The sequence below is a fragment of the Haliotis asinina genome, chromosome 16 (assembly GCF_037392515.1).
Source record: "Haliotis asinina isolate JCU_RB_2024 chromosome 16, JCU_Hal_asi_v2, whole genome shotgun sequence".
NCBI classification, from domain to species: Eukaryota; Metazoa; Mollusca; class Gastropoda; order Lepetellida; family Haliotidae; genus Haliotis; species Haliotis asinina.
The window spans coordinates 45,895,125-45,955,933 of NC_090295.1; the positions used below are offsets into that span (position 1 = coordinate 45,895,125).

The window sequence follows — 60,809 nt, forward strand, 5'->3', positions numbered from 1 at the left end:
ACAGACAGACAGACAGACAGACAGACAGACACACACACACACACACACACACACACACACACACACACACACACGTGGTCCCAGGCGCCGATTATATAGAGTTGTGCCACTTTCTAGTCGATGTCAGAGTGAATATGTTACTTCAGTAACTTTGGAAAAGATAATTAATGACTTAAACGAAATTTATCAACAGCGTAATTTTGTTCCATTTTTACACGCCCATACACGACGTATGAACAGTATAACCACGTCTACAGGCGATCCTCACATGGTCCAGTCCAGTACCGAACACAGCAACTCTCGTTGGGTTGGTTACAGTCTGTGACGTCATTCACGGTGTAACCCTGGCAACCATACTGGTTACTCTGGCATTTCCCACAGGCAGAGGCACACGTCTTCGGTTCTGTCGACAGAAGATTAGAAAATTAAAACCATTTGCAAGTTAGTCTTATAAAATCTATGAAATATTTGTTAGGGCATTGTCGCGTTGTCGCCCTTTAACAATGCATACAAGACGTGAGATCGTGACGCATACACTTGAAAAATACCCCAACAAATCCACAGAGTTTCAGTCGAAGGAAATTGAAAGTGTTTATTAAATATGCATATCTAATGTGATTCATACAAGGATGACAACTAGCATTGTTCCGTGTTCTGGAGACAGCAGAAAGAGTCGTTGTCCAAGACATGAATGTCCAATAAGGTGACTTTACTGTCGGTGCTTTCTGTGACCAATGTGTGCTGTTGTCATTGCTCCACACATTGGTACAGGCTGAATTATCCTACGTATTTTCCCTTCTGTGGAATTTTCCCTCCTGTGGAATTTTCCCTCCGTGATTGTGACTTTAACTGGTTATGGTGTGTTTATACCTCAGATGGGGTTGGTATGTGATTGGTTGGGTTTGGTGAGACGGGGATGGGTGAGATAGAGTTGGGTGAGGAGGAACTTGGTGAGATGGGGTTTGGTGAGGCGGGGATAAGTGAGATTGGGTTGTGTTAAGCTTGAGTTGTGAGACTGGGTTGGGTGAGGCCGATCTCGGGTTGAAATGAGGCAGATACTCCGATCGAAATAAACCTTGCGAGGTGTTCTGCTGAACGTTAAACATGCAGTTTGGGACATTCCTGATGCAGGTCGTCCTGTGACGATGTTGCGACTGGCAATATTCAGTGGTTGCACTTTCCTACTTTCAGTCACTCGACAAATTGACTGACATTTTGACCTTTTACAGTCCTTCTAACTGCACGTGATTGTCACAACTTGCACGTATCGTCTGTTCTTGACATCCTGTCCATTTGTTAAAAAATGCTCACGAAAGCTACGAATATTCAAAACGTTTACACCTGTTAACCGGTTTGTGACCAATGTCATTCAATCACAAACGCTGCTGTTTCTTGATTGTTTCTTGAGTAAACAAAATCAAGAGTGTTATCACCTCCCCTGCGTTTCTTGTTTTGATGAGTGTATGACATGGGATAATTTAACAAATACAAACTAAAAAATAGAGACTGCACCAGACAATCCAGTGATCGACAGCATGAGCATCACTCAATGCAGTTTGGCTACGATAACAAGTGCCAACCAAGTCACCGAGACTGATCATTCGACCCTGGCAAACATGGGTTGCTGACGATTAAGTCCAACCCGTGTTCGCCCCGATGAGTTCGGTTACAGTCAACTGATATCACAGATGGATCAGGACGCCGATCCACAAAGCATTTCGACCTGTCGTAATTCTATAGTTCATTTTAATGTTACAAAAGCTACGAACGTTTTGTGGATCCTGCCACTTTATCTATACTGTTATTATACTGTTTACATTATACAGTTTCGGTAAAATGATTTTCAACGATAACATATATGTGCATTCTCTTCAGTAAGATCGTCTTAATATGGATCACCAATAAATGATTCCAATATGCAAACGTACGTTTCGGGGTTGTTTTGGGTTCAGGTGTGGTCTTTGGGTCTGGCTCGCAACACCATTCGTTGGCCGCACATCCGGGAGTGGCATACTTCAGCAGACCGTCACAGCGGATGCCGGACGGGACGGGAACCTTGCAAGTACCGCCCATGTCTTGACATGTCGCTACAAGCACACCATACCTTATATGATATTTGTCAACAATAATAGTGAGATTCGCAAGCTGTTTGACTTAGTGGTAGTCGCAAACGGTCTTTTCGACTGGAAACCTCATAAACAAACTTCTTTGAATTTGTAAAATAAATATTTCATTGCCCTTCTACGGCAGGTAGCCGACACTACGGTAACAAACAGAATATTATGTTTAGTGTAGTACACATAGTATGATATGGGCACGAATATAATATTCTGTTTATTTATAAACATTAATTCATTCATTCATTTAATTTATTACCTTTAGAGGGAGAAAATATCGGGGTTCATAATTTGTAAAATTTAGGATTTTACATGCGGCGACGGCAGGTAGCCAGCCTGTGTTTGAAAGTAGACTTTGGGTTTATTTTCCTCAATGTGACAACCTAATAAACAGCAGAATATTATATCTTAGTATGACATGGACACTCATATAATATCCTCTACATTTTTCGTCATCCTCGTGACCTGATATAGAACTGAATCTTTCTAGGCTTGCATTTTTCTTTGGGGTCGTTTCGTGTTTTCTTACACAGTTGCTGTTTTGCACGTTTTCGTTTGTCAGAGGAAAATACAATGACTTGACGACACGAAGTACATGCAACAACATACTTTTTATGGTTACCAAAGCAGTTTCCTTCAACCCACTTAAACATTGGCCTCAAGCAACACTTCAAGTTATATGCGGACGACATTTAAAACAATGGAAAATTTTTCCGAAAGGCAAAGAAAAACCATCAAAAGCAAGATGACTGCATTCTCTTCCCACAGAGGTTACTTGTCATATCTTCCTACGAACCTCTGTTCTAATACGGCCATATTTCGCGGTTCTCATAAAATCCCCTTGCGGCAAAAAATGGCAACAGATTTATCTCCCTTTTTTCTGTCCAATCAGAACACGTGTTACATCGACTTAGATTCAACTTGACAAATGCAAACAATATGGAGAAACAAAAATGACATGTCTAGAAGAAACATTTGAGTATCGCGCGTTGGAAGTTCTGGTTTTCACGATGCATCCGGAAATTACCGAGATCTTTCGAACGATCACTTTTGAAACAAGGTCGCTGATTGCACTACTAAATCTGATTGCCTCCAAGCACGAGTCTTGAACACTCGCACCTTGAAAGGGTCGTATTAGAACAGAGGTTACGTAGGAAGATGTGAGAAGTAACCACTGGGGGAGGAGAATGGATGACTGAAGCAGCTTCATTTATTGACTTGTGGCATCTGTTCCCAGTTTTGTCACGAGTTCAGACTTGGCCTTGCAAGTTAATGTGGGGGTTTGAGACGCCGCCCCCTTTGCGAACATGACAGTCCCTTATCATAGTGACGCACAAACATGCTCATGACACAATCAGAATTTGGTAATCGACTCTTGAATATGGAAATGGTTTTGTCGCTTTGATCTAGATCAATATCTCCGCTAAGGCCATGCAAGCTTGTAACACCTCAATGTGGAGGTCACATAAGCATTATCGTCATATGGATACTATTTTGTGTGCACATTGTCTTTCAGTATTGACAAAAGAGAATGAAAAAAAGACACCCGCCTAGTTAAAACCAACAAAATAACAACAACAAAACACCACCCTCCAAAAAGAAATAAACAAACCAAAACAAATAACAAACGAAGAAATCAACAAACCGCCTCCTCAAAACAACTTACTAACGCCATCACGAAGAATAAAATAAGAATGAATATAAACCCACAAACACAAAAAACCCCAAACAATCCCACAACAATAACAACAAAAACAGACGCATTTTTATTTACACCAAGATTTTATTTACTTGCACAGTGGCGGCTCGACTGGTCACGGTCTGCTTCATGGTGAGGGAGGACCTATTGTGAGAAAGAAACATGGATGAACAGCATGACACAACAACACAGGACAACGTGACACCAACATGTATTAATAAAACTATCCTTGACTAGAAAGGACCTCCACAGTGTTTCATTAATTTTGTCATTACGCACATTACATTACATGAAACCCTCGAGAGCCGTGCTAAAAATTTACTACGAAAACCAAGCGTTATTATGAGGATGATTTTTGGATTCGACTTTAGGACCAGTGGTTCAACCTGACGAAATTTCATTAATTTGTGAAATTAGGCTTAGCAAGACATCTGGGCCTTGACGTTCGAAGGTCTTTTATCGCTATGATAGCTGCAACTTAATGTTAATGTATGGCACTTACAACTGTCTTAACGCTTCGAAAGAGAACTTGGATAATCTACACGCTGGACATTTGTAATCTAATTGCAATTTGTAATGACAGTAAAGCTACATGGATCATAATTCTTACAAGGACCAATCCAAGCTTGAACACAACAGAACTCGGTAGGTCCGTTGCAGTCACTGGCGGGAACCTTGATCCCCGCACAGAAGGGCGTGGTCCTTGTAGTCCTACAACTGCCGCAGGAGGCAGCACAAGTTTTCACTGTCGCTGACAATACAACTGTATATGTAATACCTATAACGCTTAGTATGTTTCGTGTACAAAATCAGAGAAATATACAAGAATACAAATATCATTCGGATCAATCTTTGACAACATAATCTTAAAGTAGTGATTGAAAATACGTGTTCTTTCTTTATAACTAACAAATGATGAATGGGACAAGGCAATGATCGAAACAACTGGAACAAAGTGTCGATCCTCTGATCCCGTTGAATATAACTAAGCAAAGCGTATTCGGGGACTATCCATGGCTGACGTATGCTTGCATGCTGCTGTCAAGAATGGAACACAGATGACAACTGATATTATTACGTGACAATATATGGCAGTTGCTTGGTAACGATTGTCGTGATGGTGACGAAAACATGACACTAATGCACAAATAGCAGTTGCATAGAAATTGTTGTCATGACAAAACACTACACTACTGCACTATTACCAGTTGCTTGGTAACTGTTGTCATGACAAAACAGACTCTAACACATAAATAGGAGTTGCTTGGTCAGCAATATTTCAACTTTTTGGCCACAGACTGTAAATAATAGAGGCTGCACAAGGCAATCCAGTGATCGACAACATGAGCATCGATCTACGCAGTTTGGCTACGATAACATGTGTCAACCAAGTCATCGAGCCTGATAATTTAACCCTGTTAGTCGCTTCTAGACAAACATGGGTTTCTGGTGATATTTGTCAGCAATAATATAATGAATTCGCAAGCTGTTTCAGTTAGTGGTAGTCGCAAACGATTTCTTCGATTGGAAACCTCATAAAAAAACTTCTTTGAATTTGGAAAAAATATTTCCTGTTACCTGTTGTCATGATGGGGACAAAACATTGCACTAATGCACAAACAGGAATTGCTTGGTAACGGTTGTCATAACAAAACATGGCACTAATGTACAAATAGGAATTGCTTGGTAACGGTTGTCATAACAAAACATGGCACTAATGCACAAACAGGAATTGCTTGGTAACGGTTGTCATAACAAAACATGGCACTAATGCACAAATAGGAATTGCTTGGTAACGGTTGTCATAACAAAACATGGCACTAATGCACAAACAGGAATTGCTTGGTAACGGTTGTCATAACAAAACATGGCACAAATGCACAAACAGAAATTGATTGGTAACTGTTGTCATTATGGGGCCAAAATATAGCAGTAGCACACAAACTGCAAGTAGATGCACCATGTTTATTATCATGCATATCATATAAATGTATCATACAAATCATTTGCTGACATGGTTTCAATCAAATAGTGTCCCTGGGGTATATCACACAAAGAAAAGCAAATCGTTTGTCACACTATTTCAATCATATACGTAACGTGTTTGTATCCCACTCCAGTGCAACCTTTTCTTCAGCTGTGTCAGATCTGGAAGGTACTGTGATGGAATTGGAGGCAAATCGCTATCCTCCTGAACGTCCCACGACGTCATTTTGACGCAACGACAATCGTACGTCGTTCTTGGTGATGACCATGACTTCATCTTCTTTTAATTAGCCGAGTGGGTGTTTTAGAAGTCTCATCAAACTAATCCGAACATGTCTTCCGCATGTCTTAAGTAAAATATTGGACTCATTTGTACATGTATTCTTAAGTTGAGAAAATGTTTAACCAATGGCATTATTTGCTTCGTCAAGCGACCGAGTTATAGGGTTTTACATCTCTTTTATCCAATAATATTATAGTGAATATTATTTAGTGACAATGCCACAAGTCTATCACACCAGCCGGTAAGCAAGGTGCCCCAGTAATGTCATGTAACAGTTGAACAGATTGTGTGCGAGTGGGCACCCACATGTTGAATTCATGGTTGTCTCAAACTAACCTTATATGTATTATCATTTATAATCGTATATGGAAAACAAGATTATCGAATTGATTTTGGATCAAGATTCAGCGTAAAATTCTTCTGATCTCGGGCAGTCCAAAATATGAAACAACCGTCACATATCCCATCTACTTACAATATTAAAGCATGATTTTATGACGAAATATTGATATAAGGTATCTTTAAAAAATACTATCAGTTATCTAACATGCCAGCAGCAATTATTTGTTTGCCAGGCGTTCAGAAAGGACGGTTACCTTGTTTCGGCGGTAGACAGCACACAACGGACGCACCACATCCAGCCATAGGAAACCTATACTGTCCATCACACTTGACGTTGGACCAGACTGGACCTTTGCACGTGCCTCCAAGACTTTGACATGTCTCCTCGGCAGATGCTGTAACGACAGTGATGACAGTTGCATCTGTAACAAGCCTCAGCATGGCCTCTGTGTTTTCTTTTGTTTGAACGCGGATTGAAAATAAAGTGAGGGAAAACGACAGAAAGAAAGGGAACAACGAGGGGAGAACTGAGTGACTTTGTTCATTTTCGTGCAAGAGTGCGCGTGTGCCTGTGTCTGAGCGAGCGAGTTGTGTGTAAGTGTTGATTGTATTTTGATTTCATTACCAACTACATCCCTTAATCTTTACGTTAACTAAAGCACTGAATGAGTGAGTGTGGTTTAAAGCAGCTTTTTGCAATATTCCCGCAATATCACTGCGGGGGACACCGGAAATGAGGTTTTCTAACAGTGTTCCCATGTAGGGATTCGAACCCGGGTCTTCATCGGGACGAGCGGACTAACCACTAGGTTACCCCACCGCCCCAAAAGACTGACCACATCCATTGTCTACAACACATTTGTTGAACCAACATTGATGTAAACTCATTTCACTAAATTTGACATGTACATGTAAACATTAGCTTTTCTACATTCAGTAACAATAACCTTGTGGACACCCTAACACTAACACAGTCACAGAGTGTAACGATAATCATGACACATCCGTTAACATGACAAACACAACGGCACGGAACTGTATTCACACACGCACGCACGCACGCACGCACGCATGCACGCACGCACAAAATAAAAAATAAAATAAAATAAAAAGAATAAAATAAAAAAGTTAAAAAATATATATATAAAAATATAAAAGTAAAAATAGGCAAACCTTTTAAATAGTCATGCCGTACTTACATGACTGCACTATCACCAACGCCATTGCGATGAAAAGGACAGCAGAGAAGCGCGCCATGTTGCTACTGGAGATAGGACGAAGTGACGTCTAAGATCTGGGGTGTCGTTAACCTGGACAAAGTGAGGTTTTCTGCAGTTGGCCTGTCCTTAAGTAGTGTTGGACAACATTCCCAGTGTAAACAGTGATGGTGTGACACTCTGGTATGTGTGTCACCATAGGAGAGATAGACTTACATCCACGCAGACAGACTCCTGGCAGCTTAAGTAGGGAGCTGGGGTGTCTTGCACACGGACCAAGGTAGCAAAGAAAGAGCAGACAGCTTTTATAACGAACTGGGTCTGGGTTTTCGAAGCTCTCTTAGAGCTAAGATAACTTAATGTTAATGTATGGCAGTTACGACTATCTAGGCGCTAAGAGATTTTTCAAATATATATTGCTATAATTTAAATTATATTCTAGTATAAATTCGTATACAAAATATGGTTGAATAGCTGTCTCTTATTTAATTGGAATACTGAACAGGGCATTGCTTCTGTTCCCCAAAGAAAAACAGATAACATTGCGCATGAAACTGAGCAGTGTTTACAAAGGTTTCCTACATTTACAGCAAGATTGTTGGCCAAGATCACGGGCAAAATACTTTCCTTCACTTTCATTTTGGGAAATGTTTTCAGGATTATGACTCGACATTTGTATAAACAGATTGTAGAATGTAGGTTATGGGACAGGTATTATTTCAGACCAGCGGAAGAGTGCGTGTGTGTCGGAATTGGTATTTTGGAAAAATCATCTGCAATGTCATTCATTTAATGTGAAATTCTTTGAAATGTATCTTTCGCCGAGTTTGTCTATTTTGGCGGATGCGAGCGCTAACGGGTGTGGAGCTTGTATCCCACACTCAGACAATAAGTTCTATATAACATGGAATGAGGATGAATCCCAAAAGAGTTCGACTTTGCGGGAACTGAGGGCTATAGAATTGGCTCTGTGGAGTTTTGTTGATACAATAAAAGGAAAGTCAGTCAGGCTCTTTTCAGATAATCAACCTGCCTGTCAAATGGCTCAGCGCGGTGGTACAGTATGAGAATTTCAAAAGGTGGCAGTTGATTACTGAAGTAAAACCATTGATTATGTTTTGTATAATGGTTAAATATTATATTGAACTAAGCAAATCAGGTATTTCAGGTGTATGGGAAGAATCACTTTTGCCAAAGGTGCAGCGAAAACTATATTTGATAAAAATTTCTCAGGATCAGCTTTAGCTATTAGATTTTTCTGATTTCTTTCAGATGTCTTTTCAATAGGTGTTTGGAAGGAGAAGGAGGGGCTTAAACATCCAACTTTGATCAGTTTAGCGGAACAGTTACCAGATGTGTTAGCGTCAAGAGCTAAAACTACTGTGAAACAGTACTGAAAGTCGATTTTTGAAGTTTAAGGCTTGGTGTAATCAGTTTGGTATCAGTTGTATACCGGCCTCTGAATTTCATATAGCATTGTTCTCATTATCCCTGAAGCAGAGTGGAAAGAATATCACATCTATTCGGCAGTCTATTTATGCGACTGACTGAGCACATAATTTAGCAGGCCTACAATACCAATGTCAATCACATTTTGTCTGGGTTAGGGTTAGGTTCTGTGTTCTAACCCCTAACCCGACAGACTGGGCACATAATTTAGCAGGCCTACCACACATATGTCAATCACATTTTGTCAAGTCTGTGCTTGAATCTTCCCCGAGAACTCTCGGTTTACAAATCAGGTGAAAAGAGCCTATCACAACAGATATTTTACAAAAGTTAAAAGATAAGTTTAGCAAGTTAAGTAATTTAACATTCTGTATAGTTTCTTTTGCAGGCTTCCTAGGGTTTTCGGAAGCAGCTAATTTAAGATATTCTGACATCAGCTTCCGGGAAGGTTACATGGTTGTCTTTACTGAAAAAAAAGCAAAACTGATAAATATCGAGATGGCCATCACTTGTAGAAAGTCAAACACATATACGTTAAGAGGTAGCAAGCCAGTCTCTTATGCACGCATGCGAGAAATTATTCTGAGTATGTTAGAGGCGGTTGGTCTTAGGAGACGAGATTTTGGGGTGCATAGCCTCAGGTCGGGAGGGGCGACTGAGGCGGCCAATGCTGGAGTGCCTGGCAGGCTATTTAAACGCCATGGTCGGTGGCAGTTAGAGACTGCAAAAGACTCTTATGTGAAAGACAGCTTATTAGCAAGACTCAGTGTGTCGAAAAGCTTGGGAATCTGAATGTTATCTCCTATTTCAGTAATCAATGATTAAAAAGATTTGTATTATTCTTGTATTTTCCCGGTCTCTTAGTTCTTAAAGGCGACGTGAACGTACCCAAATACACAGTTCTGTGAACATTTATAAATGTTTCATGATCGGTTGAGTTTACGAATTAGAACATAAATATATTTACGAATGCGTGGTAGTGTATTTGGGTACGAGGGTATTCAGTGCAAACGTACTTGGGTCCGTGCATTAAGTCACGTGATGAGTGTGGTTTAAAAGGGTGCTCAGGCACTTGAGATTCACGACTGACGGGCAGGACTGCCCACCCGCCAAGGTAGTTATAGGTCAAGTGAAGCTTAGATCAGCGAAACTAATCAGACGGAAGCTGGGCAACAGGACCAACGAGTCGTCACTGGACTATTCATGTGTTTGGTCAAAGAACCAGTCTTAAAATCAACGTGCACAAACAACTGAAGTTGATTTGAGAGGGACAGTGTACAACAGTATAGTAGTGTATGAATGTCAGATATGCTGCAATGTATTAAAATATTAAAATAGTTTTCTAATTTTTTTTCAGGTTTCCGGTAATTCAGATCGAGAATCGCTACCGGAACAGACTGGCAGATCAGGACGTCCGATAGTATAGCACTGAAGAGCCATGAAGATGGTGTTTGGACGTGAGCCCCGCCAGGCGACGTGAACGTACCCAAATACAGAGTTCTGTGATCATTTGTAAATGTTTTATGTTCGGTTGAGTTGCAGGTACTATTTTAAAATATATATATCACATACACTTGAAAAATACCCCAACAAATCCACAGAGGCTCAATCGAAGGAAATTGAAAGTGTTTATTAATTATGCATAGTTTATCTAATGTGATTCATACAAGGATGACAACTAGCAATGTCACGTGTTCTGGAGACAGCAGAAAGAGTCGTTGTCCAAGACATGAATGTCCGATAAGGTGAATTTACTGTCACTGCTCCTTGGTACAGGCTGAATTACTCTACGTATTCTGTCCTGTGGAATTTTCCCTCCGTGACCGTGACTTATACTGGTTATGGTGGGTTTATACCTCAGATGGGGTTGGCATGTGATTGATTGGGTTGGGTGAGACGGGGAAGGGTGAGACTGAGTTGGGTGAGGAGGAACTTGGTGAGATGGGGTTTGGTGAGGCGGGGATAGGTGAGATTGGGTTGTTTGTGGTCTGAATTGGTGAGATGGGGTTGGGTGAGGCGGGGATTGGTGAGACTGGGTTGTGTGAAGCTTGAGTTGTGAGACTGGGTTGGGTGAGACCGATCTTGGGTTGAAAATGAGGCAGATACTCCGATCCAAATAAACCTTTCGAGGTGTTCTGCTGAACGTTAAAACTGCATTTTGGGACATTCCTGATGCAGGTCGTCCTGTGACGATGTTGCGACTGGCATGTTGCTTGTTCGCCACGATAGTTTGGTTGCTACGTCACAGTCAACTGATATCACAGATGGATCAGGACGTCGATCCACAAAGCATTTCGACCTGTCGTGATTCTGTAGTTCATCTTAATCTTACCAAAGCTACGAATGTTTTGTGGGTCCTGCCACTTTATCTATACTGTTATTACTGTTGACATTATAAAGTTTCGGTAAATTGGTTTTCAACGATAACATATATGTGCATTCTCTTCAGTAAGATCTTAATATGGATCACCAATAAATGATTCCAATATGCAAACGTACATTTCGGGGTCGTTTTGGGTTCTGGTGTGGTCTTTGGGTCTGGCTCGCAACACCATTCGTTGGCCGCACATCCGGGAGTGGCATACTTCAGCAGACCGTCACAGCGGATGCCGGACGGGACGGGAACCTTGCAAGTACCACCCATGTCTTGACATGTCGCTACAAGCACCCCACACCGTATATGATATTTGTCAACAATAATAGTGAGATTCGCAAACTGTTTTTGTTAGTGGTTAGTTGTACTATTAAAACAAAAAATAAAAATAAATAAAATAAAGCATAAAAATATTTTTAAAAAAAACAACAAAGATGTTCTTTGGGAGTTTACTTACTGAGGGCGTATCAAACGGGATATCATTGCCAAATTACAGTAAATTCATCGCTTTACAAATATGCAAAACATGATTATCGAGCAATTGTTAGGTAAAACCACTGAGGGTTTTAAAAGCCACTTGGTCAGAGTAACGGATCAGTATCTGGTATGACCACCATGAACATCGATACCATGCCGAATGCTGCCTTGAGGAGCGGTTTGATGCCTTTTCTGAAGTGCTGTGTGAGGTTCTTGTACTGTCTGAGGTGTCGGGTTGCGCTGGTGCAAGGGTCGATCAAAAACATCCCGAGATGGGAACACCTGAACATTGCTCTGCTGTAGGAAGTCACGTCAAACACGTACAGCATGAGGTCAAGCACTGTCGTGCTCCAAAGATCAACCATTGACGTTGATAAGGGAAACGACGTTGAACTGGTTTCTGCCAAAAAGTCTCACTTCCGTTTGCCAATTGCAAACTGTCTCAGGCGCACTCTCAGGATTGTTGTGGATGATGCGACCGTGGTGTTGAACGAAGATATCTCAACCGGGTGTAGCGATCCTGGGAGGTGGTGGTAATTCTAAGTCGACGTGACCTGGGTCTGTAATTAACACTCTCAGTATTGTTGTCTCGGGGCCATGGGTTTGAGATAGTCTTTTAGGAAACGCTTTAGTGTCTTGCCACCTCATGTTGCGATGTGAACGTCCTTACACTGACGATATTGTGTCTCTGAGTTTCTGTCTGTTCATTCTCTTGTCGTCTTAGTGGCTTACAGAAATGTATGTAGAGAACCATTGATGTGGCTTATAAAAGCCTCCAGTCATAGACTTTAGCTCAAGATGATACACAATTTGATGATGCACGTGCATTTCATGGAGGGTGTGTTTTAGAGTCAGTTCAGAGTATAACGGTACATTTGTATTCAACCGATCTGTCGTCGGCATCCAGTCCCCTACATATTAGGATTTAGCAAGGATCGGTCATTTAGTTTCTTAAAATTCAGTTTTTTCTCATGTCAGGTTTCTCTTTTTGAGGAGTATATTTCATTCACCTTTTAGAAAAAATACACTCGGGGGTTTGTTATCGCGGCGTGACTCGCCTGGCTTCAGGAAAGTACGTACGTGTTCTCTGTATTATATGGTAAACCTTCCAATAATCCTACAAAATGAAGTTTCCCAAATGCAGGCAAAAACACTGCATCAAACAATGTGAAAAGATCATTGGCTGCCATAAATGGACACGAGTGATTTATTTGCCTTGGACAAGAGACCTGGCCTTTGTCCAAACTAACTTGAGCATGAAAACAATTGTCCAAACTAACTCGAGCATGAGAACAATTGCATATATATATATATATATATATATATATATATATATATATATATATATATATATATATATATATATATATATATATATATATATTGTGATCTACATTAATAGCTCCACTAACACCAACGAAATCATGGTCAATGCCGCATATGTTTGTAACATGACCTCAAGATATACAACGTGGAGGTCACACATGCGTTACGAGAACCGACGGTATTGTGCAGGTAAGCTGATTTGGTGTATTGTCAAACATTTGTGCGTGCATATACTGCTGGTGACCTCTTTGATATATGGGTCAGCGTATGAAGATTCATATGCTGAGGGGGGAGGGGAGTAGGGGGCTTCACGGGGAGATGGCAGGTGAAGATTACCGTCATATGGATATCATATTTTGTGTACATTGTCTTTCAACATCGACGAAAAAAGAATAAAACAACATCTGCCTCGGTATAACCAAAACAACAAAACACCCAGTCCCAATCCCTCCTCCAAAACCAAAGCAAATCAAACAGCAAGCAAATCAACTGTCAAGGGACAAGCAAATCCATAAAATTCCCTTCCCAAAACAACAACCTAACAACGACAACCCCCCCCCCCCCCAAAAAAAAAAAAATAAAAATAAAAATAAAAATAAAAATGAAATAAAATAAAATAAAATAAAATAAATAAATAAATAAATAAATAAATAAATAAATAAATAAATAAATAAATAAATAAATAAATAAATAACAATAAATATAAACCTGCAAACAAATACCAGTCAAGAGATCAACAGACAAGCAAATCCACAAAATTCACTCCCCTCAAAACAAAAGACAACTAAGTCTTATTGATTAGGGAAAAATACCCACCTTATGTCATATTAGGGATTTCACTTTCTTAGTAAAGTACAAATTCTAGTGCCTTTTGGTTGAGTCCCATCCGGGATTCGAACCCGCACCCTCAGCGTCAGCTGCCTAGCCCGCTCAGCCACCGCGACTTCCACGAAATGAAAGTTGGACAAATGGTAGTCTAGACTGCGGACTTTGTGTACCCCTCTGATAAGTGTAAACTGGCACGGCTCCCACGGCCGAAAGCTACGATTACACGATGACCACTTTTTACATGGCATCATGTAATCACAACCAGAAAAATACCAACAATAACAACGAAAAAACCCAACTTCCCCGGAATGCAACGTTTTATTCACATGTACAGTGGTGGCTCGACTGGTCACGGTCTGCTTCATGGGGAGGGAGGACCTATTGTGAGAAAGAAACATGGATGAACAGCAAGACACAACAACACTAGACAATGTGACGCCAACATGTATTACTAAACACCTCCCTGACAGCCATTACAGTGAGTGAGTGAGTTTAGTTTTACGCCGCACTCAACAATATTCCAGCTATATGGCGGCAGTCTGTAAATAATTGAGTCTGGACAAGACAATCCAGTGACCAACAACATGAGCATCGATCTGCGCAATTGGGAACCGATGACATGTGTGAACCAAGTCAGCGAGCCTGACCACCCGATCCCGTTAGTCGCCACTTACGACAAGCATAGTCGACTTTTATGGCAAGCATGGGCTGCTGAAGGCATATTCTACCCTGGGACCTTCACGGGTCGACAGTCATTACATCGCTTTGTATCATGCTGAAAAGTACCAAGACGGTGTTTCATAAATTTTGTCATTACACAGCTTTTCAACATGAAACAGGCACACATACTAAAATTTGACCATTCACGCGAGACCTATGAAAACCAAGCACCACAATGGTGATGATTTCGGAATTCGACCTACGGACCAGTGGGTCCAACTTAAGTGCTTAGTTTCTGAAATATTCGCTATTCAGTGTTGCACGACATCCGTAATGTAATTACAATTTGTAATGAAGTATAGGTAAACGGATCATTAATTCTTACATGAAAACACCCAGGCTCCAACACAACAGAACTCGGTCTCGCTGCAGTCGCTGGAGGGGACTTCGGTGCCAATACAGTAGTGCGGTGGCTTATTGATCACACAACTACCACAGGAGGCAGCACACGTTTTCACTGTCGCTGGCAATACAACGGTAAATATATATAAGCAAGGTGTACTTCATGCACAAAATATTGACGCTGAGTACAATACTCAGTCGGTTCAACCTCTGAGAAGTTTGGATTGGAAAACCATGTTCTGTCTCTATTACAAATGATGAGTGGGACGAGGCAATGGTTGAACCAGTTGGTAACGAAGTCCGCGATCCTCTGTTTTGTTATGTAACCAAAATTAAAGGTAATCGGAGAAGATCCATTGACTCATGCTGGCATGCTTCTGTCAAGAATGGCATACACACAGAATCGTACTGGAGCGGTTGGGTTGTGTCTTGGCAACTGTTGTTACAATGGTGAAAATAAATCACAGTTGCTGGTTGATAATGCTTGACTGTAGTACACAAGTAGTAGTTGCTTGTCACGATGGTGACAATGCATGGCGGTAGTACACAAATGACAGTTGCTTGTTAACTTATTGATGATGATTTACTTGATTCTTGTTCAACGCTGAATTCAGCAATATTCCAACTATTATGGCGGCGCACTAAATAATATACGAGGGGATGTCAATATGTTTTGAGCCTTGAGAATTTTTCATACCCAGGTGTCACAGCCTATGGTACGACATTGAACCTTGGGGTGTAGCTGATGTGAAATATAAGTTTTGTACCCTACTCTCAGAGGTTATGGAACAGCTCACATTGACAGAAAAACACCCACCCACCCCCTCACGGCAGTGAAAATGAATAAAATTGAGTGTAGAGCAGTAATTAAGTTTTTAGTTTTTGAAGGAAACTCGGCGAAGAACATTGAAGAAAGACTTTCAGCAGTTTATGGGAAGTCTTCCCCTTCATCTGCTACCATCAAACGATGGGTCAATGGTAGAGAGAGTCTTGAAGATGACCCAGTCCAGGTCGCCCAACAACAAGCACTAGTCAGGAAAACATTGACAGAGTGCATAGACTTGTGCTGGAAAATCGTCGAATCACACTCCACGAGTTAGAGGAGACCACAGGCATTTCACACGGATCCATTGAGACAATTCTTCATGAACATCTCGTCATGTCTAAGGTGTGCGCAAGATGGGTGCCAAGAATGCTTACAGATGAAATGGAGCAAACAAGGGTTACCATAAGCAACTCCATGCTAACCAGATACAAGAATCCAGAAAATTTTCACTTTAGGCTAGTAACCTGTGATGAAACCTGGATCCACCACTATGATCCTGAGAGCAAACAAGAATCCATGGAATGGAAACATGTCACTTCTCCCAGGACCAAAAAGTTCAAAGCCTCCAGATCAGTGCAGAAGGTAGTGGCGACAGTCTTCTGGGATAGCAAAGGCGTCATCCACATAGATTACTTACCAAAAGGAAGAACAATGAATGGGGAATATTACCCTAACTTGTTGAGGCAAGTGCGACAGTCAATCAAGGAGAAGCCCCTGGGCAGGATCAGACGTGGTATTCTTCTACATCAAGACAATGCTCCAGTACACACCTCTCGCGTTGCAGCCGCTGCTGTCCAGGAATGCGGGTACGAAATCTTGCCGCATCCCCTCTACTCTCCAGACCTGGCACCAAATGATTACCATCTGTTCCCAAATCTCAAGAAACACTTGCGTGATCGTAAAGTTCAGGATGATAATGAGCTTATTGCTGCTACTGAGGCTTGGTTTGAGGACCAAAATGGTGCCTTCTACAGAGATGGCATCAGCGACTGGCAGAAAAGATGGAACAAGTGTCTTGACTCACAAGGGGACCATGTTGAAAAATAAATGTGGTTCATACCAATATTTTATGTTTTTCTATGCAAGGCTCAAAACTTATTGACATCCCCTCTTACTTTGGATGGGACAATCCAGTGATCAACATCATGAACATCGATCCTCTCAGTTGTGATGGATGGCATATGTCAACTAAGTCCGCGAGTCTGACGATCCTATCCCGTTAGTGGCCTGGTTCTACTTCGCCAAATGAGATTGCATAACTATGCTTTGTAGTCTATTGTGACGTCATCGTTTACTATCACCTCGCAATCAACTGATATCACGAATGGATCTGTAAATTTACATTTAAAAAGGTTCGGTTATATGATTTTCAGTGATGATATATATGAGCATACACTTGAGTAAAACCATCATCAGTTACATGACTCCATCAAGCACGTACATTTCGGGGTCGTTTTGGGTTCTGGGGTGGTCTTTGGGTCTGGCTTGCAACACCATTCGTTGGCCGCACATCCTGGGGTGGCATACTTCAGCAGGCCGTCACAGCGGATGCCGGACGAGACGGGAACCTTGCAAGTACCACCCATGTCTTGACATGTCGCTACAAGAACACCACACCGTAAGTGATATTTGTCAACAATAATAGTGAGATTCGCAAGCTTTTTGAGTTACTGGTAGTCGCAAACGTTTTTTCGATTGGAAACCTCATAAACAAACTTTTTTGAATTTGGAAAAAAAATATTTAATTTTCCCTCTAGAAAATGGAAAATCGGGGGTTTGTAATTGCTGCATAACTCACCTGCCTTTCTTTTTCAGGAAAGTACGTGTTCTCTAAATTATAATGGTATTAAAACAATAATCGGGACAAAGGCAGTACATACGTGTGTCTGACAGAAAACACGACGATACGTACAGCGTGCACTTATTCTTTCAGACATCGTGAAACTAGGGGCTAACTATATCCGATAGTAAGGTCCCGGGTTCACATTTTTCATACGATGGGCTAAATATCACTTTTTTCATGGAGGCATGACGTCACGAACAATGCTATAACGTCACGTTCCTCCTGTGACGTTTACGTGTGGCGACGGCAGGTAGCCATTCGTAACTACTCGGGTCATTCCGGAAAGCCTTCTTGCAGGTTATGGCTTTTTTATGGTTACCAAAGGAGTTTCCTTCAACACACTTAAACATTGGCCTCAAGCAACACTTCAGGATATATATGCATATATATACATGTAAAACTATGAATAAGCAAAGCAAAGAAATACCATCAAAAACAAGATGACTGAAGCATGACTAATTTATTGACTTGTGGCATCCGTTCCTAGTTTTGTCATGTGTTAGCCTTGCAAGTAAATGTAGGGGTTTGAGACGCCGTCCCCTGTGCGAACATGACAGTCCCTTATCACAGTGACGCACAAACACAGACTCAAGACACAATCAGAATTCGGTAATCGACTCTTGAATATGGAAATGGTTTTGTCGCTTTGATCTGGATCAATATCTCCGCTAAGGCCAACGAAATCATTGTCAGTGCCGTGCAAGCTTGTAACACCTCAGTGTGGAGGTCACACAAGCATTACGAGCACCGAAGATATTCTGTAGGTAAGCTGTCAAACGTTTGTGTGTGTAAATAGTGGTGTTGACACCTCGGATATGTGGGTCACGGGGGAGGGGGAGTTGGGGGCTTCAGAGGGGAGATAACAAGTGAACATTATCGTCATATGGATACTACTTTGTGTGTACATTGTCTTTCAATATTGAAACAAGAGAACGAAAAAAACACACGCCTAGTTAAAACAAACAAAACAACAACAACAACACTAAAATACCACCCTCCAAAAAGAAATAAACAAACCAAAACAAACAACAACAAACGAAGAAATCAACAAACCGTCAAATCAATAAAAGAGCCTCCTTAAAAACAACTTAATTACTAAAGCTATCCCGGAGAATAAAATAATGAATATATGAATGAATGAATATAAACCCACAAACACCAAAAACAACTAAAAAATCTCACAACAATAACAACAAAAACAAACGCATTTTTATTTACAACAAGATTTTATTTACTCTCACAGTGGCGGTTCGACTGGTCACAGTCTGCTTCATGGGGAGGGAGGACCTATTGTGAGAAAGAAACACGAATGAACAGGAGGGCTTCTGCAAATGATACTGCCCTGAAAAATAGCGTTACCGTTATTATAGCTAAAATGAATAGAATTTTTAATAAAATAAGAATAAAAACAGCGGCATCGGTTTAGCAGCATTTACTGCCAACAACAAAACGACGGAGGTCACTGACACACATTTTACAAACATAGACACGTAATAGAACAACACAGATGATGTCACTTATGAGAGTGACGACGTTCGACCTTGACCTCTGCTCATATTACCAGCTAGACTGGTTCCCCTGCCCTATTCCGCGCTGCGTAGCCAGCTTGGTGAGCGTGGCATAGGCAGAGTACCAGTCTAACTACCAGCCGCCATTGTTTTCAGTGATCAACAACGTTAGACTTCAAGTCGATATTTTCATTGCTGTATGTTGTCATTTATGGTACAATTGTTATTTTTGGCACAGGCAGGAAAGTGCATAAAGGCACAAGCACATGTGACGAATGTGAGCCAGATATATGGTCAATAATGAACCCAAGTTCTAACGAGCCATGGTGATTGAACTTCAACAGCTGAGCTACTTATGACGTCAACTAAGAACGGGCTTGATAATGGCCCGTCGTTAAGCATTTTGCGGGCATCATCAAGTTACAGTGGCCCTCTCATTTCTGATAACGTGCGGTCGTTTTAATGATAATTCTATCCATTTTAGCTATAATGTATTATACAAACCATAAACATTATGATTTGGTGACATGTTTTCAAGCAAAAGAGTGTCAGACGAAGAACTGCGAATCGTTTCTCACACTATTTCAATTATATATGTATTGTCATCGTATCCTAACCTTTTCTTCAGTTGTGCCAGTCCCGGAAGGTACTGTGATGGAATTGTAGGCAAATCGGTAACGTCTTCAAAGTCCCACGGCGTCATCGTAGCGCAACGACGGTCGCAAGTCGTTCTAGGTGATGACCATGACTTAATCTTCTATTAATGTGCCGAATGGGTGTTGTCGAAGTCTCATCAAATCAATCCGGACATGTCTTCCGCATGTGTTAAGTAATATACATTGGACTCATTTGTACACGTATACGATACATCCGTTGAGAAAATGTTTAGCCAACGGCATTGTTTGCTTCTTCAAATGGACAAACGACCGAGTTATAGGGCTTTACATCTCTTTTATTCAGTAGTATCATAGTGAATATTATTTAGTGGCAATACCACCAGGCTATCTCACAGTCTAGGTAGCAAGGTGCCCCAGTAATGTCATGCAACAGTTGCCCAGATTCTGTGCAAGTGGGGACCTACATGCTGAATTTATGGTTGCCTCAAACTGACCTTACAGTCCCTCGAAGTTATATGTAATATCTTTTATACTCGTATATGGCGAACTAGACTATCTAATTGCAGGTTATCTCGAACTGATTTTGGATCCCAGATATGAAATTCTTCTGATGTCTCGGGCAGTTCAAAATATGAAACAACCACCACACACACCCTCTACTTACAGCATTAGAGTATGACTATGTTTAAATTTGACGAAATATTGGTACAAGATATCTTTAAAAAATACTATTAGCTATCTAACACGCCAGCGGCAATTACTTGTTTGCCAGGTGTTCAGAAAGTAGGGTTACCTGGTTTTGGAGGTAGACAGCACACGGAGCTACCACATCCAGCCATGGGAAACCTTTTCTGTCCATCACACTTGACTTCGGACCAGAGTGGGCCTTTGCACGTGCCTCCAAGACTTTGACATGTTTCCTCGGCAGATGCTGTAACGACATCAACGTTAAAGACAGTTGCATCTGTAACAAGCCTCTGCCGACGCTCTGCATGGCAAAATAATACACGGTTACCTGCCTCTGTGTTTTCTTTTGTTTAAACACAGAATGAAAATAAAGTGAGGGAAAACGATAGAGAGGGAGAATCTGAGATGGAAACAAGGAGGAAAGAGCTGTGTGGCTTTGTTAATTTGTGTGCAAGAGTGTGCGTGTGCGTGTGCGTGTATGTGTGTGTGAGCGAGCGAGTTGTTTGTAAGTGTTGGTTGTATTTTGATCTCATCACCAACTCCATCATTTAATCTTGCCGTTAGCTAACGCACTGAATGGGTGAGTGTGGTTTTAAGTCGCTTTTTGCAATATTCCAGCAATATCGGGGGACAACGGAAATGAGGTTTTCAAATAGTGTTCCCATGTGGAGATTCGAACCCGGGTCTTCGGCGTAACGAGCGGACTAACCACTAGGTTACCCCAACGCCCTAAAAGACTGAACACATCCATTGTCTACAACACATTTGTTGAACCAACATTGATGTAAACATGACAAACATAACGACACCGGAACTGTATTAACACGCACGCACGCACGCACGCACGCACGCACGCACACACGCACGCGCGCACACAAAATATAAAAGTAAAAATCAAAACAAAGGTAAACTTTGTAAATAGTCATGCCGTACTTACATGACTGCACTATCACCAACACCATTGCGATGAAAAGGACAGCGGAGAAGCGTGCCATGTTGCTGCTGGACAAGAGACGAAGTGACGTCTAAGATCTGGGGTGTCGTTAACCTCGATAAAGTGAGTTTTTCTGCAGTTAGGCTGTCCCTTAATGTTAGACCACAGTCCCAGTATAAACAGTGGTGGTGTGATACACTGATATGTGTGTCACTGATATGACTTACATCCACTCATACAGGTTCCTGGCAGCCAAAGTAGGGAGCTGGGGTGTCCTGCACACGGACCAAGGTGGCACAGAAAGAATAGACAGCGTTTATATCGAACTGGGTTCAGGTTTTCGAAGCTCTTTTAGTGCTAAGATAGTCGTAACTTAACATTAATGTATGGCAGTTACGACTTTCTTCTGAGAACTTCGAAAGCAAGGCCCTGGATTTTTCAAATATATATTGCTTTAAATACGTTTTCCCTTGTTATTTAATTTATATTCCAGTATAAATGCGTACACCGAAGTATGGTTGAATAGAACACAAACTAGCTGTCTCTAATCCATTATGACGGTCGTTTACTGTATGCAGTCATTCACAGTTAACGGGAACTACTGATGTCGCTCAGATAAAAATCATCTCACTTAGTGAATATTTGTGATTTAGATCTCCTATCTAGGTAACGCAGAGGTTAAAATATTTCTGAAACGATGTAAAGATCTGTCTAAGGTCAAACTTTACACGATAAAAATCTCACCGTCAGTTGTAAAACAGTTTGACGCCAATGTCACACCAAAATAGTTTGATATTACAGCGTCAGTTGTGGCGGTATATGACTATCATCATACTTCAGCAACGAATCATATATTCGTGGCGACGTTGCGGAAGAAGCGGTTGGTGTTGCCGGACATGGCGATGGAGTTAATTCATGGCCAGATATGTCTAAATCGGTGTAATTATTGCTCGTGGCAGTACAGTAACGTGTTCTCTTCTGGGGAAGTCGATACTAACACAAACATTATGTGGGCAGGCGTCGTCCCACTAAAGACTCTCTGTTCTATGGTCGATAGCGGAAAGCCAGTGACGTGATACGTAGAACTTCATCTCGGTAATATTATGCTGTCAGTGTGTCTTTAACGCGTGGGATATCTCAACCCACATCATGACACTGTCACCTGATCTGTCCTCTTCGATAAAACGATATGGCGCAAAAGGTATAAGTCTGTAGACACACGTTCGACGCAGCAGGAAATAACGAAATTCGTCATTGCTGCGCCAGTTTCAACCTCCAAACACTATGTAACACGCAAGCACGTGGGCTGAAGTCGTAGAATCGAAACGAAATACGTTTAAGGGCTCGAAGTTCAAACCAGTAAAGAAGGTTGTGCATCGCTTGCGTCGACATCCTATGAACACCAGGCACAGAACGTCTGTCGATGCAATGGTCCTGTTACGTAGCTTCACTGAACTGCAGTTGCCAACCTCGGATTGAGATAACTTGCGCGGTAGTACTACATATTTGATAAATGATCCAAACATGGGAAGTTGTGGTGGACATCACCACGAGAAAATAGATTCTCAAGCTTGTACAGGGAATTCCCGTATTTAAGCCAATCCATTGATAAAATATCATAAACCACATTTAAGCCCAGGCCTTAAATTCGAAAATGCACATTTTGAAACCTCTTTCACCAGAAAACTGGTGACAGTGGTCTATAAGTTAAACATAGAGAATTATGAAAATGTTAACCGGAGTGAGTAAAGGTGAACGTGAATGATAAAGCTGACAGTCTACAGCAAAGCGCTTACTATTATGGGAGGACAGTCGTAAGTTGATGTTATGTATGGCACTTACGAATGTCTTAGCGCTAAGAGAGCTTCGAAAATCTAGGCCCTGATGTCTCTGCAAAGAGTGTTAAGAGCTTGAAAATTTCTGCATTTAGAAAGGGACGTCACTGTAAATACCCAACACTAAAATCCTACGTTAAGCTCATGGGCCTAATCACTTGAATTCCCAGCATACTTCTGATAGAAGCATTTCGAGAGGTATGTTCTTGTCGCTGCATGTCACAAGCCAAGCAACTATAGGCGGTTTACTGACAGAATACCAGCCTCCCATATATACCATCCTTCAAAATGTTAAGTGATTCCACTCACAAACTCTTTTTGCAATATTCATGATTACCTTCTGGACGCATGCTGCGACTTATAGAACCAACAGGGTTTGCCACTCTTTGGTTCTAGTCACTATTGGATGTATATCAGTATCCTGATTATTTTTAACAACAGTTTTATGATTACCATTTGCAGTGTCATGTATGGCTGTTTTGTGAAAGAAAAAAAAACCCTGGAGAACTGTGAATGATACACAACACATTTATCGCTATATATGTAAGCAGACCTGTCGTGAGAATATCGAAGACCCATTTCCAAGTTGTAAGATAATACAAGACACTTCACCTGAGGAAGGGGCAAGTGTTATATTCAGCACAGGCAAGACATCCACATCTGTGTGAAGTACACCGCACAGTGAGTAACATTCCGTCCAAAAGGGTGTTTTTTCTTACAAAGCAGCGCCAAAACGTAACAACACAAAAGCTTTATAAGCTAAACAACACAAGCACTTCAACTAATCATAAAAAGTTATTTTACAATGACATCAAACAATTTAGGGCATTGTGTATTGCAATATATCGTCTACATTACCAGATACGAAATGCATGCTTTGCACACAGAAAAGTGATAGATATTTCTTCAAGGCATATCCTTAACACTAAAAAGGCGTAAAACCAACCTCACTCATTCATATCCTAAACAATACTGTTATCTATTTCTCCAAAGTAAAATGTCAACTGTCTCCTTTAAATGGTAACTAACTGATTATGGAAAGAATAAATGAATGCTTGTGAATATGTATCATGCCTAGCATCCATTCAGTTCACGCTAAGCTACATTCCTGTCTCATCCCTCCGGGTACCCATTCACTGCTAGGAGAGCCAATGGAACTTCCGGTGAGTCAACAAATGTGTTCCACGGGCTTCAGTCATGCTGTTGATCACTGGATTGTATGGTCGAGACCAGATTATTTACAAATACAGCTGGAATAGTGCCAAGAGCGGCGTTAAACAGCAAATAAACAAACAAACAAACAAACAAGCAAACATGTGCTTCTGTGGTAGACAGAGATCTATGAGCATGCTTCTGAACAGTGTCACAAAATCAAGAACTCCGGATCATCTTTACCTGGTATACCTGTACCTGACATATTGCCCTGTCCTAATATTTGACTCACTATGCCTTTGCTCTAGTTTGTTTTGACTTGTCCTTGTTCACCTCTTGATACCTCTACCGTGCCCATCATATCTCGTGAACATTTCAACGTCAATATCTGTAACTGAGTTCAAGGTGAGGCTATCTTTTTGTTGATCATTCTTGAAATACGATCTGGAGATCACCAAATGTATGGTTATCAGTTGCCTACATAATACTGCTTAATGGACATGTTACTGTGTACACACACCAGTAGGTCAAAAACAAAAACGACTTCTGTGTTCCACGTGTTTCCAAAGTGCAATAACCTTGGGAAATAATGAGGTCAAAGTTAACGTTGAAAATTTTATTCTTCCAATGCGTCAGTACAGAACGATGCTTAAAGCTTTATCAGGTGATGCGCCTATAGATATTAATTAACACAAAATAATATAACAACTTCTTTCAGATTCATGTAGAAGTTGGGGCAGTAAGAAAGGATGACATTATATCATGGATAATACTTGCTTCTGAAACGTCTATTTCATTGCAACAAAGACGCTGTTCATTTATATATTGTCACCCCATACACCAGACTCCACGTTGTTCAATTATCTACTGATAACTAACAACAACAACAAAAAAAACCCCAAACTGTACCGCCCCAAACACCATCTGAAACATTCTACGTCTGAAGGTTGTGCAGGAAGCAGCGTGTGCATTTGATGCCGCACACCTTTCTTATTATAGCTGTTAATGAACCCCCATTGGCTAGTTTCATCGATTAACTGAATGAGTTGAGTTTTACGCCGTTTTCAGCAATATTCCAGCAATATCACGGCGGGGGTCATTAGAAATTAACGAATTGCACCCGTGTGGGGAATCAAACCGTGCCTTCAGCGTGACGAGCGAACGCTTTAACCACTAGACTGTGTTTCATCAAGACTCGATTGTATACAGGCCCCCGCCAGGTAGCCGAGAGCGGTTTAAAACAACAAAAATGAAACAATATCTTCTCAAAGTGTTTAGAGGCGGTGGGGTAGCCTAGTGGTCAAAACGTTGCCTCGTCACGCCGAAGACCCGTGTTCGATTCCCCCCATGGGTACATTGTGTGAAGCCAATTTTCTGTTGTCCCCCGTCGTGATATTGCTGGAATATTACTAAAAGCGGCGTAAAACTAAACTCACTTACTCTCACTCAAAGTGTTTAAACACCGTATCCGATCGCATAGGTGGGTGCTCTAATTGGCAGTTTGTCGGCTCCAAACTCGTAGTCCCAAAACCGCCCCACTTCATAAGTCAGCTGCCAGAGTTTAGTTTTACATCGCACCCAGCATTATTCCAGCTGCATTGCGACAGACAGTAAATAACCAAGTCTGGAACGGACAATCCAGTGATCATCAGAATGCACATTGACATGAGTCAACCAGGTCAGCGAGCCTGACCACCTGACCCCGTTAGCCGCTTCTTACGGCAAGGATGGGCTGCCGAAGATTAATTCTAGCCCTGATCTTCACCGGTCGACAGCCGGCATTGACAGCAATGGCATTTCTGTCGCTGTCCTTCACCCATCCATGGTGTGTTTACAACATGTTGTAAGATCATATGACAATTATACGTGGCAACCCTTGCATAACGTAAGGTCCTGGTGCCATGTCCAGAATGTTTCATAATCTAGTAGAGACACTGTAACTTGAAAAATATTGCTAAAAGTGTTTTAAAACCTACTCAGTTATATAATTACAGAAATAGAGGAGAGTTATGTAAATATGACGTTTTCAAAATGCCTGTCATTGCAATTATTGGCCTAGTGGTTAAAAGTGACTTAATGATCTATTCGGGGGGTCGAATCCTTGTGGGATCGAATCCGTGAGATTTTATCTCCGTTGTAACGCTTTCATGTAACTGATATGAGTGAGTTTACGTTTACGCCGTTTTAGCAATATTACAGCAATATCTTGGCGGTGAGCACAAGAAATGGGCTTCACATATGTATTCAGTCATGAAAGAAACAATGTCTAGATTGGGACGTTCTGCTACGTTCATTACAACATTAATTATGTGAACTTAAATAACACTCAACACTTGACATTTACGACCGGTACGCACTGAAGTCCATACTCTGTTTTAATGCTACACACAGAACTGAAATCTCCTGCGCAGTGAGCGGAAACACACCGGACCAGAGCCCCCAAGGTCACTTCCGGTGTCTCCTTCCCACAATGCCGAAACATGGCCGTACGTCCGGTAAAGTCAGCACAGGCCTCCGCTGCAAGAACAACCGCCCTGTCTGTTTTACATCCCAGCGTCGTTCTTGAAATATTACAGCATAACCTGTCACAATAAAACAATAAAATAACATTGCACTGACGGCACCATTTCAATCATCATAAAAAGTCCGTTTTACTGGTAAACACATATAAGATGATCCACGACCTGACAAATGACCCCAATTTGCATACTTGGGAACGCCCCACAGAACGATCCACTTGAAACAGGAGGGAGACAGGTTGTCTGATAAATATCGAAATCTGTTTAACAGTATTGAGACAGGTGTAAAACTGTGGCGAGACAGGTGTTACACAGAAGCGAGACGGGTGTTAATCAGTAGCGGTGTTGATTTCATGTCACGGTTAGCATGTATTGCACGTGCATAATCGTCAAGCTACCTGTAGCAGCCAAGTGTACTCGCCCAATTCGTTGTACCGCCTCTCTTGTCACAAATGCGTTTAGTGCGCAGGATCATCTAATATGTGTCTAGCAGTAAGCTTTTGAATATTTCTGAAATATGCGTTTAAGAATCACAATCAATTAACGATAATACCATGTGGTTAGCGTATCCTACCTGCACCTGCCACAAACCCATGCTAGTCAATTGTTCACTCTAGAGAAAAAGAGGACAAATTGTACTAGTCTACAGTCAAACCCTTCGGAACATAATTTGTGTTTCATTATTGTCGTGTGTGGATATTACTGTTTTGATGGTTAAAGGTAACATATACTCTAATACGGTACAAATGCAAAATCACTTGCTGACATCGTTATAAATGAAACCCCGTCATTAAAACTGCTCATTTCGATCTTTAACTGCCTTAAATCGACCTTTTTGTCAACAGTGCACAATTCTCAGCCGCAAACGAAATTTCAACCAATCGTGACGTAACAGTGGGTATAGAAATGAGGGTCTGTGCAGTATTCATCTACATTTCAGGGGTTAAACTATTTCGTTTACAGGTTTGTACAAACCTGAAATCGCGAAAGCTGTTGAGAAAAATGAAAGCTATATGTTCTCACAATCTACTATCATTTAATGTTGTCTCCTGCTTTGCCTAGTTTTCGAGTTAAAACCTTGTTTTCATAGACGATTCTGTCAAAATCACTTGGTGTCGCTAGGTTGTGATCCGTGTTAGGTGGTATAAACCTACACGTTTTTTGTCATCATTCACTTGATGCTCAGTTAATGAATTTAGGTATAATTAGTGGTAACGCCACTTAGATTACCCGACAAAGGCCCTCATTTGGCATTTCTTTTGTCCGGATCGATCAAAGGATTAACCGATGACACGCTGATTGATTAATTAGTTTTATGGGGATTTAAATGGGGGATTTATCAAAAGGCAGTGTTTATGTATGTACATTTACTAATCTATACTGAATACACTCTGTCGTGTCTGTGTCTGTGTCTGTGTAAAACAACACCCTTCTTTCAAAGGATTAACCGCCAATACATTGATTGATTACTCATTATTGGCTAACTAAATAACTTTTAAAAAGAATGGCGCACATTATGCAATTAGTTGCCATGTGTGCTATGTTGGGTAACCAATGAAATTATACAGCAATGTGAAAAACTTGAAACGATATATCACGTTTTCTTATAATAGACTGTTTTCACCGACTTACAAAATCAGAATTACTTTCTACTGGTAGTAAAATATGTATTTTATTGATGGAGAATAGGATTTTACATGACATTGCTTATAACATAACGATTTCACACTTGGGAAGTGAGGTGGGGGTCAATATAACATTGCTTGCATTATAAATGTCACTTCGACCCCTACCTTGCTTCCTTGGAAGAAGACCTATGTTAAAAGTTGTGTCATGCAAAATCCTTTTGTCCATGATTCAAATGCATATTTAACTACCAGTAAAAAGTAGTGCCTCAATAATCTCAATAATTCTAACGGACTTTAGCCCGTGACCTCAGGATTTTCAAAAATGGCGGCGCCCTGTCTGAGGATGAATGATATTTAAGTTTGTTTTCACCGACTTACAAAATCACAATTACTTTCTACTGGTAGTAAAATATGTATTTTATTGATGGAGAATAGGATTTTACATGACATTGCTTATAACATAACAATTTCACTCTTGGAATCGGTATAAGGTGTCAATATAAGGGGTCAATATAAGATTACTTACGATAATATTATCACTTCGACCACAACCTCGTTTCCAAGGAAGAAAGCGTTATATCCATGCAAAATCCTTTTGGTCAGCAATGTGTAGTAAGCAGTCTCAATTTTATAGACCCGATTCAACTTAAACTCCATTTTCTATCCTGGAAGCGTGGTTATAAGGGGGCGAACCATTTGATTTAGTATACACCACAGGCTTACACAAAGCTCACTTCGCACACACTAACAGCCAATTTAAGCACAAACTACTGAGTCTGGTGGAAATCTGTGCATAGTGACACCATCACCCGACCCCATGGAACAATTGACGGCAACACAACAATTCGGCATGTCTTTGGTGACGTCGAGAAATCCGCAAAATGACGAGCTTCCTACACATTTTCTATACATTTAACTGGAAACCGTTCCTTCTATGACGTCACTGTAGGGCTCTGGCGACAGAGTTACGTAACCTGTCTGCGGTTTCGTTTGTGGGCGAGAGAGAAGCAGACGGCTTTTTAGCTACTTTTAAGCGCTTGGTATTAATTAACCACAAGTTTTGGTTTTTTTTTTAAAATGGTGTTTCGTTTATGACTAACAAAAAGTCTTTAATATGCAGTGATAAAAAGAGCACCAAAAAATTGAGTTTAGTGGTCCTTTAAGCGGTAGTTGGTAATTCATTTCACGAATAACGGTTACATCTGTGTGTTTTGTCATTTGATAAGTAATCATTAACCTACAAATTGGCAACCTGTTTCTTTAACGCCAAGTTTCCTGTACACTGAAACAGGACTCGTTTGAAATCTTCACTCAGATTGTTGATTTTCAAAACAAACATACAAACAAACAAATCAACAAAAACGAAGCATGTGGACTGCTTGTGGGGGTCGTCAGTACGTATCAGCCTGAAAGATCACCTGCCCTTGCTCGACGTGTGTATTGTTTCAATCGTTCGTAAAATGACTCTGCTCGGCATGACTCTCTGGCTGACATGTCAGCGGGCTAATCGGACATGGCCCCCGAAGTCAACACACATAATGTCATCATGGAACCTTGGGCGTCACCCTAGTGGTTTGTGAAAGGAAAGCACTACGGTGATCATTAAGGTAACCTTTGGGCATTGTTTAAGAATGGGAGTCAAGGTTAACCTTAGTAAAAGGTTGCTTCGTGAAAGGAGCTGTCCATTGATCTGGTGGTGTCTATAAATATTTCACTGAATAAGATGAGAAGGGGAAAGATGGCAAATATAGTTTGCATGAGCTGAAAGTTAGTGAATATTGTTTGCGAGATCTGGAGGTCGGTGAATATAGGTTTCAAGAACTGAAAATTGATGAATATAAGTATATAAGTTTCTAGACCTGGAAGTTGGTGACTATAGGTTGTAACAGCTGAAAGTTAGTGAATGTAGGTTGCTAGAGCTGAGGGTTGGTGACTATAGGTTGCTAGAGCTGAAGGTTGGTGAGGTTGCTAGAGCTGATGGTTGGTAAATATAGGTTGCTAGAACTGAAGGTTGGTGACTGCAGGTTGCTAGACCTGACGGTTGGTCAATATAGGTTGCTAGACCTGACGGTTGGTGACTATAGGTTGCTAGAGCTGACGGTTGGTGAGGTTGCTAGACCTCACGGTTGGTAAATATAGGTTGCTAGACCTGACGGTTGGTGACTATAGGTTGTTAGAGCTGACGGTTGGTGACTATAGGTTGATAGAGCTGAAGGTTGGTGATTATAGGTTGATAGAGCTGACGGTTGGTAAATATAGGTTGCTAGAGCTGACGGTTGGTGACTATGGGTTGCTAGAGCTGAAGGTTGGTGACTATAGGTTGCTAGAGCTGACGGTTGGTGACTATAGGTTGCTAGACCTGACGGTTGGTAAATATAGGTTGCTAGAGCTGACGGTTGGTGACTATAGGTTGCTAGAGATGAAGGTTGGTGAGGTTGCTAGAGCTGAAGGTTGGTGATTGTAGGTTGATAGAGCTGACGGTTGGTAAATATAGGTTGCTAGAGCTGACGGTTGGTCAATATAGGTTGCTAGACCTGACGGTTGGTAAATATAGGTTGCTAGAGCTGAAGGTTGGTAACTATAGGTTGATAGAGCTGACGGTTGGTGATTATAGGTTGTTAGAGCTGAAGGTTGGTGACTATAGGTTGTTAGACCTGAAGGTTGGTGACTATAGGTTGCTGGAGCTGAAGGTCGGTAAATATAGGTTGCTAGAGCTGACGGTTGGTGATTATAGGTTGATAGAGCTGAAGGTTGGTGATTATAGGTTGATAGAGCTGACGGTCGGTAAATATAGGTTGCTAGAGCTGAAGGTTGGTGACTATAGTTTGCTAGAGCTGACGGTTGGTGACTATAGGTTGATAGAGCTGACGGTTGGTAAATATAGGTTGCTAGAGCTGACGGTTGGTGATTACAGGTTGCTAGAGCTGAAGGTTGGTGACTATAGTTTGCTAGAGCTGACGGTTGGTGACTATAGGTTGTTAGAGCTGAAGGTTGGTGACTATAGGTTGTTAGAGCTGAAGGTTGGTGACTATAGGTTGCTGGAGCTGACGGTTGGTGACTATAGGTTGTTAGAGCTGAAGGTTGGTGACTATAGGTTGCTAGAGCTGACGGTCGGTAAATATAGGCTGGAACTAAAAGTGGATGTGTAATGGCTGCCTTAGCTGAAAGGTTGTGAGCATACCTGAAGGGGATAAGTGGAGCCATGGCTCCTTGACGTAAGGTGAAGGTCATTTAGTGTAGGCCAGTAGAGTTGAAAGTTGTATAGACTGCAAAAGGTGAACTGGATAAACATAGGTTGTTAGAGCTGAGAGCTGGGGAATACTCGCTGTTCATGCTGAATGTTGCTGAGTGTAGTCAAACAGAGCTTGATGAGTTCAGTGACAACTGATGAGCACATGTTCCTGGAGATGGGCGTTGTGGAAAATAGGCTGCTGAAGCTGAGAGTAGAGGAGCAATGACTACCAGATCCAAAATTCGTTGAACATGACTGTCTGTATGAAAGACCTAGATATAGATAGATTCTTGTTAGATTGGCCACCTTAAGCTTAATGCTGCTTTGATCTTTGAATCTAAAGTAATGGCGGCATGAGATGAACATTTTTGTAATAAGGACTACTTATTCCATGTGCAGATCAAATCATGGGTGGGGGGGGGGGGGGGGGGGGAGTACATAGGAAAAGAAGTTTGTGTTTGTGAACCTTTCTGGTTCATATTCATCTGCCATAACAAAACGTCAGAGACGAGATAGTCATGACAAAACAATCTCGGTACACAGTGGGTGGGCGGGTTAAGGTGTTACCCAGTCTCACCAGGGACTTTACGCACGAGCACCTGTTACTAGGTCGCCGTCTGTTTCCCGAAGGGATTGAGCTTGCACCACAAAACAACAGAGGAACCAGTTTAGACTCGTACTTACGGACTGTCGCTGTCAACCGTTGATAAGAACTCACTGGTCAAATCTAAAGCGATTTTCTGTCGGACATTGAAGTCCGAAGTCCCGAATACCGTCTTCCCCAACTGCTCAAGCGCCGACCCGCTGTCTCCACACGTGCCGCACGTGCAGTGCCCGTAACTGGTGTGACCCCTGGGCGCGGCTATTGTGACGACCCCCTGCCAGTGGAAGGCGATCTGGGTGTGGCACTGAGGGACAGAGACGGTGTAATACCATCGTCTGTCCCGGGACAGGTGCACTGAGAGGGTGGAGTCACCAATTGTCGCTGGCAGGGACCTGGGTGAGTCCTGGAATTCAAGATGATTGAATACTGTCTAGGACTCAGGTATACATGTATATAAATAGGCACAAAGTTCATTAGATGTGTCAGTTTGAAGGAATTTATGTTTGAAAAAGACTTTTTATGTTTTTGTGATCACAACATGTACATGAAAATTGAAACAGAGCATGACTACTAAACACATTTAGTGCCAGGGAATCTATTCAGACATCGACCTACTTTTCAGCCGATTAGAATGCTCTCGTGTGAAAGTGAAAATTAACACTACAAACAACTCTGGTTAAACTGAATTCCAATTCCTTCTTTCTTAAGAAAATGGTATTTTTTTAAAATGGAATTTCAATTTTGAACTTTATTTGCACCGTCATTCTATACTTTATGTCGAGGCAGCATACCTTAACTATGGAATCACAAACTGCCCCTGCCTGATGAGGTCGTAAAATGATTAACAATGCATGTGGCTCAATGATTACACCTGTTATGTGCGTTTTGGGGCTTATTCAGCCTAGTTCTGTAACGCACGATGAGGTTGATGTAATACCAGCTCCGTCACAGACCGCCAAACGTTCCTAGTGGCAGTTTTGAGATTTCCACGATTTCCAGGTTTCCGTTTGTTCGAGCTCGCTGTACGACAGAAACACATTGTACGACGTGTTTGCTAGGATTATAGGGAGCTTAGTGTTGCATTATGCCAGTGCGTAGATTTATCACATCAAACTGATTAATATTTATGCATCCAGTTAAAATTCTGGGCTGGATATCGCACTAAGTTGCGCAACAGGAGGGAACCAAGTGAACAGTAAACGAAACTGTACTGTAATCAATGTTTTGACATACATGCTCCGATACACCCACCAGCCAACCAACATACCAACGTACCGAGTCCACATATATTCCTTGCCCCGAGATACGGCCGCTGACTGACGTCGTTCCCCTTTGAATAAACCAGAAGATCTCCGACTCGTACACTGCCGACATACCCGTACCGACCCGTGCACTCGTACTGTACACTACCACAGGGCCACAAGCATCCGTACTATACTGCGCCAATACGTGTGTACAGGGGAATACGGCATTCAAATGATCGCCGTCGAATGTACGGATATGTGGGTCCCCGTAGCTCACGCACGCACATGACGTTTCTGAAAATATTAGAGTCCGTGAGTGACTTTGGCATTTGGGTTGTTTGAAGTAACAACACGTCATCTTATTCTTTCAAGGACAGTCCTAAATTTCCCCCTTCAAAGTTCAAGATGATATATATTTTTACAATAGGCAAATCCACGTAGCAATGGCGTTTTTGTCCTGAAAGGTTTAAGAAAAATCTTTTACTGGCTTGACCTTGGGTACATACGGCAAACACGCACCTTGCAACCTCTAAACATCCCTTCTCTTCCCCAATAATTATTACAACAACACTCATGACTCTGTCAACAAATAGTTTACCTTTATATGCTAGATTTACCTTTGAATAGCGCAGCAATCAATGCCATTGAATACAATGCCACTTAAAAAGACGTATCCTTTTAACATTTGCCGGTTCTGACTAGAGAGCTGGTGGCGAAAGCGGTAAATATGAAAATAAATTAGTTTTCATGTTGAGAATACCAAAGACAAATTTCCGTTATACATGGAACACAATTATTGACCTTCTCGACACCTGTGATTACGGCCATTTGCAGTTGCGGAAGAGCAGCCAAATGACATTTCCTCCATCGCATGGACACTGATAATACCTGCACGATCAGTGTCAGACTGCATGGGATCGACTGTTGTTGTACTTCAGTAAAAACATTACCACTATTTAGCATGTACAAGGGACCTTTGATGCTGATTCCTCCTCATCAGTGTCTTTAATAATAAGAGGATATGTAAAACTACATGTATTACCATAACAGATGCACTTTGCTGGTTGTAGGCGTGTCAATGAAATATTCTAAAGTAGTTGTGCTGGAAGTAGCATTGTTAGTGGTAAAGAAAGTTGTATTTCTAATGGTGGGCGTGACAGGACCAGCGTGTACTTTCCGAGTGTACATAATTTCTGGAGAAACAAATTATTCCTTTTAAACTGAGAAGGGTATTTCAGGACCTAAGGTAATCTAGATTTGCTTCATTGTGAACTTCAGCTTTTCTGAAGGCGCTGGGAGGAAGGGAACTGTATTGAGTGTCAGATGAGTTATTCTGTATATATGAAATACGAATAGATCAGAGTCAGCCCACCCTGGGGCTATGGAATTATTGATTGTTCATTGTACCATTTTTTGGCATTGCTAAAAAGTACCTTCTTAGCATGCCTTCCCTTTCTTATACTTATCCATAAGTATCACAAAGATGTATTTTATTTACGATGATCACATGGTATTTCATGTGTATTAAAATATCACAAACTTGAGATCATTTAAAAGACACAGGACTTCATATTTTTCGGAGGCAATGTGTTATGTCATTCTGACAAGCAGTGTGAATGTGACAGCCTCCGTTTAGAGTGACAGATGAGACAGCGGAAATTATGAGGACATATCGTCATCGAAATGTTTTTGACATGTTTTGCAATGATTCAAGTTAATCACCGCTCAAACCAGTTAGTATCACCTTACAGGTGACATTGAACTGACATCCCTTGATTGATATTATCTTCTGATGATTCAATAATTATCTCAGTGAGATGAATAATTATGAGAAATTCACAGCACTCGTCATTCCGTGGCGCAGTTTTCAGCAATATTCCATAGCATGTGAAATACTTCAAAGGGACTTATCACCTTGTACCCGTGTGTGGGATCGAACCCGGGACCTCGCCACGACGAGCAAACACTACTGCGCTACCCTGACCCTAATCTATGAATCAAAGTACCGTAGGTAGGTCAAAACATATATTATTCGAGTTAACGCGAGTAAATGAGTAATGTTTTGAAATTCTGAACAATATTCGAGCCATATTACGATCCGCTGTGTTATTGCTAGAAGTGATAAAAACTCACTCACTCACCCACCCACTCGTTCCCTTGTCATTACCTACCCTCAGGTTGGCAGAGGTATTTTCCGTGTCCAGCATATTGGTCGTCGCATACACAGAGGCCGTCGTCACAGTGCGCGTTGTCAGCGCAGTCGTTGTTCGTGCTGCATGTGCCAACTGTAAACGAAGGATAATATAATATATATACCGGTGTTAACAAAAAGACGTTACTGACAACTGATGACGTCACAAATGACGTCAGCTTCTGTGTCAGTATTTGTGTCTGGGGGAGTTATATCACAGCGTTATGCTTGATAAGGGAATAAGAGGTACCAAAGGAACTCTGCACAGCGAATAGTGGTGCCTTAGAAGGCAGTGACATAGATGCATCCCAGATGTGCAAACAGCTTGGAATTTAACCCAAAATATCAGCAAACCTTCCTAACACAGCATGTGAGTATTGTGGCAATGTGGACACTATTTTTATCAGACAGAGAGCAGATGTGACTTCCTACACAACGTACATAGCTGACTGGGCGCCGTGGATGTATCAGGTACATCATAGAGGCTGGTCATTTACTTTATCTGTCAATAAAATATGTAATTCGCTATAAACTGTAATGTTACATAAGAGGTGAAATTTTATATTTTGTTTTGATTTCAAGAAAATGATATGAGAGCCGGCATATATATGGTTCGTCCTCTACCCAAACAATCGAATGCCACTTCATTTTGAATTTACACAATGAGACTTTTAAGATTAAAAAGTGAAAAAGAAACACAAACAAGATAACAGTTACTTTTGTTCACCGATGTGATTTCTTTATGAGAAACAGCAGTAAATGTATTGTTTCAGTGTCTCATGCAGTGTAACTAACTAACTCACCTCCACCCGTTTGCACGAACAACGCTATGGCAACCGCACACAAAGACGCTCTGTTCATACCTGCCGCAGAATGGAAAATGATTTGTGCAACGCACTTTGTGCTTTTGGTATATTAAGGCCCTCCGGGGGACATGTCCTATCACTCTAATCAGTTGTCGACAAGAACAAAGGACGTGTTGCGGCTGGCGCGAATAGATTATCGACATACTTTGAATCATCTACAAATTAGGTTCTCATATGTTGGCAGTGTTTTGTTGCATGTGACTGAGTGAGTTTAGTTTTAAGCAGCACTCAGCAATATTCCAGCCACTTGGCTGCGGTCTGTAAACAATTGAGCCTGGACCAGACAATCCTGTGATCAACAGCATGAGCATCGATCTGCGCACGACATGAGTCAGTCGACGACATGAGTCAACCAAGTCAGCTTCGTGATGAGTTGAGGTAAACTATGTCCAAACCCCAGCTTTACAGTTTCAGCGCCAAGACGGTAAGGGCAATACCTCTTACTAAATTTGTAACGGGTACCGGGTCGGTAATGATCTCGGATACCCGGGTACAGACTTTCTACCCGTACCAGCGCTATTGTCAGGAACTCGGCATCAAGGGAACAAAACAAGGACTGGTCACCTCAGGATCGGTAAACAAGGACTGGTCACCTCAGGATCGGTAAACAAGGACTGGTCACCTCAGGATCGGTAAACAAGGACTGGTACCTCAGGGTCGGTACACGAGTGAGGGAACAAGGTTACAGTGAGGCATGGCCTCTCGATGTACCAGCAGTTATAACGGTCATCAGCCCAGACTCCCGAGATACTAAGAACATTGTCGTAATATCTCTAAATGTTTTTGTAAGGTGTCAGTGGAGCATTTATTGTACATGATCATCTTAGAGATTGATTCAGCATATCCTAATTTCACTCTTGAAATAACCAACACATGCACACGTCATAAACTGGCTTCAGATATCTTTAATTCAGTTTAATTAGATTCCAGACATCTTCTGCTCGTTACTGATATCCTGATATACATGGAAGATTTAGTTGTTGATGCCTGCACTATGATCAACAGGAACGAACGGCTATTAGGAAGGCTTGGAAATTATGATATCTACATTATTCCCAACATAACAGGAATTACTGATATCAGAAACATGAATTTTTATACTTGAATCGTATTCTGACATCGTTAACACAATATATCAGGAATTCTTTTCTAGATGCTCCATCATACATCTTATTCATGCCGTGATATGAATGCCGTGATTTCAGAATTATTTCTGTTCGAAATATCTTTAATTCATTAACTATTATCTTCACTCCAGTACAAGATGCATTCAGTGTATTTTAAGATATCTTTTAAGTTATTAAGTCTTTTGGTTATTTCGAAGTGAAAACGGTTTGACGATAGTCTTGCGAAATGTTCACTTTTCAGAATTAGGAACATCATGCGTCAGAAAAAAAACCCCAGCTCGTGGTTACCATGGGAACTCAGCCTTGAGGACGTCTACCCATCCGGCGACATTAGAAATACATTTTATATTTAATGGTCTGTCCGCATGTAAGAGTGGGATTGTTGTGGGCGATATTATCAGCCTTCAGTTTATCGTGCTCATCAGTACACAGGAACACACATAAATATCTGTATGAGTAACGACCCTTTCGTTGAACATAATTTAAGTGAATATTGCGTGACATGAATATTTCATAAATCATTTTTCTATTTATTTTGCGATATGCTGTGATATTGTTATCAAATGTAAGCATGCAGAGACACGCAAGTCAATGTTGATATACCTTCAGGTTAAATCCCTGCAAGTATGCATACCTGGATCTCTGTTTGGGTTTGGAAAGGGACAGAGGAAGACAGTCGTCAGCGATTCTGCCATGCGGGTTTGCTTTTTGCCAAGAATAAAGACGTCACTGATCGACCCTCTGAATTAATAACAAAGAAGCAGGAGTGAGTATTGTTTTATGCTGCATGTAGCAGCATTTCAGCAATGTTACCACGGGGGTGGGGGTGGGGGGGGGGGACATCAGAAATAGGTTTCAAACATTGACCCCCATATCGGGAATCGATCCAGCATTCGATATGGCGAGCGGGCGGTTGAACCACTAGGCTACCGCATAACTTCAGAGAGTGAGTGAGTGAGCGCAGAAATGGGCTTCACACACTGTGGGGAATCGAACCCTGGCCTTCGGCGTGACGATCGAACGCTTTTACCACTAGACTACCCCTCCGCCCCCCCGGGAACTTAACAAAAAATACTGTTGTCAATACAGAGAACCCCAGGGAGATGGCCGTCTAAAGATATGGAAGAACTTTGTCGCCGTGCAGAGAGACGCCGACAACTTGGACAACACGTGTCTAGTTTGAACATCGCCGGCAACTGCTCGATCAGACACTGACAACCCAGATTCGAGAAAAATTACTTCAATGGCGCTGGGCGGCACACATTTCGGTTGAGTTGTTCAAGATAACTAATCGGCACAAACGCATGATCTGGTATCATTACTTTTCTTTTTCGAAACATTTCATATCGGTATGGGGAAAAGCGTCATCTCACGCCGTAGACCATTGTTGTCCTACAACCTTGACACCCAAGACGCTCATGACGTAATGCTGGCATGGGTGTTCCTGATCTGCTGGTAATATCTGACAGAGGTGTAACTGCAAGGTCAATTTCAAATTTATATGCACTGTTGGGTTCTGAATCTATGTGCTGTGGCGTAGCCTAATCGTTAAAGCCACCATTGGTCACACTGAAGGCCCGGGATCGATTCCCCACACGGGTACATTGTGTGAAGCCCATTTCTGGTGTCCCCCGCCGCGATACTGCTAGAATATTGCTAAAGGCGGTGCCAAACCATACTCAGTTTAACTGAAACTCATTAAACACAAGAACATAGATTTTTCAAATGAGCGATTGTTTATTTACAATAGCAATAGCAATAGCAATAGCTCTTTTCATCTGCATTTCAGCTTTCATAGTGTTGCAAGTGTTCGACAAAATAACACAGAATTTAGACATAGTGAGTACACTGTACATATCTACTTCCTGGTCACACAGCCACTGGCATTAATTATCCAAGAATACATGACTATGGCTTTCTACAGGGAGGAGTAGTCCTCACTATTTCGTCATTCCTCAGCCGGGTTGTGTGTTGGAGCAAATTCGGTCAATGCAAGGCTGATTGCCCGTACGCCGACAGAAACTGCACAACTTATCCAATTGGAAAGAGGAAAGAAGTCCTGGCATTCCTGTAAATGAAACTGACAATCAGAATCTGGCGAATGTAAATGTGTATGTGGTTGTGTGTTTGTGTGTTTGTGTGTGTTTGTGTGTTTGCATGCGCGCGCGTGTGCGTCTGTGGGGTTGTTGCCTGCCTGGTGACACCAACCCTTGCATTCGTCACTGTTCGACCCCGCCTTGGAGGGGATTGCACAAGTCATCGGATTTTTGCTAGGAGAATTCTCCGTCATTCCTCTTGCAACGTGTTGGCGAGTTCTGAGGACGATGGTGACGGTTATCGGCAAAAACGTTAGGCATCCTTTTCACTGACTACGTATATTACATAAAGTGACAGCTCCAACCCAACTTTCGGACTTCGGCAAGGATACGCAACTCGTCACAGTCTGGTTCCCTTGATTCTCCGGGCTCCGGGCAATACTCTAAACAATGATTTGGATATCTTCAAAAGTCTGGTGTTGCAGGGAATTGCATTTCTGAAGACTTGACGTCCCTTTGCCATTACGTTTTGTGAAAACATGGAAAAAAATTATGATTTTTTTCCAAATTTCGTTTCGGGTTACTTTTTAGGTTCCATTTACACAACCAGATAACTGATTACGTTTTCTCTGCCTCATCAAGCTTACTGATTTTAGAGATCACCTTTTGACAGTGGATAAGTGGTCATGCTATGAAAGTGTCCAGAAAGATCTAATTGTTTGTAGTTTCAGTATAACGAGACTGTGAATTTACTGGACATGCTTAGTATACATTTGAAAGTAAGCACAAGTCGCCTGATATTTGCGAGGGGAAGTCTCCGTGATTCCACCTGCTGTGTAAGTGGAACTCGTGGGTTAACGGCGATAATCTCCTGCCCTTCTGTTCTGGAAAGGTTACACCTAAACCGAGAGCTTTGACTTAGCAGTGCATCCAATCATCAAGATAGCTTATTTACTCAGTTCATTTGCACTAACATCGGTTGGTTGGCATTTTGTCGCCCATCTCTGGACAGTGTGGTAGCCATGTCCGGGACCCACTTACTCAATAAATCTGCATAGTTCCAGAAAAAAACGAAAACCATATTTTGAAAACATGTCTTTGTGACTATGTGCTTGATGTTATTATTGCTACACATAACGTAATCTTAGGATAAATGTTTTGAAAATTGTAGATGTAGTCACAAGCGTTTTCCTTCAGTTATCTGTGGATTTTGTTTGTGTTTGTGTCGTCATGGGGTAACTGGATATGAAGCAAGATGAGGCATTACCTCCTCTACCATAGCTGAGCGGGTTGTCTGAAATAAGTAAAACAAAAATAGAAAAGATGAAAAGGAAGCGAAATAAGAGCTATTATTTCTAACTATTGTTAGAGTGAATGACAGATACTCAAATATTTCGATAGCTTGTCCATTGCAGCAAATTACACGTTACAAAAATACTTTCATATACTAGAAATGTACAGCACAGGGAAAATTAGTCTATACTGCAATAATACCAAAGAGTGAAAAAAAAATCATATAAGGGATTTTCGATACACTGTTTAACATCGACACATGCATGAATGACACGTCAAATACTACGTTCAAATTAGTTTCAGTAGCCCATGCTTATCTCCCCTTGAAGATCGGGGATAACATTGTTTTCCAGCAACTTATGCTTGAATGTCCGGGTTAGAATTGATCCTCAGCAATTCATGCTCGTCTCCCTGTAATGATCCCGGCGAGAATTGGTCTTTAGCAACTCATGCTTGTCTCCTTGTGAAGATCCGGGGTAGAATTGCTCTTTAGCAACTCATGCTTGTCTCCTTGTGAAGATCCCGGATGCAATACTATTGGTATTGAGTAACCCATGTTAGGCGACTTATAGGATCGGGCGGTCAGGCTTACTTATATCGGTGCTGATGCTGTTGATCACTGCATTATCTGGACAAGACCCGATTAATTACAGATATAGTGTGTGTCATCGGGTGACTCCAGCCAGTGCTGACACGTTCAGCCTCTAACCAGACTTAATGTAAACCGAAGAAAGAAAACACAAAGAGTCTGTAACTGAAAATGTGAATTTACTAAATCCGATTGCTTCTTTTTACATAGTATCTTCAGTTAAAACGCCACGGACAATGTTTTGTTGTGCAAAAAAACTTCACTAAAATTACAAAATAAAATATTTCTGAAGCTAGACAGTGTTAAGCTAGATCCACCTTGGATAGCGAACCTAATACTCCCCAACTTCAAATTATGACCCACCCCATTCTTTACGAACTTTGAATAACTTGTCAGAAATTACTTGTCAGAAATCAATAAATCAGTTAAAATAAATGTAAAATGTATTATACAATTCTACATATTTACTAATCAAATTCATACTCACCGTTTGATGTTTACCAACAAATCGAGGTCAGATACTGCAATTGAAATTGAAGTGTCCGACTCACAAATGAGATCGTATTTTTTAAGACCAAGCTATCATGTCTGGTTCCAGCACTAACCCACCAAGCACGTGCAATACGACCCATGAGTCGGACTGTGACACTCTATACTGCTCCACACCAACATAGATATCTTGTGGTATATGTTTCCTTCGCCTCTGTCGTATAGTCAGAGCAACATGCCTTAAACCTGTATGTACTGACTGTTGTGGGCACGGTGCCTTAAACCTGTATGTACTGACTGTTGTGGGCACGGTGCCTTAAACCTGTATGCACTGACTATTGTGGGCACGGTGCCTTAAACCTGTATGCACTGACTATTGTGGGCACGGTGCCTTAAACCTGTATGTACTGACTATTGTGGGCACGGTGCCTTAAACCTGTATGTACTGACTGTTGTGGGCACGGTGCCTTAAACCTGTATGTACTGACTATTGTGGGCACGGTGTTTTAAACCTGTATGTACTGACTATTGTGGGCACGGTGCCTTAAACCTGTATGTACTGACTGTTGTGGGCACGGTGCCTTAAACCTGTATGTACTGACTATTGTGGGCACGGTGTTTTAAACCTGTATGTACTGACTATTGTGGGCACGGTGCCTTAAACCTGTATGTACTGACTATTGTGGGCACGGTGTTTTAAACCTGTATGCACTGACTGTTGTGGGCACGGTGCCTTAAACCTGTATGCACTGACTATTGTGGGCACGGTGCCTTAAACCTGTATGTACTGACTATTGTGGGCACGGCGCCTTAAACCTGTATGTACTGACTATTGTGGGCACGGTGTTTTAAACCTGTATGCACTGACTGTTGTGGGCACGGTGCCTTAAACCTGTATGCACTGACTATTGTGGGCACGGTGCCTTAAACCTGTATGCACTGACTATTGTGGGCACGGTGCCTTAAACCTGTATGTACTGACCATTGTCGGCACGGTGCCTTAAACCTGTATGTACTGACTGTTGTGGACACGGTGCCTTAAACCTGTATGTACTGACTGTTGTGGGCACGGTGTTTTAAACCTGTATGTACTGACTATTGTGGGCACGGTGCCTTAAACCTGTATGTACTGACTATTGCGGGCACTTTACCTAAAACCTGTATGTACTGACTGTTGTGCGCACTTTACCTAAAACCTGTACGCACTGACTATGGTGGGCACTTTACCTTAAACCTGTATGCACTGATTTCGACTATTGTGGGCACGGTGCCTTAAACCTGTATGCACTGACTATTGTGGGCACGGTGTTTTAAACCTGTATGTACTGACTGTTCTGGGCACTTTACCTAAAACCTGTGTATACTGACTGTTCTGGGCACGGTGCCCAAAACCTGTGTATACTGACTGTTCTGGGCACGGTGCCCAAAACCTGTAGCACGGGGCATACATGGGAACATACAGTGTATAAAGTAATCACCCTTATCTCTGAATCGAATGGACTTTCCAATCCCAGTTGCGGAGATCGATGCTCATGCTGTTGATCTCTGGATTGTTTGGCCCAGACTCCATTATTTCTTTTAGATCGCCCTAGTGAAAGCAATTACATCACTATTATAAGCGAAAAGTCTTGGTCAAAATTGTATTTTAGGTTTATTCGACCTATGCTAGACCGATCATCTTCACCCAAGAGAACCCGTGAAGGTCCCCGGGTAGAATAGGCCTTCAGCAACCCATGCTTGCCATAACGGGATCGGGTGGTCAGACTCGCTGACTAGGTTGACACACGCCATCGGTTCCCAATTGCGCAAACCGATGCCCATGTTGTTGATCACTGGATTGTCTGGTCCAGACACGATTATTTACAGACCGGCGCCATACAGCTGGAATATTGCTGCGTGTGGCGTAAAACTAAACTCACTCACTCACTCACCCAAGAGACATTGTGACAAGTTAACAGGGGACGTAACTCTACCGGACGTACACGCACGTGTTATGAACCAAGTACTCTCCATCTAGCACCCGGTTATATAGATGGCCACATTGTCTACGTTGCATAATTAGAACGTTCTGCTAGCAAAGGCCTGGAGTATTCATGCGATGAGAGCGGCGCCAGTCACTGCTCTGTCTCATTCACTTACATCCAATCCTCTTTCATCGGTTTTAAGACAAGCATAGAAGCTTTGGAACTGATCACTGAGTGAAACATATATTCCTTATCAAGAAACAGAGGTATTTAGATATTTGCCTGTTGGAGATTTGAGTGGCCAGGTTCTTGATCTACGAATACAGGGACGCATCTGGAAGGAAAGAGGTAAGCTAGTTCTTCATGTTGGAACTACACTGCTTGATCACTAGCATAAATTAGTGTCTGTAGTTCTACAAACTGGACTGGAAGGAAATTGAGATTTATTAAAGCTCGCAAGGAAACTCAGCTAGAACTTCAGGTTACCTGTACGTATGTTTTCACGGCTCCGAGAAACAGGAGCGTAGCCATATTTGGACTCAAGATCTGATCACATCTGATCCTCATCATAGAGGTGCAATTGTTGCAAAATTGTAAAATTTAATCAAGATCTGTCACTTCATTATTTGCCATCTGATGTTCATTCCAAATCAACAAAACTGAGAAAATTCGGGTTAGATTTGTTCTTCTGCAACCCACACTTCTCAAAAGAGGCGACTGACGCGATCGGTGGTCAGGCCCGACTGACACATGTCATCGTATCCCATTTGCGCAGATCGATGCTCATTGATGATAATCACTGGATTATCTAGTCCAGGCTCAATTATTTACAGACCTCCATCATATAGGTGGAATATTGCTGAGTGCAGTGTTAAACAGCAAACAAAAATATCATTAAACAAACAAACAAATAGAGGTAAATTCATTTCAACATGTTTTATACGTGTTGTTAACAATCGAAATAGACAAAGACACTACTGTTTGTCATTTCTAAACAAAGTAGCGAAGAAGACAAAATAATAGCGTTTTGCTTGAAATACCTAGAATACGTTACTGATTTTAATCGGCTCATAGCTCTTAATGCAAAAAGAATCAAGTTAAGGGTAGTGACGCACTAAAACAGAATTTTCTTGTAAAAAAATAGATATGTGTAAATCCAGAAAACAAATCAGCTAATTAACTAGTTTTAAGAGGTCTGTCTCAGTAAACTAACTGTTTGATGTCCCAAAGCAACCGAAGGGTCAAATGCTGTTCTTCAAGTTGATGTGTCAGAAGATGAGTTTGTATTTCCCAGGACCAAGCTTTCATACGCTATGCCAACATGCAGTGGCCAGGTTTCATGTGTAATATTATCCCAAATTGCGCATTGTTATTATTTTTTCTGACAAGTGGAGCTGATACTCAATAATACTCACGACGAAACAGTCAGAGATAAGGTTCCAGACCACGCATCGGTGTTTTATTGTCATCTTACCAATTATAAACTATAAATCACAAACATGCACATTTTACTTGATCAATTCTTTATTATCTGTCACCATTGACCATCACTTTCCTTATTGTTACAATTAAACACAATTTTCCTTACTGTCACCATTAAATATCATATTCCCAAGTGCAAAATGTGGTTACAGAAAATACCATATAGAATGTTAATTACGTTGACAAGGGCATTAATCCTTCAAGCGAGTGAGGAAGGGGCTCTTCATAGTTTCATTGTCCAAGAAAGCATATCATAATGTAAGAAATACCAAAATAGAAGTCCAAATACATGGAACAGAAAGCTGTTGACAAATACACTCACTCACTCACTCACTCAAGTGCGGGGGCATACGTTGTTATCGTCTCGTTATCTAATAACTGTCCGACGTCCTTGAGCACATTCGATCGATGCATGACTGATTCCCCTGTTGACGACAAAAAGCACACATCATCGACAGGACTGCAGAGCCTCCATGACCTGTAAGACAACATGTACCAAAATAATTGTTCTAGGAATGGAAGCATCGTACAAGCATATAATAACAGAACCGCACGAAACTGAAATACATGCCCTGAACACGCAACATTAGCGTGATTTAAATCAAAGATATAAACCTCAAAATTACCAAATGGAAGGGCCACTTCAATCTGTAAAGTCAGAGGAAAATATTTAAAGAATCAAACATAATAATCTAACCTTTGTTGGAAATGAAGCATGTTATACTTGTTACAAGTGTGCGAAACAACCACAGGCCCGCTTACCCGTGGGTAGTAAAAATCCAACTGGGCCAGTAAATCTTCATCAGAATTTTCATGGGGTAATTTTGTAAATATATCACTCTCTCTTGGTAAATTAGAACACTTTTAAATCACACCAGATTATGGCCTGATACAAATGGGTATCTTGTTGGCAGTTTCGTGATGAAACCGGTGTTGACATTCACATTCGGATGAGTGAATTATTCCGTGGTCTAGAGACTTCCAGGCATACCTAGCCCGACTTCCTTGCATAATTTGGAAACTTTTGATACAAGCCACAAGGATTGTATGCCACCACGGGCGTGGATCTGCAGTTAGTATTTACAATTTTGATGTTCTTAAGTTGTGTGTACTAGAAACTGACGTACAAAAGAAACTTTACACCTATAATATACCAAACACACAACATGTGAATCATTAGGCCAAACACACCAACTTCAACTCTGCACTCTTCATCTTAAGACCCGTGAAGATCCAGGTTAGAATTGGTGTGCACTAATCGTGGTGTGCATGCTTGGTGGGCTCGATGAATTGGTTGACACATGTCATCAAATTTGCGCTGATCGATGCACGTGCTGTTGATCACTGACCTTGTCTGGTCCAGACTCGAATATTTACAGAGAACCGTCATATAGCTGGTATATTGCTGAGTGCTGCGTAAAGCTTAACTCACTCACTCACTGCAATAATACACTGCCAACATACGGCGTAGAACTAAACTAAACTCACTCATTCACTCTTTACCTCCATCTGAGGAAGGATAAAAGCACTCTATCCACCAGTGAAAGTAGATTGTATGGATCCAGGTTCGATTATTTACAGACTAACATCATATAGCTGGAATACTGCTGGGTGTGGCGTTAAACTGAACTCACTCATTCCTTACCTCTATCTGAGGATGAAGAAAGAGGGCATTATCCACTAGTGAAAAAAGTAAAATGTTAGGCTGAAAATTATCAGAGATGGTCAAATGGACACGGGACGCTCACTATTCTTTCCAAACCTCCCAACGTAATATCTTCAGAATACAGACTCAGTGGTTATTCTTTCTTGGATGTCTGAATTGACAGATGTGTTTAAACTTATTAATTATGAAGTATATGCAAAGCTTTACCTGTTCTTCTGTAAAACTGGCCATGTGGTATCAAGGTGTCTGAAATACGTAAAACGCATATCTTCAGATACTGGCGGAATAGAAACAATTTTACCATAATTAAATTGATGATAAATGATAGACACACAAATCTGAAACAGTAAGAAATGTAAATTGTCTACTGTCTATCTGATATTTTGCCTTGAGTACTTCGTTTTTTTTACCACAAATGTCTGTCGTTTGTATTGCTCTGTCCAGATCTGCCATTGCTCGGCCTTGAATATTCAGCCACAACGTCTTTGAGTGGCACTTTACAAGTTGGGAAGGACAACATTGAACAGACTTTTTGGATAACAGACTTTTATTTCGTGAATGTGGCGTTTCGATTCAGATTCTTTTACCCTTGTCATGCAGCAAGTCTGTTCAATGTTTTCACTCATGTCAAGCAGGGCCTGATTTCAGGAAACAAACTTAAGTTTTTACTCCAGTTTCAAACTGAGTTTGGCAGTCTGAAACACCTGAATTTTTTAATCAACCACATGTTAAAAATCAAAATGCCAAAACAATTCAAGCAACCTATCTACTAAACCTATACTGTCTGCTATGGCTGAGTAGAATATATGTTCGGTTTAGTATTGGAAATGCATTTTCCTGTTTTCTCAAATGTGAATGAAAACGTCAAAACATTTTTGTTTGGAGAAATCGCGGCCTGTTTTCCTTGAAGAATAGTCACGTCAGTTGGTCTACCACAAACACAAAACCGTGGCAGTTGTTCCATCAATTGAATTCGTTCTAAGGCGTCAAGGTAATAGAGGATAGATCTTGCCCTTGTGGCAGACTTTCATCTGAAATTCATCAACAGTATCGTACCTGGCCGTACAGCATCTGTCACCACTTTGTTCGAACCAGCTCCTGGCATGATGTCACAAATGACACACAGACTCAGTGCCACGGACAACAAGTACTTCATCATCATGGCTGTGATCCACAGAGATTTCTGAAGGGCATTTAATGTTACACGCAAAATAAATAAATCAAATGCACAAAAAGGCTCTGCAGATAACCTGATTTAGTTCAGCTGAACCTTTACAATCAGTAAAGCGCAATGACGTACTGCAATGTAAGTTACAGGAGTTTCTGCTGAAGGAGGGTAACTGTGGGCTGAAAAGGTGGGTAACTATAGAGGCAATTTTCAGGTGGGTTAAATGTTTCACCGGAGGATTTCTCGGTGTTATAGGAAACAGCTTTGCTTCTTTTACACTGACGTATACTATACCCTAGAAGATTACTTTAATAAAACCTTATTTACCTGTTGAGAGGATTACCATAGGTAAAGGTAAATACATGGAGGTATCCTGATAATGCTTTAAAGCAAACAACAGAAAGAAGGCAACAAACTATTGGTCGATATTGTCTGATCAGTGTACAGCTACACTCCAAGCAACGATTTAAACATCTCAACTTGCAAAACTTCAGTAAACCTTCAAATAAAAATAGAGACAGTAAACTGCTAATGAACGAATGTGAAACATGTTTTGGTAGTTAAACTCACCGTGTTTAGAACATCAAATTGTATTCACGAGTCCGTCACAGTAATGGGTCACACTAATGAGTCCATGCAGTCTTGATCTAAGTTAAAACGTCCAACACCGACCTATCATGCTCAACTTGCATGTGTAACATTATCCCCGACAGCGTGAAGATTGGTATTGTTCTCCAGTGATAGGCGTGGCAGTTGCTGTCAACATCCATCTGTGTCACTCTTCATGTTGTCCTCAAACCAACGGTCGGACAGGAAATCAGACCGGCTTCAGTCCATAACGGTAACATCATGGAGACTTGTGTTGCTGATAGTGTCTGAGCATGATAAAACCTATCTGCATGTAAGTTTCCAATACGATTGTCGACTGTCGTCACGTGATGTTCGCGTTTACTCAATGCACTACTATATAACTATAGCTGTACCAAAATAATAATAAAAAATATAGCAGCCTATCTTCTCATCCGGAACCTTCTGAAATGCTCATATTCTCCGCTATGTTAGGTGGGAAAGATGACGTTCCTTGCTGCAAGTGGAGTTGATGTACTTCTCACGACGAAACAGTCAAAGATAAGGTTCCAGCCCCTGCAATGGTGATTCCTCTTCGTCTTACCAATACTAACAGTAACTGCACGATAGTGCAGACTGTGGTTAAAGGTGGCATGGGCAAGTACAGCTTCTCTATTGATGTCGATAACTATAAATGACACGACATGCATATTTAACTTAAGCAATTCTTTATTACCTGTCATCATCGAACCTCATTTTCCTCAGTGCAAAATCTGGTTACAGAAACGTTAGTATTGTATCGAAAGCTGGTTGCGTAGACAAAGACATTGATCCTTTAAGAGAGTGAGGAAGAGGCTCTTCATCGTTGTTCTCGTTATCCAAGAAATAATATGTGACGAAATACAGAATTACGTGTGCTCCCTATGCTTGGAACCGTGCCAGGATGTTGTGGACTCGAACCCGCTCACTCGATGTTTTTCTTTGGTCAAGAAATGATAGCACCCAAAGTCCTCCTTATGTGTGGAACAATGCTGGAATGTTATTAACGGCGTGGACCCGAACCCGCTCACTCACTCACTCACTCCAGTGCGGGGTATACGTTGTTATCGTCTCGCTATCTAATAACTGTCGGACGTCCTTGAGCACAGTCTATCGATGCATGACTGATTCCCCTGTTGGCGACAAAACGCACACATCATCGACAGGACTGCTGAACCTCCATGACCTGTAACACAACATGTACCAAAATAATTGTTCTAGGAATGGAATCATCGTACAAATATACAGTATTAGTACGCATCAAATTTGTGCATCTACTGGAATTTCAAATGTGAAGTGATGTCCCACCCCACACCCCACTTTTGTAATCCCATGATTGACGATCGGACTAACGGGATCGGGCAGTCAGGCTCACTGACATGGTTGACACATGTCATCGTATTTGCGCAGATCCTCGCTTATGCTGTTGATCACTGGCTTGTCTGGTCCAGAATCGAATATTTACAGACTACCGTCATATAGCTGGAATATTGCATAGTGCCGCGTAAAGATGAACTCACTTACTCATACAATGTCAACATATGGCGTAAAACTAAACTCACTCACTCACTTTTTACCTTCATGTGAGGAAGGATAAAAGCACCAGTGCAAAACAGTAAAATCTTCGGTGAAAATTTTCAGACAGGTCGAATGGTTGACACAGGACGCTCATATTTTCCTAAAACTTTTTAACTTGATATCCTCAGAATACAGACTCAATATATATTGTCTCTGGGATGTCTGAATGGATATTTATTATATTATTGTTATTTATATTTATCATGAAGTTTAGGGAAAGCTGTACCTGATATATCATCCTTGTTACCTGGTCCGAAGGCCTCTGAAATACGTAAAATACAGTTTTACTTCAGAGACTGGCGTGACAGAAACAATATAATAATAACTGCAGAAATGTATGATTACACAGTGACATTTTAGAAAGTGGTCAAATGTAACATGTGTTATATTTGGGGATCACACTTTCTCAGTAAAGAAGAGATTCTCTGTTGGACTAAGACCCATTCCATCGCACCCACACCCACGGAGTCAGCCGTCTAACCCACTCAACCATCGCAAGTTTTACTAAGAAAGTGTAATCCTAAATATAACAAGTTACATGTAAGAAATGTAAATTGTCTACTGTCTATCTGATGTTTTGCCTTGAGAACTGCGTTGGTTTACCACAAATGTCTGTCCTGTCTATTGTTCTGTCCAGATGTGCAATTGCTCTGCCTTGAATATTCAGTCATAACTTGAGCGGCACTTTACAAGTTGGGAAGGGTAACATTGAAGAGACTTCATGGATAGCAACAACATGAGTGCGACGTTTTGATACAGATTCGTGTACCGTTGTCAAGTAGGAAGTCTGTTCAGTATATTCAGTCATGTCAGCCAGAACCTGATGTCAGGAAACAAACTTAAGTTTTTATTCCGATTTCAAGTTTGAGTTGACGATATAAAACAGCTGAATTTCTAACTCAGCTGTATTTGTAAAATACAGCAAAGCTCAAACAACTCAAGTAAGGTATCTATTTCACTCAAACTGTCTGCTATGTTAAATATCGATTTCAGTTCATTCTGGAGAAAGCATTTTCCATCGTTTTCTAAAATTTAAGTGATAGCGTTAACTTCAGTCAACACTAAGACTTTCTTGTATCGAGAAATCGGGACCTGGTGTTCTTGACAGAACAGTTACGCCGGTAGTTCTGCCACCAACACAAAACTATGGCAAATAAGCAAAACATATCTCAGATTTCATAGCCACAAACTGTTCAGTGGATGTGACCCTGAATATCAAAGTGTCGTTCTTAGGTATCAAAGTAACAGATGATGAGAGGGACCTTCCCAATATTCCAGACTCCTTTACATCTGTAACCTCATCAACAGTATAGTACCTGGCTGGACAGCAAGTGTCACCACTCTGTTCCATCCAGCTCCTGGCATGATGTCACCAATGACACACAGAGTGAGTGCCACAGACAGCGCATATTTCATCATCATGGCTGTGATCCACAGAGATTTCTGAAGGCCAATATTCAAATTGAATCATGTAACAGGCACACCAAATACAAAATGCTCAGTAGCTAGCCCGAAGAAGCTCAGCTGAACTAGGTAACCTTACACCGCTAACCTGAAGCAGCTTACCTGAACTAGCCCACTTGAACTCTAGCTCACCTAAACCTGCTTACCTGAGCTAGCTTACCTGAACTTGTCTACCTGAACTAACTCACCTGAACTTGCTTACGTGAACTAGTTTACCTGTACAAGCTCATATGAACTTGCTTACCTGAACTAGCTCACCTGAACTTGCTTACGTGAACTAGTTTACCTGTACAAGCTCATATGAACTTGCTTACCTGAACTAGCTCACCTTAACTAACTCACCTGAACTGAAATATGCAAATCAATATAGTTATATTTTCTCATAACTGTGTGTGTGAGTGTGAAGTGCGTTTCATACATTCAGCAATATTCCAGCTATATGGTGGCGGTCTAGACCTGTTAACACAGTGACCAACAGCATGAGCATAGATCCACGCCGTTCGGATAACGATAACATGGGTCAACCAAATCAGTGAGCCTGACCACATGATCCCGTTAGTCGCGTCTACCGACAAGCATAGGTGGCTAGTAAAGGCTAGGCTAGTAAAACGTAAATGGATAGAGTAAACGAGGAGGCTAGGCTAGTAAAACGTAAATGGATAGCGTAAACGAGAAGACTACGGTAGTAAAACGTATATGGATAGAGTAAACAAGAAGACTAGGCTAGTAAAACGTAAGTGGATAGAACCAAAGAGAAGACTACGTTAGTAAACCTTGAACAGACTCAAAGACAGGAGGTTCCGGCAGTAAAGTGTAAATGTATGCAGTAAATGAGAAGAAAACATTAGAAAAAAACACCAGAGCCCATTGGTTGCTAATCTTCTGATCAGTGTAGTGTTCCATTGCAAACAGCATTGGTGAGCAATCTCAACTCGCAAAGCTTTAAAAACCATCTCCGGAAAATAGAGACAGTGACCTGCCAATGAACTAATCTTTACTTGTCTTTCTAGTTAAACTCACCTTATTCAGAAAATCAAACGGTATTCACTAGTCCGTCACACTAATGAGTCCATACAGTCCAGATCTAGTCTAAGGCGTCAAACACCGACATACCGTGCTCAACTTGCATGTGTAATATCATATCCGACAGCGTGAAGATTGGTATTGTTCTCCAGTGATAGGCGTGGCAGTTGCTGTCAACATCCATCTGTGTCACCCATCATTTTCACCTCATACCAACTGTCGGCGAGGAAAAGAGACTCAAGTCTTTCAAGTCTATGCTGGTATCGTCATAGAGACCTCGTTGTCCAGATCTCGTTGACCATGTGTCAGCATGATAATACCTGTCTGCATGTAAACTTCCAATCAGATTGCCTATTTTTGTTACGTGATATGCAAATAACAAATTATAGCAACCTCCGACGACGCCTTCTCAATTATGACGTCAAAAACGTTGCTTGGCAACGCCCCACGTGATTGAAAAGTTTATGCACAATGTCTCTATATGTGACAGGTTTGTCAGAGGCCGGATATAAACATAAAAGTGCGTTATGGGCTATTAACGTTACCAGCGAGACATTCCTAGTATACATTGCTAGTATACATTCCTTTGTATACATCCATACTGCTTTCTACACAACAACTCCACCTTGTACACAACCTTCAACCTTGTAAGACAACCATGCAGACTTGTACGCCAAGATTCAACCTTGTAAACAACCATTCAACCTTGTACACAACCATTCAAGGTTGAAAACAACCGTCCAACCCTGTACACAACCATTCAGCCCTGTTCACAACCATCCAACCCTGTACTCAACCATCCAACCATGTACTCAACCATCCAGCCCTGTACACAACCACCCAGCCCTGTACTCAACCATCCAAACTTGTACACAACCACCCAACCCTGCACACAACCGTCCAGCCCTGTACTCAACCACTCAACCCCGTACACAGCCATCCAACCATGCACACAACCATCCAACCTTGTGCACAACCATCCAGCCATGTACGCAATCATCCAGCTCTGTACACAACCATCCAACCCTGTACACAACCATCCAACCTTGTACACAACCACCCAACCCTGTACACAACCATCCAACCTTGTACACAACCATCCAACCTTGTACACAACCATCCAACCTTGTACACAACCATCCAACCCTGTACACAACCATCCAACCCTGTATACAACCATCCACCTTGTACACAACCATCCAACCCTGTACACAACCATCCAACCCTGTACACAACCATCCAACCCTGTATACAACCATTCAACCTTGTGCACAACCATCCAGTCCTGTACGCAATCATCCAGCCCTGTACACAACAAGTCAACCTTGTGCACAACCATCCATCCCTGTACGCAACCATCCAGCCCTGTACACAACCACCCAGCCCTGTACCCAACCATCCAAACTTGTACACAACCACTCAACCCTGTACACAGCCATCCAACCATGCACACAACCATCCAGCCCTGTACACAACCATCCAGCCCTGTACGCAACCATCCAGCCCTGTACACAACCATCCACCCTGTACACAACCATCCAGCCCTGTACACAACCATCCAACCTTGTTAACAACCATTCAACCCTGTACTCAACCATCCAGCCCTGTACACAACCATCCAACCCTGTACACAACAAGTCAACCTTGTGCACAACCATCCAGCCCTGTACGCAACCATCCAGCCCTGTACACAACCATTCAACCCTGTATTCAACCATCCAGCCCTGTACACAACCATCCAGCCCTGTACTCAACCATCCATCCTCAAAAAGGACTGCATCTCTTTATATCCGATATGCGAGTACCAGTGCCGCCCTCTCTATGGCTTTGATACTAAATAAAAGTTTCTTACACCTGTGTATATACAATTCTTGCATAGAATAGAACGAATGTTCTGTGTTTAAGCTTCTCATTGTCATGTCTCATATCGTTATAACAAGAATCTCAAACCAGAACATATCATGAGTCGAACACAATAATAGGATGCTGGCATGTCCAAGGGAAGCAACTCTTGATGGATGACTCCACAACTGGGTCATCCGTTTCCCACCATAATCTCGAATAGAGCACACAAATGAATGTATATTGATTTGATGCTTTGTAAGAAGCTCCCAAGAATAATTTTTTTGTCCCTCGTTATGTTGCATTTGGAAACTTTTGGTAGTAAACGTATATTTTCGCATATAGTCGTGGGGGGACACAAGTATTGCACCTGCGTTCTTGTACCATCCAGGCGGTCACAGGAAAACCTTGTCCCACAAAATGAACCACTGGACAAAATGTTCAATGAATTGTTTTTATTACCTGTCATGATTACACATCGTTTCTGCAAATAATGTACCATACACTGCAGTCATCCAAAAGTGTTGGAACAAACAGGTATTAATCTTGTACACAAGGAGTTACACATGTATACTATGTATGTTAGCTGTGTCATTTAACATCTTATCACCACAGTTAGTTACAACTTCTATGTTTTACTCAGAAGATCCATTTCCATTTACTGGCATTGTACAGCCCTGGTATTTATAGTCCATAGGACATAGTGACAGAAATGTACACCATATATGAAAGTCGTCAAAGAAAATAGAGAGTAAGTGAATGAGCATATTTCTACGCTGTGCAATACTGTAGCTTTACCATGGGGCGGGGCGTCATCATAGCCACTACATATACTGATACTGAAGAGTGAGTGAGTGAGTAAGGTGTTTTCGCCGCCTTTGGCAATACTCCAGCAATATTACTGGGGCGAGACTACCAGGATGAGCTTCGTTTACCCCCATTTGCTGAATCGAACCAGGGTCTTCAGTGTGACGAGGTGACGCTTTAACCATTAGGCTTCCTCGCCGGCCCCACCTGCCGTTGTCCTGGAGCAAATGCGATCAATGCACGACTGAATCCTATGTTCACGACAGTATGCACACATCATTGACAGCAGGATGGGATTCAGAACAGCTGTAAAAAATGTGTTTTATAATCATTAAGTTCATAGTGCATATCGATGCTGCCTAATGTATATATTTAACAGCTCTACATAGCAGTGCCCCAGTTAGAATAGTCTTCAGCAACCTATTCTTGTCGTAGAAGACGACTGACCGGATCGGGTGGTCAAACTCACTGACCTGGTTGACACATGTTATCGTATCCCAGTTGCTCAGTTGATCTATGCTCATCCTGTTGATCACAGGATTGTATGGTCCAGACTCGATTACGTAGATGAATATTGCAGAATGTGACGTTAAACAATACACAAATAATCAGATGAGTGATTCGATATTAGTATTAGAAATAACCACAGAGGTCAAACTGTCATAATGGAAACTGGCGTCCATCCCCTTCGACACGTCACATGTAACTTGAGGTGCAACGAGCAGGTGCATCTATGTCTTTCCCTTCCATCGGGCGAAAAAAAACAGTGATGAAAGTTAACAACGGATCAGTGAAAATCAGCGTCGACACCAGGTGTTGGAAATATGGGTAGGCATATCCTGCTCTATCGGCAGTCTGGGAATCACTGAGTCTGGACTAGTGATTGACATCATGAGCATCGACCTACGCAAGTGATATACTGTGACATGCATCTGCCAAGGTAGTGAGTCATACCTTCGGATCCACTTTGTTACTTCGCCTACCATCACCGATTTTAACCGAACATTCACCCACACGTGATCCCTAGGTTCCTCTAATACCATAATGTAATCGTGGGTGGCGGAAAACAAGTTCTAACCCGGATCGAGTTACCCTTTATTTTTTCAAATTGTCAATGAAAGTAGGGGTGAAAGTCATGTGAAAGAACACGAAATTGCTGTCTTACTTGGATTATAATCAACTGGAATCTGCACATCTGAAAGAAACAAAGAATACTAAAACGTTGATATATTATACGCAAACATTTTAATACTTTGAGTAAGGCTAGATGATCAAAGGTCAAAGGTCAAAGGTTAAAGGTAAAGTATGAAATCGATGAAACTGATATGACCAAAGTGTATCTAGTATGAAATTGTGATATGTAGACATTTGTACCCCATGGAAGGAATCTCCCCACTCTCTCATTCATGTTTCCCCTTTTCTCTCTCTCCTGTCTTGTTTTCTTCCTCTTTCTCTCTGTATCCAGTTCTCTCTTTTTATCTTCCCCTCACCCACTGTGTATTTCTCTGTATTTCATCTTTCACTCACTCCACAAATCTATCTCAGCTGTACAGTGAATTGCGTCATAATCTGACTTACCCATGTCTCTGAGTATTGCTTGAGATGAGAAGTCTGAAAGATATAGAAAAATAACAATATATAACATATATTTATATATAACATATGGATAGATGGATGATACATAATAGAACTCATGATAGAAAACTTAGTTTTCGCGTTAGCTAGATTGTGAAACGCACCATTCTACCAGAATCCTGAACAAAACACAACAATACGAATAATTTAATGGTGGGTAAATTCTTAATTAGATATATAAACGAATATTACGTGAAAATTACACGAAATTCATCACAAAAACAATTACAATATCAAAGACTACATGTTCTCTTTATCCGATAGTTTTCTACAGACGATGCTGAGCTGTGGAACATATACCTTTACAGGAACCTCGTACGGTTCAGCCGTAATTTCTGTTTGAAACATTTTGAAGTTTCTCTCATTTTTTTTACTCAAACAATAAAGAATGCCATATTTTGTATTAATCTGATTTCAAATGTGGTCTTTATACGTCATATTTAAACAACAAATGTTTAGCCACGTGAGCTATGAACGAATCAACCCAGTGAACTCAATGAATCAACTCAGTGAACTCAACGAATCAACTCAATGAACTCAATGAATCAACTCAAAATATTTTGTTCGTCTATGTCCATTTTTTCACGTTTTCATTTAATCCGTTATCCGTAATTTGTGCTGCAATGTGCAATATACCTTTGTCTGATGCAGGTTTATTCTGAGCTACCGTGTAAAACAATTTTCACATAACAAGTATTCGTCACTACGACTGTTGACTATTTGACAATAATCTGCTCTGTCTAAAAACACCAAAACATTCGTATGTTTATCATATTTGTTCACACCGGGTAATTAAGAGCATAATCCTCTGATTGCCAGCAAATGAAACGTAAAACAAAGGCTGTACCTGTTTCATGAGGTCCAATTACGAAGTCTGAAATGAATTTAGAGAGTGAAATTAGTTTTACACCATTTGGGGAAATGAACACGGATCTTCGGAGTGACGAGCCAGCGCTTAACACTAGGCCCACTCTATAATGAGTAAACTTATAATGTTATACTTACAGTTACCAATTAAAACTCACAGAAAACACAACACAAAAAGCAATGTTTAATATACGTTAATGTTCCCAACTGCTCCTATCTACTGTAAACATACCTCTCCGATAGTCAAGCTCTGTCAGTCTGTTCCTTCCTGGTCCCGAGTTCGGGTTCGTCCCCGAGATGACGTCACTAATAACACACAGGGTCAAGGTCACAGGCAGTAGGTATTTCCTCCACATCCCAGCGTTTTGGTGATGAAATTTCTGAACAAACATTTTCCAAATGGAAATGTAGATGTATAACATAGAAAAAACGCTCAATGCTTTGTGCCTCGTCTGAATCATTTATGCAAGACTGTGCATTGTGCTGTGCAAGAAAGGCCCGTGAGGGGTTAGAATGTGTCTTCAGTAACCCACGCTGACGTCATCGGTTCCCAATTATACAGATCGATGCTCATAATGTTGATCACTGGATTGTATGTCCATACTCGAGTATTTACAGACCGCCGCCACATAGCTGGCATATTACTGAGTGCGCCGCAAAACTAAACTCACTCAGTCACTAAATGATCATGGAACTCTAAGAAGCTGTCTTTGATCACATCGACGCTATTTAATAAGAACTCTGACACAAGATGCTTGTTTATTTTTAACCTCTGAGTGAAAACTCTTTTGGAAAAAGAACATTTTCTTTCCCTGCTGCATCAAAATGGAACAGTCTCCCAGAATATCTCTATTCTGCCTCTAGGCTCTCTTCCTATAAATCTCAACTGAAGGCCTTCTTGTTCAGACACTACTATATTTAAACGAATCCTCCCACCAAAAGGACATTTATGTCCTGAATTTCCGCATTATATGAATGAATGTATCATTATTATGATCTGCAAGTTCTTCAGTTGTCCTGTAGCGAAAGCCTATATGACTGAGTGAGTGAGTTGTCTGATTTTGTATGCTGAAGTGCCCTACTTCGAGAATGTGGATTTGTACTTAACTTGAAAGTGTGAATAAGTGTTACCATGGCAACTACCCAAACAGAACTAGCATTCGTGTGTGAATTTAATAATACATTTAAAGCAATTTAAATCTTCATGATAAAGGAAAACGAATTAAATTTACAATAGTTCTCTCCAGCGTCGTTAATCAACATACCATGTACTGTTTACTACAAAGCAGTTACCCTCATATATTGGCAACAGTGTCTTTCCCTAGCATATAAACACAGCAGTCTATCCAGGACATATTGTCGCCCAGCTGAACATACAGTGAGCGTACCGAGTACCCTTCCGCCCCCTCCTTTACAAATGCCAGGCTGGGCAGAGTTTTAACGAATCTTTAATGATGTACATTAAATATCACATCAAATAAACAATTGCTTGAACCTACAATTATTAATAACAGCCATCGACTTTTAATAAACCTATTTCCAACAGACCACGGGGCACACATTATAATAGAGGGTTGAAACAAGCATGCCACATCAGTGTATCCGGGTTCAACGTCTTCATCAACATGTATTTATAGTCTCACGGTGTTAGCGAGAAGGTGAGCCATCTTGTCCCACTGGGGGCAGCACTGACTAACACATGCAAATCCATGTCAAGTGTTCCCCAGAAAAAAACCCCCAAAACATTGAGGCAGAATATAATCTGTGGGTATCTAAGGAGAACGTGTACATAATCAAACATACCAGTAGGACAACCTCAATATCCCAACTCCACGTGTCCGCCTCACGGTGATTGTATCCCAAGGCTAAACTGTCAGGTCAAATACGGCGAACATGCATGCGTAATAGTGTCCCCACTAACTCTTCTTGGGACTGGCCGGGTCACTGTATACTGCTTGAGACATCAGCAACGATAAGGCTGATCACTTGGCTTTTTCCAACGTGTATTGCCAGTCACGTGACAGTCGAGTGAACTATTTATTTTATGTACTTTCCGTACCGCGAACAGGGGAATTTGAGTGCAAAATACTTCGGGATTTTAATTGCTTTGGGCACGGTGTACTTGAACACTACAGAAGAAAAATATCACACCCCACCCCCTCACCCCCACGCCCAAGGGAGGTGGTGTGTGTGCGTGACTGATAAAGCTAGAAATTATACACAATTCAAGAGAACCGGGATTCGAACCCTCAGTTGTAGGTTTCTGGAGAGACCTCTATGATGCTGAAGTGATTTGGTCATGCACAAGAAAGGTAGTCAGTACTGAT

General features: G+C 41.3%; 3 protein-coding genes and 1 long non-coding RNA gene across 6 annotated transcripts; all 4 read right to left on the reverse strand.

Annotated features, from left to right (window-relative positions):
- Positions 1-251: 251 nt before the first annotated feature.
- Positions 252-21,730, reverse strand: LOC137267819 (uncharacterized). The gene is made up of 4 exons (XM_067802253.1): positions 21,579-21,730; positions 20,748-20,885; positions 1,929-2,087; positions 252-403 (listed from the first exon to the last, which is right to left on the reverse strand). The coding sequence occupies exons 1-4, from the start codon at positions 21,634-21,636 to the stop codon at positions 252-254; spliced, it is 507 nt and encodes a 168-aa protein (XP_067658354.1). The 5' UTR covers positions 21,637-21,730.
- A 2,416-nt stretch (positions 21,731-24,146) lies between these two features.
- LOC137268193 (IgGFc-binding protein-like) lies at positions 24,147-36,841 on the reverse strand. Its single transcript, XM_067802727.1, has 5 exons — positions 36,784-36,841; positions 35,961-36,074; positions 33,821-34,083; positions 32,626-32,948; positions 24,147-27,144 (listed from the first exon to the last, which is right to left on the reverse strand). The coding sequence occupies exons 1-5, from the start codon at positions 36,839-36,841 to the stop codon at positions 26,889-26,891; spliced, it is 1,014 nt and encodes a 337-aa protein (XP_067658828.1). The 3' UTR covers positions 24,147-26,888.
- A 13,097-nt stretch (positions 36,842-49,938) lies between these two features.
- LOC137268182 (uncharacterized) lies at positions 49,939-53,718 on the reverse strand. The gene is made up of 4 exons (XR_010955022.1): positions 53,329-53,718; positions 52,161-52,287; positions 51,071-51,106; positions 49,939-50,452 (listed from the first exon to the last, which is right to left on the reverse strand). It is a non-coding gene; the product is annotated as an uncharacterized lncRNA (long non-coding RNA).
- Positions 53,719-55,613: 1,895 nt separating this feature from the next.
- Positions 55,614-60,475, reverse strand: LOC137268152 (uncharacterized). Of its 3 annotated transcripts, none has more exons than XM_067802681.1 (6): positions 60,286-60,475; positions 58,715-58,862; positions 58,463-58,489; positions 57,559-57,591; positions 57,146-57,175; positions 55,614-56,198 (listed from the first exon to the last, which is right to left on the reverse strand). In XM_067802681.1, exons 2-6 carry the CDS (start codon positions 58,836-58,838, stop codon positions 56,158-56,160), a joined length of 255 nt encoding a protein of 84 aa, XP_067658782.1. In that variant the 5' UTR covers positions 58,839-58,862; positions 60,286-60,475; the 3' UTR covers positions 55,614-56,157. The 3 variants fall into 3 exon arrangements, with proteins under 3 accessions (XP_067658782.1, XP_067658780.1, XP_067658781.1); XM_067802679.1 differs by having other exon boundaries at positions 55,614-56,286; XM_067802680.1 differs by lacking the exon at positions 57,559-57,591 and having other exon boundaries at positions 55,614-56,286.
- Positions 60,476-60,809: the final 334 nt, after the last annotated feature.

Coding starts and splice junctions, on each gene's coding strand:
- LOC137268152 (XM_067802679.1), bottom strand. CDS start 58,838: ATGTGGAGGAAATACCTACTGCCTGTGACCTTGACCCTGTGTGTTATT. Junction 57,592..58,462: donor AATTGGACCTCATGAAACAG/GTACAGCCTTTG, acceptor TATATCTTTCAG/ACTTCTCATCTCAAGCAATA. Junction 56,287..57,145: donor TCCAGTTGATTATAATCCAA/GTAAGACAGCAA, acceptor CATTTTTTACAG/CTGTTCTGAATCCCATCCTG.
- LOC137267819 (XM_067802253.1), bottom strand. CDS start 21,636: ATGGCACGCTTCTCCGCTGTCCTTTTCATCGCAATGGTGTTGGTGATA. Junction 2,088..20,747: donor CTGTCTACCTCCAAAACCAG/GTAACCCTACTT, acceptor GTGTGCTTGTAG/CGACATGTCAAGACATGGGC. Junction 404..1,928: donor ACCCAAAACAACCCCGAAAC/GTACGTTTGCAT, acceptor TTCTGTCGACAG/AACCGAAGACGTGTGCCTCT.
- LOC137268193 (XM_067802727.1), bottom strand. CDS start 36,841: ATGAACAGAGCGTCTTTGTGTGCGGTTGCCATAGCGTTGTTCGTGCAA. Junction 36,075..36,783: donor GTTCGTGCAAACGGGTGGAG/GTGAGTTAGTTA, acceptor CTTCGTTTACAG/TTGGCACATGCAGCACGAAC. Junction 34,084..35,960: donor ATACCTCTGCCAACCTGAGG/GTAGGTAATGAC, acceptor TAATATTTTCAG/AAACGTCATGTGCGTGCGTG.